A 72,089-nucleotide genomic window follows, 5' to 3' on the forward strand; every position below is an offset into this window, starting at 1 on the left:
CTCTATAATACTTTTCCTCTCCCATTCTGTTTCTGTTTAGATCTCCCAAGTATGGAGAAATCTCACACTCACGTTCCAAAAGGTCCCATTGTAGACCAAGGAAACCCTCTGATGTGTGTGCCTTCATATTTCCTCATTCAGCCTTTAGCAGCAGCCTGAAGTTGGTGTTATTTCCTTTATGATGTAATTTTCAGAATTTATTGCAGTTTAATGACTAGTGCCTAAATACTTAATTTTGAGACATTTCTAAATTCATATACTATTTCTGTTTTGCACAATATGCTGCTGAAACCTCATTTGTATTACTATTTCCATAGCACACTTTTTTCTCACAAATATATTTTTGCAATGGTAAAAATGGGTTTATTGCACAAACTTCATTTGCAATGAATCTTTATTGAATATCGTAATCATTTTATCATGTGAAATCAGCCTTTTCCATGAGATACATTTTTGCAGAGTAATGAATATACCCCTATGTGGCAGAACGCATGGACAATTTATATCACAGGCAGATCCATTCTTACATTTTAGTATAGCATTATTTCATACTAGTACCTCTCTCCATCATACACTTTTCTATATTGAGATCTGAGTATGATTTATTGTAAGGTATCAGCAATTTCTCATTCATTTTTTTTTTTTACCCCTGAAGCACCAATTAGTGCTCCTACCAACTGGAAAGAAAAGAAAGATGAGAAATAAGTAACATGATGGTAGGCAGACAAGAATATTCAAGAAGGTAGAAAAGATTATTAACTGCCTTTTCTCTACAAGACCCATTCTTAGAAATAGTTTACATGCCTCAAGGCTCTTGGATCAAGGTAGTTGATTTGTGTTCTTCTGCCTGTCCATTGATTCTTCCGGTACTCCATTTACTATTATTTTCAAGAGTAATATATGATTTAAAATGTGTAAATAGAATTGTAGCTTGTGAAAAATAAATGCAAGATAGATCATCTTCAGAAAGAGCTTCCAGGGTCTACTGGAAAATTATAGACCTGTCAGATTGATATTACTTGAGGGAGAAACCTTAAAAGATTTTTTTAAGAACTGAGTGGGAAGGATGTTTCAGCAAACAGTTTGATCAAAGAGCTTCAACAGGAAAATTGATGTTACATTGAAAATATAATAAAAGTTTAACAAAATAACCCTTGTACATAAATTTCTTAAACTGAAGACAGGTTATGAATGGCAATAGAAAGATATTATTTCCTTTATATGTATTTGCTTTATGTAACCATTACATAGCTCATTTATTTCAGATGATCAATTTAATTACTTGAACAATAGTATATGCAACAATGAACATAAAATTTCAGAGAAACAGAAAGGAAAACCAAGTACAAGCCCTTATTCTAAATGTCTGTACCATTGTGATAGTATTTCATTAGAATTACCATAATAAGATGTGCAGGCCAGAATTACAGTACTGAAAGAATATCCCATTATTTGAAAATGAGTATCTTTTATTTAAAACTATTGTTAAAATTTATTGCTGATGGTTGAATACACAATTACCATGGTCTTGCCAGTAAAGGTTTTATCATTATCAGACTCCATGAATTAGTTACTCTGGCTCGGAGTTTGGTAGCGAAGGATGATTGCTGCTTATGATAATGAAATCAGCTTCCTTGGAATAACCTACATAATTTGCAACAGAGCGGAAATCATTCTCATTTTGAGACTACAATAAAACAAGAATAAGAGACTCTGTTAACAATAGTCAAGATTCTTATATCAAACACCAAATTTAAAAAAAAATAGAAACAGAGAATATGAGGCCCATCTAATCTGACCCATGTCATTTACTTGTACTTTTCTGTAAGCCTCACTTGTTCTTTGGCTTTACCTTCGTTTTTCTGCAACTAAAAGGTTCCTTTATGCTTATCCCAGGCTTTCTTGAATTCTGTTACTGATTTTGTATCTATCACCTCCATGCTGTTCCATGCATACATCATCCTTTAGGAAAAGAAATATTCTGCTATCCCTCAGATTACCCTCTCTGAGTCCCATATCAAGACTTCTAGAACTCACTTTCCACTAAAGTCCTGCATGGAGGGACTACTGTTGAAACTCAAACTACAATGAGCATAGGGAGGTTGGATTTTTTTGGACAATAGCCTCATACATTTTTGCAACTGTGAGGGGGTTATTATAAATAATAATTATTACAAGTAATAAGGCATGGAAGAGGGCCTGGGTGTTGGTCTCGTAACTATCAAAGCTGAAGATGAAAAGTTCTGAAATGACTTACCAGTAGAGGTGATGAAGGCCTGTACTTTTAACAGATCTTGGGCATGTTTGGGACAAATATAGAAAGCAGAAGTGAGTAAAGAATTGAGAGATCACATAAAAGACAAGCTGAGCAGAGGGGAGAGTTGGTGTTGGGCTGAATATGGAAATATATATGCTCAATTCATCTCCCCCAAAGTGGAAGAATCTCAGCTGTCATCATATGTTATTATTATATATTTTATTCTGCTATTTTCACAACTAGCATTGTCCTGAGGACAGCATGAGAGTACAGGCATCACGTGGTTCAAAGTCACTGAGAATCCAGAAGCTTCTGAAGATGGCCCCTTGCCTTCTGTAGGGTGTCCCCTGTGAAAGAGGGTTACATGTGGATCCAATTTTTGTCTGTTATTAATGTAGTTGTCCTTGCTAAGGTAGAGTCAGTAGTCTCAAAAGACTCTCCAGTATGAATGATGTCAGAATAGAATATGTGTATTTAAAGAGATTTGACACTCCCCAGTGGGAGGCATCTTAGGTTTAATAAAACTTCTGTGCCTATGTGAGTGCTGATTCAGTCCTAAGGGGTCTATACAAAGTTTGAAGGTACCACCTCTTCACAGTGAGTGTGTGATCTTTTTCTTTACAGGGAAAAGACCAAGGAGGCCCTCTCTCAACAGAGGGGTAGCATAATAAGAGTCCTGTCCTGAGAAGGTACTTGGGCCCAAGGTCAGTGGGCCCAAGTCTCCAGGAGTGGGAAGAAGTCTTAGGTTCCTAGAAAGTAGTCTTAAGAAAGAGAAGTGTAAGTCCCTACTCCTCATGTGCTAAAGATAAAGACAATACAAGGAGAGATTTGGAGAAACAGATTGGATTGTTTTAGGTAGGGGGTCAGAGAGAAAAGTGCCCACCTGAGGCAGATCCTGAAGAATTGCTGACTGGCTGACAAAAGGAATCAGCCAAAAACTAATTTGATTTGAGATTTTGAAGATAAATAATGAGAGAGAAAGAAGAAAAAGTGCAGGCAGAACAGCTACCAGGGGAGATCCCAGAGAGGATGGTTCCTGCTCCAAAAGCTTACCTCCCATAGTGCAGCATTTTGCTACCGTAAGCAATTGAGTTGTTTTTTATGCTCTTGCACTTATTTTTCTGAGCTATTTGGTGCATTATTTGGAGGATATTGGTTTTCCTGCCATCAGTGACCAGCAAAGACTTATTTTAAACCATAACTTTTGTGTGTGGTGTTTTGCTGACTTTGGCTGGACTGGTGTGCAGAAGAGACACAGAGAACATAGAAAACCCTAAAGGCTATGAATAATTGACTACCTGCTATGAAGGAAATCTTGGGAGGCAATGGGTACTGCTCTGGCCAATGACCTTCTGAGTGAGCCCTTGTATGTTGTGTTTGGAGATCTGTGGGCTATTCCTGTGGACTGCCACTTTCACCTCTACCCCAGTCTGGGCAAATGCACCACATCCTGGTGCAGTGAGGGCCTCCTGATGCACCAAGCTGCCACACTCATAGTAGCATGCTTCCAGGACTTGTAGCCAAGATACCACCGTTGGTTCCCAATGTGGCGTGCCCTTTGTCTAAATTTAAAGGGTCTGGACAGGAAAAGCCCTGATGTCCCTCCTAATGAGGTCACAAGTTGGGCCTATAAAAGGCTACTTGAGCTACTTTTCCTTGCTTCGGAAATAGGTCCACTCCTTTCTAAGTAGAGTGAGTTGCCTCAGCGTTTGTTCCTGTTTTCCAGTAGCTGTAAACTCTGACTTCCTATGTTCATTCCAATGTTCCTGCATTCCTGAGTACCTGGTCCTTGTCTTCATTGTGTCCTGTGGTCTGCTTTCAGTTCTTCGTCAGGTTCTTGTCTTAGTCAGTCTTTAGTTCCTTGGTGTCTTCTGTTTCTCCTGCCCGTCTGTGTTACTCCTTGCCTCCCTGCCTGCCTTCCCATTCTGTCTGTCCTCGGATGGATCTCTGGTTTTGGACCCCTGCTTGCTTGGCACGACTATGCCTGAACTCTTCCTGCTACTGACCATGTCTTGACCTATGACAATGCCTATACTCTGCCTACCACCAACTACTGCCTGTTTAATGATTACATCTGAACCCAGCCTGCCCCAGACCCTGGCTTGTGACCCGACCGTCTCCACAGACTTTCATCTCATTATCAGAGGCCCATGCCTAAGTCCTGCCGGTCCTGGTACCCAAGGGCTCAACCTAAGGGTAATGAGGGCTGGTATAGGTGAAGCTCCAGTTTGTCCTCTGCCATAGTCAGCTCCACCAGGTGATGGTGGGAACCTGCAGGGCTCTCCTAGCAAGTTGCACCAATTCCACCTAGGTTGAAGAGTCCACACCGCAGCACTGTACCCAGGTCCAGATCAGGACAGAGGCTAAATATACACATTTTTAAGTAAGCAATCCCCTGAAGCAGGCATTTACCACAAAAATATGGCCAAGTTGGGTTGATTATTTTCTAAATTGAGTTTTAAAATTAATTTTCAAGTACTTTTCATTTTAGTTTTTCATTGTTTATTAATAAATTATATTTAATTACATTTTAATTTGACAGGTATGCTTTGATTTCTTTTTTTTTACTTTTTCTAACATTCTCTTCTCTTTTATAGTTGGGTAGATATCACATCATTTATGGAAGAGAGGAGTGTAAATGAATAAAGCTATGGCTGGAAAGAGTTATCCTAGGATATTAAGAGATCTCAGACAGGCTCTGACAGATCCACTGAATAATCTGTTCAATAGATCTTTGGAGATGGATACCTAGATCCAGATGTAAGATTTTAGCACCCATGGGCAGGACTAGGGAGTAGAAAATGTGAGGCAGAATTCCAAGACCGCATCAATTTGAAGCTGGCTCAAGGATCTAAAGTTAGTGGCAGCAAGCTCCACTTGGTACAGGTATTTCATGCCTTGAAAATTTGGTGCCCTAGGCAATTGCCTTTATTGCCTGTTCCTAAAACTGGGCCTTGATGAGAGAAGTTCTGCAAGACTGGGTGAGGGCAGATGTCCCTCCTTATAAAAGTGGTAACATTGAGGAAGCTGGACATTATAGGCTACCTAAGTTTATTTTTGTAATAGGTTAATTAATGGAGACTCTATTAAAGGAAAGGAGAATGAAGTATCATGAATCCACTGGGTTGCAAGTTCCAAAGTAGCATTGTCCTTCCAGAGTATTAGATTGGTGACTAAAGAATTAAGTCAAGGGTGTGCACTGCATGTGATACACTTGGATTTCTGCAAGGCTTTCTATAATATCCTTCATAGAAAGGTCATAAATAAACTGAACAGCCTGGGATTGGGCTCTAAAGTAGTTTACTGGAATAGTGTTGCAGGAGTGGACCTTGGACTGAGGTAGAGTTGGTGTAACCCACATGGAGGAGCCCTGTAGGTCCCCACAGTTGACAGGTGAATCTGACTGGAGCAGAGGTCCAACAGGAACTTTACCAATCCCAGCCCTCATTCCCCTTAGGTTGAGCCCTCGAATGCCAAGGCTGGCTGGACTTAGGTGTGGGCCTCTGAGGAGATGAAGATCTATTTCATAGGGTGTTACAGCCAGCATGGAGAGAAACGGAGTCAGTACAAGCAGTGGTCAGGGCAAGCGGCAGGCAGGAGAGACTGGTGTAGGCTGTGGTCGGAGGCAGGCGGAATTTGTTCAGGGTCATGATTTGGGCAAAGGTCTGGGCAGGCAGAGTTCAGGCAAATCAGTGAGCAGGCAGTGGTCAAAGGCAGGCAGAGGACAAGCAGCATCAAGGTACAATCTGAAGTCAAAGCCAGGAGTCCAATCCAAAATCAAGGACAGGAATCAAATCCAAAGGGGCGAGGAGAGGAGGAACAACTGAAGACAGAAGAGAGGAGGCAGACCACAAAGATGAGAACTCAGGAGAAGATCAGACTTGTGAGGGAACTAGGAACAGAACACAGGAACTCAACAGTATACAGGGGGGGGAGATGAGATACTGATGATATATACGAATCAGGAGACAGACCTTGCGGTGATCATATCTGATGATCTTAAGGTAGTGAATCAGTGTGATAAGGCAATGGCCAGAGCCAGAGGAAACTAAAGTGCAAAGGGAGAGACTTAACTACTAGAAAAATATTATGATAATACTTTTGTGCAGATTATTGGTGAGACCTCACCTAGAACATGGTGTTCAGCTTTGGAGGCCATATCTCCAGCAGACTTGAGACCATATCTCAGCAAACTGAAGGCAGTCCAGAGAAGGGAAACTGAATGTACAGGGTCTACACCAAAAGCCATCTGATATGAGACTTGAGGTTGTAATTATGTGTACTCTAGAGGAGAAGAGAAACAAGGGGATATGATAGAAACATTCAGATACATTAAGGCATAAATAATGCACAAGAAGCAAATCTTTTCAGAGGAAAAAATGCTCCAAGAACATAAGAAGCGTTATGCTGAGTCAGACCAATGATTCATCTAGCTCAGCATCCTGCCTCCAACAGGTGCCAACATGGATCTTTAGAAAGTACCCATAAGATCTCAAACAGTAAATCTATTTCTTGTTGACCATTCCCAGAAGTAAGTAGTTACTAGGGAGGAGCATTTGTTTGAAAAGAATGGGTAAATTGTTTCATTTGTGGACCCCGAAACAAATGGAGGGTGCCCATGAATTTAAATGAAAATTGTAATTCCATTCATTTATGTTTCCCATTTAAGTCTATGCTACAATCAAAAAAGCTGCAGAGAATAACTAGTAACTATAGCAACCAACCCTTACCTGTGACATGGAAGCCAGGCCAATGCTGAGGTGAGAGACCTAGGGAAATGGAATGAGGCCCAATTAATGTGAAGCCTTTTTTTAACTAGCCTATAGCTGCCATCTGGATCAACTGTCCTCCCACTGAAAAGTCTGAGCATGTGCAAAAAAAGTTTGTTCACTCTGTTGTATTTTCAGAGACATGCATTCAGAAGCTCTCTTATAGTAGAAGAAAAGCTAAGCTTTTAAAAAGAAGGCATTAGCATTAGTAAAGGGATTTTTTAGATCTTCACTGCTACAGTTAGTTATCTTATTGACTGTGATAGAGAGACAGAGACACAGTTTTCTTTATGCTCAATGGAGAAGGGTAGGACTGGAGATTAAAGTAGTTCCAACTAGTAAAGACTGATTTTTTTTTGTCTGTCTGATACAGCATACGTGAGTAGAGTGTAATGTACTGCAAAGAGATTGAAGTGAAGAGAAGAACAGCATTAAAGGCCTTCTTGGATTACGTTTGTGCACTTCCAAGCTGTTAACTCTGACTTAGAGTCACTAGCTGTAAAGTTTTATCATGGGAGTGGTCTCAACATCATGGGGGAGCCCCTCCCCTGAAAAAACATTGTGTTTTATGGTGTGTTCTTTTATCTCACAACCAAACACTGTGGGGCAAAAGAATGCACCTAGTGGCCCTTTAATGCGATGGCGATCCCAACCTCAAGGGACTGCCATCACCTTAAAAGGCCACTGGCACCACCAAAAAAGTCACAGCCTTACGGGGAGGTTGAGCAGGGGGTTATCTACTCAAGGCAGCTCTGATTCCCCCAAAGTTAAAAAATGAGCCCCCAAGGTGATGGCTCTCATCCCTTCACGCCCCAAGTGCCACAAAAAGCATTAGGGTCCTGGTCCCCCATCCCCATGTACCACAATAAGTATTAGGATCCCTGCTCCTGCCTCCCCCACTGCCTAAATGCCACAATAAGCATCATGGTCCTGACCCTGACACCCCCACCCCCCAAATATCACAAGAAAAATGTGGATCCCAGCCCCACCCCCTTTCCAAACTTTTAAAATGTATAGAGAGTACCGTGTAGGGGCCAGAGCATATCCTCGAACCCAGCCAGGTTGCCACCATTTTCCAAAACGGAGCCGACCTGACCTTGCCCCAACACTATTTTGGAAAATGGCACTTACTGGGCTGTGTTTAAGGGTGCGTGCTGGCCTCAGATGTAGGATCTTCTACATATTTTAAAGGTTCAGGGGTATGGGAGGGGTTCAGAGAGTGGGGGTGGAGGGTAGAAGTCAGGACCCTACCTAAATTTTCTTGTGGCACTTGGGAGGCTGGGGCTATTGCTGCGTGTGCTCCTTTTGATATTTTTTAACTTTGGGAGAATCAGAATTGCCTCAAGTGGTGGCCCTGGGTTGAACCAGGAATTAGCTCAACCTTCCTGTTTGTCTGCAACTTCTGTTTTGTTGCTGTTTTTATAAATGTGAGACATGAGCCTCAAGACTTACTTTACTTACTTTTCAAAAAGGTGTTATTTTATCATGGCTGATCACCTTCTCGGTTGGCTGAGAAAAATATTTGCATGGAATTGTCTATGCATGCCATTGGGCATCCAAATGGCAGATGAAATTTAATGTGGATAAGTGCAAGGTGATGCATATAGGGAAAAATAACCCATGCTATAATTACACGATGTTGGGTTCCATGTTAGGTGCTACAACCCAAGAAAGAGATCTAGGTGTCATAGTGGATAACACATTGAAATCGTCGGTTCAGTGTGCTGCGGCAGTCAAAAAAGCAAACAGAATGTTGGGAACTATTAGAAAAGGAATGATGAATAAAACGGAAAATGTCATAATGCCTCTGTATCGCTCCATGGTGAGACCGCACCTTGAATACTGTGTACAATTCTGGTCGCCACATCTCAAAAAAGATATAATTGCGATGGAGAAGGTACAGAGAAGGGCTACCAAAATGATAAGGGGAATGGAACAACTCCCCTATGAGGAAAGACTAAAGAGGTTAGGACTTTTCAGCTTGGAGAAGATACGACTGAGGGGGGATATGATAGAGGTGTTTAAAATCATGAGAGGTCTAGAACGGGTAGATGTGAATCGGTTATTTACTCTTTCGGATAGTAGAAAGACTAGGGGACACTCCATGAAGTTAGCATGGGGCACATTTAAAACTAATCGGAGAAAGTTCTTTTTTACTCAACGCACAATTAAACTCTGGAATTTGTTGCCAGAGAATGTGGTTCGTGCAGTAAGTATAGCTGTGTTTAAAAAAGGATTGGATAAGTTCTTGGAGGAGAAGTCCATTACCTGCTATTAAGTTCACTTAGAGAATAGCCACTGCCATTAGCAATGGTTACATGGAATAGACTTAGTTTTTGGGTACTTGCCAGGTTCTTATGGCCTGGATTGGCCACTGTTGGAAACAGGATGCTGGGCTTGATGGACCCTTGGTCTGACCCAGTATGGCATTTTCTTATGTTCTTATGTTCTTATGTTCTTTGTATGCATTTCCTCTGTGGATCAGCAAGCTATAGATGGTATAAATAAATAAATAGAATCCAAAGAAGTTAATTGTAGTAGGGGAGGGTGGAAGGGGGGGGGGGAGATGAAAATATTACGTATATCACAATATATCGCCTTGATAGTGCAATATTGTGTGATATACTCTGTTTAACATGCATTAGAGTTCTAACGCGGCTTGGTGAATCTCCCAGTCTGTTTGGCAAGTTGGCAGTGCTTGCAAAGCACTGAAGTGAATTCAGTCTGTGAACTTGATTGAGTGTTTCTGAGAGATATGGTCATTCAGATGTACTAGAGTAAAACTGGTGAGTGGTTCTATAGTATCAATAAAATCTATTATATCAAAACCCCAAGTAGACACTGCAAATTCCAATATTCATTCATACCACTATGAGGAAAGGAGTAAGGAAGAAATGGCAAGGGTAGAGGACTGGGGGCTATTGCAGAATCAGCCCTGCATGTAAGAAGTACATGCATGATTAATATAAGCAAGAAAAAAGGCAGTCCACCCCTAAACTTAAAAAACATTTTTAGCCACAGAAAGCCAACTCATAAGAAAGTGAAATTGGTAGAGCATGTTCCATCATTGCCTATTGCTCTCTCTCTCTCTCTTGTTTGGATGCAGGGACAAAAGGCAAAAGGGTAATTCTAGGCTGTCATTAGCAGGGCAGGGGCATGAAAAGGGACAGCTGAAGTGCAACACCCAAAATCAGAAGCATGCTCCTCTACAATTCTCACTTCTAAGATAATGGAGGCAGTATTTTCAAGAACTTATTCTGAGGAAGAATTGTGTTTGGCATTCCCTAATTCAGAAATTTTGGAGCTCTAGTCAGTAGCATCTTAGCCTCCAGTGAGGAGGCTAAGATTCTACTGACATCAGGGGAAGGCAGAAGTACTAGCCTGGAGAAGTCCTCTGCCACTTAAAGCCAAAGCTGAAGCTGTTGCTTTTGAACATGAAACCCCCCTGCAAGGAAGAGGGGGGAGAAAAAGCAAGCTACCAGTTAAGTGAACTATAGCAGAAACAAATTGAGCAATGCAACTATGTAACATTATCCACCAGCTTGGGAAAGCCAGAGCAAGATTGAAAAGTTTGCCAGACCTCTTACTGTGAAGGTGCTTAAATGACCATTCAATAGAAGAGTCAGAGATTCAGGTATTTATTTAAAATCAATTATATCCCACACCCTCTATATTTTGGGGTGGGTTATATAAAAACATTCTTAATGTAAAGTAACAATAGACAATAAAACACACAAAAAAAAAGAATTTCTTCACAAATACAGGGCACTCTTGCCAGAAAGAAAATTACTGAAATACCTAAACACTGTTATCTATCAAATCCTGATAGGTGATGTTGAAAAAATGCTTTTTGAGCACTTTTGAAATGCCTTCGGGTCTGTGATGCTATCTACATCTATCAGAAGTGAATTCCAAAGGGTCAAACCTGCTATAGAGAAAGCTGTTTCTCTGGTGTATTCAAGGCGGGCCACAAATTTCAGGGAGTTGTTAGAGGATCATAGTGAACTGGAGGGCGTGTATGTTTTAAGAATATCATTTGTCTATGGTGAAGAAACATTATATATTATATAGTGGATAATGGATGGCAGTTTGTACTGAACATGTCGATATAGTGAAAAGAGAACAGGAGTGATATGATCACGGATGTTAGTTCTAGTAAATAATCTTGCAGCAGAATTTTATGTTATTTGAAGGGCATGGATTGTGTTAAGAGGTAAGCCAGTTAAGAATGAATTGCAATAATCTGGAGAAGAAAACATGAGAGATTGAAGGACTGATCTAAAATCAAATGGGTTGAGGAATGGTTTGAGGTGGGGTAGGCATTTTAGTTTGGTGAAAGAGCTTTGTATGGTATGGGAGATGTGTGGTTTGGTTTCATAGATAATAATGGGTCCATGAAAACACCTAGGTTCCATACTTTTTTTAATATTGTAATTGTCTGGTTGACATAGGTGAAGGAATCTGGGATGTCAAATTTACGCATCAACCTTCTATGATGACTTAAGTTTTCTTTAGATTCAGAGCAAGACGGTTATGGGATAGCAAACTTTTTATACTTGAAAGGCAGATGGATGCATATTTAATAGTGGAAAGCCATGAAGATTGTAATAGAAAGAAAAACTTGATATTGACAGCATAGATCTTCTATGTGAGTCTGAGAGTTGAAAATAAATGACAGACAGAACAGATCAAGATAGATATTAAAGAGAATGGAAGATAGAACAGATCCCTGGGGCATTCAATTGTTAAAGAGTGCCATAAAGAGCTGGATAAGACAACTCTAATCTGTTGAGACCTATTGGAATGATAGGAGGAAAACCAAGAAAAGACAAAGCCACTGATACCAATATGAAAGTCAAGATGCTGTAGTTTATTGTATTGAATGTAGAACTTATGTCAAGAAGAATTATCATATAACAGGTGCCTGTATCAAGTCCCTTTAGAAAAGTCTCAAAGTTAGAGAGAAGAAACATTTCTGTATTATGATACTGTTGAAATTCAAACTGATATTGGTCAATTATAGGGTGGGAAGAAGAAAAAATGTTGTTTCGTTCTTGGGTATTTGATTTCCCACAAATTTCATTTTGTCTAATGTTTATTTTGTTTCTTTAGTTAAAAAAAAACATTAAACAACCCCCCAATAAAAGAAACGGGGACTCCTGGGGCCTCTCATGCCCTCACCAATCCATCCCACCTGGAAAAATGCCTGGGCAAGGACCTCCCTTGCCCCCACTTGCCTGATCCAGGGGGGATCTAATGCCAAGACCTAAGCCCAGGCCAAGGCCTGTACATTGTGTGAAGCCTAGGATGAGCTTGCAGTGACCTACAGCAGCCTAGACTTACACATGGCTCAGGCTTAAGCCTGGGCCTAGGCGACAGGACCAAGCTTCGAGACCTGGTCCTCATGCCTAGACTGATAATGTTACAATACTAGACCTTGTCCTTGCGTAAGCCTAAGTCAAAGTAGATTGCTGGGACTTTGGCCTAGGCCCTAGGTAAGGTCCAAGCTTTGAGGCCTGGATCCGACATATGGGCCTCGGCCAAGGCCAAGCCAGATACCAGAGCTCGGTCTGGAAACCGAGCCCTGACACCAGCGCTTCAGCCCGGACCCAGGTCTGAGACAGGGACCTGACCTGGAAACAATATCCCAATGCCTGGGCCTCAGCCTATGCTGGGATCCGGGCCCAAGCCCAATACCACAGCTAAGTCCGGAGACCAGGTCCCGATTCCGCAGCCTGGTCCGAAGACCAGGTCACAACACCGTGACCCGGTCTGGGTCCCAATACCTGGGCCGTAGCCTAGGCTATGAACCTGACCCAGTCCTGATGCCATGGTCTTGGCCAGTGCTGATAGCAATTCCCCGCCACCTACACACACTCTGCATCTTGAGGGTTTTGATGCCTCAGTGCTGTTTATGATATCCCACCCGCATTCTGTATTTTGGGTGCTTTGATGCCTCTTTGTTCTTTGTGATACTCTGCCTAAATTCTATGCCTTGGGGGTTTTGATCCTTTTTACTGTTTGCAATTCCCTACACTTGGAGTCAGGGTGGGTGATGATACCACTCTCTCTTTCTGTCTCACTCTGCATACTGATATTTTGTCTTCTAATCTGCATCTAGTATTAACTTCAGAGACAGATTATGAACACCACAATAAGCCTTGTCCGTATTTTCTCTGTTTGCACACACTATGAGAGTTTCTCAGTATAGCACTGAACTGTACAACTATTCTATACTATATAGGCTAGCCAGCTAGAAGAAAATGTGTGCCATTGCCAAGCATTCTAACTCTTTTTGCTAAATAATGTCACTCTTCTTGCTGCGTTGTTGTGCACCTATTGTTTGTGATTTTAGCCTACAGTACCACTGCTGTTGCAGATGCTACAAACCACTCTTGTTACCTTTGGGTAGTTCTGCCTCTGTTCTGGCTATCTTCAAAGTCCTTTTCAAATTACCTTCCCTTTCAGTATTTGCTGACTCTTGGTTTTGCCCTGGCAAACAGATGCTTTACATATAAGGGATGTATATTCGTTTTAACCAAATTTTCAAAATACAATGATTAAGGGTCAATTTCTTTCAATTGGAGGGCTCCAAAATTAATTGGTAGCCCCCCAAATTAAATGAATCTTATTCATTTAATTCAGCTAAAACTTCCAGTTGGGCTACATCTAGGCCCAAAACTGGGGCCTCACCTAGGGCATAGGCTGAGGCCAAAAGTAGGGACCATGGCATAAGCCTGAGCACGATGCCAAGATCTCAGCCTAGGCCTATGCCATGGACTCTTGGGCCCTTTGTGCCATTTCTGATATTGCTTTGCTACTCTTTGTACTTTAGGTTTTTTATGCCATTCTTGTTTCTGCCTCAGCCCTTGCTGAACATCTTGGGCCTTGATACCACTCTTCATGCTGCATTGCTCTGCACCTATCATTTGTGATTTTTATTTCCAGTACCACTACTGCTACTTCTGCTGCTCCTCCAAGCCATTCTTGGTACCTTTGGGTGGTTCCACTTCTGCTCCATCTGTCTTCTGGTATTTAGCCTTCAATGGATTATACCACAAAAAAAAGGCAGAGGCTGCAGAAATGCAGTACCCAGAACTAGAATAATGCTCCTCCATTATTACTGTTTCTCAGGTAATGGAAGCAGTATTTGCAAAAACTGATCAGAAGAAGAACCGTGTCCTGGATTCCATGAATCACAGGATATTGAACAGCTAGGGGCTGAAGAGAATGTGGTGCCTCTAGCCAATAGCATCTTAGCCTCCAATGAGGAGATGTGGGAGGCAGATGACACTGCCAAAAGAAAGACACAGCAAAAAGAAAGACCAACTCTAAACATGAACATTCAACCCCCTTCTCCTAATGCCATATGGAAACATCTGGCCTCTTCCATGGGATTTCTCTGACATCTTCTTGCCTAGGGCTTTGTACCAATTTTGTTGGTGCCCTTTGCCCTTCATGTGGAGCCTTGGGGTGTTCTTGCCATTGTGGATGGCTTCTTTGTGCTTCTCATGATGCTTTAAGGTCTTCATGCCACTATTTCAGCTGCTTTGACCTTCAATTGTTGCTTTCTTCCTCCTTCTTGGTTTCTTGTGCTGTTCATGCCACACTTGATGTTCTTTGGGGTGAAGTGGGGGGGGGGGGTAGATCATGCAACTGTTGTTGGTGCCCTTTGCCCTATTTTTGGAGCCTTGGGGTATTCTGGCCACTCATGTGGCTGTTTTGCTCCTCTGGCGATGCCTTGGAGAACTCCAACTATAGCTGATAGCATTTTGCCCCATAGGACTATTTGTGCTACTTTTGTTGCCACATTGACACAATCTTAATGTGTTGGAGTGCCTTCACCCTTCTAATGATGTCTACCCACAAGTTTAATTAGAAATGATTAGAAAATCCCAATTTAGGAATCCAAAAGAGGCTGTATTGTTTTCCCCACAGACTTTAAAGGGAAACAACTGAACAAATAAAATTAATAAACAGAATATATATTTTTTTTAGTTTGAAATTAACCACATGAATTATTGTGACCTACAAAATGAATAAATGAACCAAAACACAATTTTTCTCTCCCTAGTGGTTGCTTTCCCCAAGTCCTTCAGGTATACCTAGTTAGTAATTGTTTATAGAGTTTTCTTTCAGGAACTTATTCAAGCTTCTTTTAAACTCAGCTATGCAAAATTCCCTGATCACATCCTCTGACAACAAATTCCACAGCTTGTTTGTATGTTGAGTGAAAAAATACTTTCTCCAATGTTTTGAAAAGATCACTGTATGAGGAGGAAGAATCAGGATCAATATCAGAAAATATTTTTCTAAGGTGCTATTTGTGTATTTCCCTTATGATTTTCCCTGCTTTGTCTTGATTTCATGGGTTATTTATTTTATTTAATTATTTAATAAAGGGATCCAGACTAATAAGGAAAGGGTGGTGAATGCATTGAATGGTCTCCTATTGGAGTTGGTAGAGACAAAAACACTAATAGAATTCAAGTTTCAATGCCTGTTTTCTGTTACGCACCCCGCCCGCGGCCGCCCACGCACAGGCCTGCTTACCTTCATGATTCTACAGCGGGCTCCAGGATGACCTCCCTCACGGTAGTTGCCAGTCCTGCCAGGCCCCGGCGTCGGCAGTCGCCGGGCCTTCTACTGTGCGCCAGGCCTCACGCCGAGGTTCGGCATCCTCTGCCATGTTAGCTACACCCCTATGCGCACGTGAGGGGACCTCCCAGATTCATATAGGGCCAGGGGCGGGTCTTAGCTCTGCGGCGCGCCCTGACTGATCCCTCGATTATAAGGAAGTTCCTGGCTATGTTTCCTTGCCTTGGCAATCGGGTCGGGTTGCTCTAAGATTGCCTCTGCGTTTGTTCCTGTTCATTCCTAGTCTCGTTCCAGAATCCTTCTGTTCCAGCTCTGTTCCTGCATCCTAGTTCCTGTGTCCTGCTCTGCTTCTTCCTGTGTTTGTCTGTCTGTCTACCCAGGTAGTACTCTCGAACTATCTTACTGGTACTGACCTCAGCTTGCTCCTGACCTGCCTGCCTGGCGCCTGCCTCAATGACCTCAGCTTGTTCCTGACCTGCCTGCCTGTCTGTCGCCTGCCTCAATGACCTCAGCTTGCTCCTGACCCATCTGCCTGCCTGCTGCCTGCCTCTAGACCTCAGCCTGCCTTTGACCTCATCTGACCTCTGGTACCTGACCCCTGCTTTGCTGATCATTCCTCAGACTGACCTCTGGACCTTGACCTTTGCCTGCCCGACCACGCCTCCAGATTCTGGCTCTGTTCCTTGCCTTGTCATTACCAACTCTATTCTGGTTCTTCGTGTTCCAACCAGACTCCAACTTTGAACCCGATCGCGCTCCCCCTGTGTCCATGGGCACGCCGGACTTTCATTCTCTCAGGAGACCCTGCGAGGTCCACCTAAGTCCAAGCGGCCCGTGTCCCTATGGGCTCCTCCTCGGGGGGACCTCGGGCTTCCAGTGATGAAGCTCTTCACAGCCTCTGTCTCCTCCAGTGCTCCGCCCCCTGGGGGCAGTTACCTCCGGTTCCCTTTCAGGAGGCTTCCTTCCACTGTCCCAGGACAAGGGTCCACCCCCGAGCACAACATTTTCCTCCCTCTGTTGATTTTAACTCTAGGTTTGTTTGTTTTTTTTTCATGTTATTCAATATATGGAATATTGAGCAGAATTATATAAAAGTGATCCACATCTGTCTGTCTACCTGGGGCAAAATAACTTTCCAAAAAAGAGTCAGAGGGTCATCAAATTTTGACTTGCAGGAAGAAAGTGGAAATATTGTAGACAAGTTTGAAAACTAAAAACATCAGATCAGTATTTCTGGAGAACAAACCCTCCCAAAAAACCTTATTACTCTGCTAGAGGAAGCAAATAGAGGCTGTGGAATGTTGGCACCCATTCCAAAATCCCTATCCCACCCTCCAGCAGCTAAGCCAAGAGCTAGACAAGGAGACAGAGTTAGACAGAGAAATAAAAGTAAAAAAAATGAAGCAACTGACTAAAGATGATACATCCCATTCACAAAAAATACACACACACACATACCTTATCAGCAACCCTCTCAAAATATCCCTACATACATACCATATACATGTCCCCCACTTGCATATATGATCTACTCTCAATATACTCTAGCACACATACTTCCCCGCACACACAGCCTTCATAGACCCCACATACACACATATCTTCCACTCTTACCATACCTCTATATAAAACATATATCCCTACACACACACACACACCACCCCAAGACACCTTCACACACAGACTCTACCACACACTCACCCATCTCACAAACACACACTCCCATATAAATCATACACCTACACACACACATACCCATCCTATACACTCTATGCCCCTCCCATATCCTTATCACCCCACACACAGACATATACCCCACACACACACACCCACATGCCCCTCCCACCCCCTCAGACCTCACAAGCATACTATCATTCCACACAAGCTCATCCCACATCTATAAACACACTGACAATACCTCCCCATGTACACACTCACAGCCTCATCCCTACAACAAATGCATCTCTAACATATTCACACACCCATCACTAAATATATACAGAATCCCCACACATATACATACACCCAAATCCCACATGCACATTGCACACACACTACTGTACATGTTCCAAACACAGCCCCCTCTACTCACCCCTTTACAAACACACACACACACAAACACTGACATACCTTCAGCCTTCCCACACATAAACACACAACATATCCACACACCCCATAGAGAAACACTGCACCCCTTTGCACACACATGCATACATGTACCCCCATATCCTTCCTACAAACCTCATAAACAATTCCCAATACACATCCATCCCACACCATCATTCCTACACATAACCCCACACCCCATACATAGGCGCACAGACACACACACATAAACACACATATATCTGAAATCTATCACTATTCACGTCTGAATGTATATGTATGAATGTATATGTATGTCTGTATACGTATTCCACTCTTCCGTGTTTGCTTTCTAAATGTTGAGTTTATGCCTGAATGTTTTGTGGTAACTGAGCAAATTGAGATAATGCTTCAGTTTTACTTAGAGTCAAGCTGCTGGATGGTGGAAGCCTTTGAACTGGAGGACGTTCTGCAGCCTCTAACTGCCTTCCCTAAGCACTACCATCCTACCCAAGGCCACATATAGATATCCATGCATACACAGACAAAGATGCTTGCCAATCTGCTCTCCCTGCTCCGCCTTACCACATGGTTGCTTCAAGCAGAGCATGTTACAGCAAGTGGAAAAGCTAGGCTAAACCAAACTGTGCGCTCAATATGTAATGTAAGAACTCCATCACCCCTTTCCATGTTTATGTGTTGGAAAGGATTCCCAAAGTCATGTTTCTGCATGCATTCCCCATTCCATTATTTTGTCCGAAATATGCTTTATTTCCTATATGTACCTAATAAAATGTGCTCAAAATTTAAAAAATTAAGTCTTTTCCCTTGAGATCAATCTTTAGCTCTATTTACAATTTAGCTGTATTGGAGTGGCCCCAACACAGCGCACTAACAATGATCAACATAACAGCTATTAAGTTTACTTAGATCCATAGTGGCAGAAGTGTGTTGAGTGAGAGAAGCTTTCAAAATGCATAAAGTTTATAGCCCAGTCATGTCATTCAGCAGACATGCAGCTGAAACCCATTTCAATCCAGTTTTATATTAATTCTGGGATAAACAGTGGTAATCCCCCCATGAACACTGCATTCCTCACAATCATGGCTTCTTGATGTTCCCTTGATCCAGGCAGCACATCTCACTGAGACCCACAAAGGGGCATTCAGTGTCGCAGGGCCTATTTTTGGATTCTCTCTCTGAGCGGATGGGCAGAACAACTAGTACTCAGGGATTCGGGAAGAACCTAAAAAACATTCTGGTTTACAAAGGCATTCCCCTGTAGTGCTAAAGTGTAACTCGGTAAGTTTTGGTTCCTGCCACTACATATTTGTCTTGTCAGCTTTTTCTAGGTTATTGCATTAAGCTGGCCCGTGGCAACAGGAGCAGTCCATGTCTGCGTAATCATGTTTCATATGTAATTTTTTATGGAGATTATTATTGTACCCTGCCTTGAACCTTTTGCAATGAGTGCAGGTAATAAATACTTTAAATAAATAAATACCCTAACCTCTGCCTTAATTGTCAGAAAATAAAGGAAGCATCAGCGCTTTGAAAAGCGATTCTGGATCCTTTAGCATAAATATTTGTGACGACCCAGCCTCCTCCTCCCCCAGTATTTAAACAAGAAGCCACACATGTGCATATATAGGGCACATGTTAATAGACAGGGGGAGGGTTATTATCAATATCAAAGCTATTTCCATAGGTAAAAGTGTGTTTTGTTTTGTTTTTATTGCTTGCCCCATGTGCAGGTAAAAAGGCACACATAAGGCCTCTGTGCTCATATTATGCCACTTAAAGAGGTGTTCTTGTGGGCAGAGTTAGGGTGGGATTTGTAATTTACTTGCACACTTTTGCATTTTCACAATTATGAGCATATTTTCCCATAGAAAATATCTGTATTCAACATCGGAGGTGTAATTGTGTGCAGATAAGTTTGATAGGATCATTTTCAAGGGGAAAATGCATGCTTACTTTCTCTTTGAAAACGGTCCAAGGTTTGCAGGTAAAAAGTAGCCGTGGACTTTACTCCAATGTGGACAGTTGCAAAAGTACCCCAAAAAAAGGATTGAATTAGCAAAAGTAGTACCACTCGCCAACGCTTCAGCCCTGGCTTCTGTCCATTCACACCTCTCTTTTATAATTCAATCAGATTAAAACAAAAAAAATTCATCTAGCGTGAGAGGACACCTCCCATTTACTCCCCTCATGCTTACATCAGGCAGAGCTGGGCACTGTGTCTAAAAACTCAATATAAAGCAGGGAACGTGCTGAAAACCCGTGGAAAGGGAGGCGGGGGGTAGTGGTACCTGGTAATATATATCTAGGGCCTGCTAACTGACATTATGGCAGAATATTTTTTTTTTAATTCCAAAGTGTCTTTTCAATCACGTCTTTTCATTTTTATGCCATGCCATTGAAGCTCCCACTTCATCGAGGTCAATGCCGCTGATCAAGTTCTCCAGAGCGACCTATGAGATACAGTGGAGTGCAACCACTCTATAGCACTGCTGAGGGATACGATCACTGAAGGAGAATTATCTCAAACTGTAGAGTGCAATTATTCCATGCTTTAAACTGACTGGCAGTAAGCATTCATAATAAACCAAACTCTTGTCCTACGGGCAGACTAAATGAAATTTTAATGCACATTAAACATTTAACAGCAAACACAATTTTTGAATTCTTGTACATTTTGCTGTTTCTGTGTTTTGTTCAACTTAAATTTATGAAAAAAGATTTTGTACAAGACAAGCATGAAATTAAAAAATGTAAAATGAGCTTTAGCTTAGAGTTTATCATTTTAAATGGCACTGTAGGTCCCTGATTATCCCACAATGGAGAGTTAATTGAAGTTGTATATAATGTCATAATAGATTATATTATAGATATGACAACATTGTTAGTTACAACTGGGAGTAAATTAAAGGAACACTGTTGAGGAATAAAACTAAACAAGAGTATGCTTTCTGTCACATCAAAATGTGTTGCAGGCATATTTTATCATGCTATAATATAATTTTAAGAAATCTAAATTATCCAGGTTTTCTCATTGTTTTAATTCTTAAAAGCATTAAAATTATTTAAATATAAGAGGATATTAAACTATAACATTATATACTAACAGAGCATGATACTTCCAGATTCAGGAGGCATACATGTGGGTGACAATCTCAAAATATTTATCAGTTGGAATTATTCTACTCCTGCCTAAATATTCTGTTCCTTCCATAGATACGCCATATATCCCCACTCTTGAAATCTGAGAGTTATTCTGCCAATTGCCCAGGTGCCATTTGTATGGGGGTCAGCTGCCACTCAAGTAAATACATTTATTTCTACTTTAGGCAAGAGTACATCCTCTCAGCTGCTAACATTCACTCATGTCCATTGAAGACAGTGAAAGTTGCTCTCATGGCTCCCATGTATTTTTCTACGTGATCCTGTTCACATTCCTACTGTATTACTTCACCCCTATATTACTCTCGACCCTTTCCTTTTCCTTCTGTTCACTCCTTTGTCCATTGCCCTCAAAGATGTGCCTCCTTCCTATGTCTCCATTTTTCCTGCCACTCCTCCTCCCCTCCTCCTCCCTTCCTTTTTTCTCTTTCTCTATATTATCCCATCAGCTTCGCCTTCCTCTTTCTTCACACGCAATGCCAAACACACATCTTATTTCACTTATAGCCCCTAGTTTTCTTGAGCTCCCCTTCATCCCAAGATTTGAACTATTTGAACTCCTTATATGTCTCTTAATCATTTCCTCCATTCTCTCCAGATATTCATAGCATTCCTCCATTCTCTCCAGATAATCCATAGCATTGTCTACCCTTCCCCTTCATTCTTCCCAAGATTTATTTCTCACTGCTTCTCCCTATTGCTGCTTAGTTTCCCTTTTTATTTTATTTATTTATTTACGATGTTTATTATCTGCACACATCACAGAAAATGTTCATTGTAGAGGACAGAAAATGTGAAATATGCACAAGTCAAATAAATCAATACTACATCAAAGACAATGAACATAAGCTGCAGGCTGCATACATGGTTTGAACAATCAGTGGACTTCATTAGTGGACATTGCATTTTTATTCCTATACGGTTCCATTAACAGCATAATTAAATAAATACATGGGTTTTCAAAGCCTTTTATTGTTAGAAAGGTTTTACACAAGGCATAGATCGAAGCTGATCTGGTAGAGAATACAAAAAAATTGATCCCACCACTCTCATGAGTGAAGCCTAATCATGCTAAGTGAGGTGAGTCCACCTCAAGCAACCTTTTACTTGCTGATCTGAGTGACTGTGTTGGTTTATATACACGTAGAGCTGAGTTAAGCCAAGTGGTGGAGTCTCCATATATAAGCTTGGGTATCAATATTGTCATTTTATAATAGGCTTTCCTCTTTATTGGGAGCCAATTTAGAGATGCCAATACCTGTGTAATATATTCACGCAAATGTGTTGCAGTAAGTTTTCTGGTAGCAGCATTTTGCACAAGCTATAAAGCTCTGGTAGTATTAGCTGGAAACTCATTGAATAGGAATTACATACATCCTCTACCCCACTACCCTATGGCTAACCGTTCCCCTCACACTCTCCTCCTCAGTGACCTAGCCTCTAATTCTCATCTGTTCATCTCACCTTCACTCATTGGCATCTACACACACACACACACAAACACACACACCACAACAGCAGCATCCCATGTATCCAAACGTTACCTGGAAGAGAAAAGAGAAGATGGAATGGGGGGGGGGGGGGCGGCATTATAGTTTCACAGAGTGTCAAAACTGTTTTGTAAACCCCCTCTGCAACTTATGAGATCAATAGGCAAAAAGACAGTTGACAAAGACATTATTTCCTGGAAGCTCTTTTCATTCATTTTGTAGAAGGCACACTATATAATATCTGTGCATATAACTAGGGGATGGAATTGACAAATAGCTTCATTGAGGGAATATGAGGTTAATGTGTAAAAGATTTAATGAGTGCACTAACTTCAATCAGCAAGATGAGAGGTGACCCCCCCCCCCCCCTTTTAATCTTAAAAGCTGTCAGTCTTTACAATAAGATAAATATTCCTTCATGGGAATGTTATGTCGAAATGTTTTATCTTCTGTGTCACGTAATAGATCAGGTATTTCATTTCTTCATAAACCTAGGCAGTTTAACCTATTCCTGTGGAAAAAGAAATTACTCGAGCTATTCCTTGTCAGTTTCTTTTGACTTTTTCCAGAGATTGCTGAAATCTTCCTGTTTGCTCCCTGGTTCTTTGTTTGCCAGACCTTGCTATGATAATAACATGGCACTAGTTGAAAAATGTAATGCTGTTGCGATTCCTGCGAGCAGAGGTCTTACCCTTCTGCGCTGCCTTCTCCTACGCGGCTGAGGCCGCCGACTTCCCCAACATGAAGCCGCCCTTTGAGGCCATGCCCGCGCGGCCGTGTGCCACTGACATCTGCTTTGCGGCCCTGCTCGTGCCGCCCACATTCCTCCCAAGCGGCCAGGAGGCCGCCGCTGCCACCGAGCTATCGCAGCCCGGACCACCGTCCTCAGGGCCTTCACTTGGGCATGGAGCCGCAAGTCAGCTGTATCTTCAGCAGCATGGAGCCGCCACTGCTGGGGCCTGTCATACGGCCTGGGGCCGCCCCTGAATGACCCTTCGCAGCTAGACACCGCCGATAGTCTCTTCCTGCTTCAGCCTGCCTCTAGGCGCATGGCCGCACCTCTCTTCAAGATTTAAAGGGCCCGCGGCCAGATATGCCCCGGACCCCATCTGATGACATCTTCCTGGGCGCCGTCCTGCTAGCCCTATAAAAGGGCTTCTCCAGCACTCCTGCCTTGCCATACATCAGAGTTCTTCATTCCTGGATGTTCCTGTCTTCCAGCGCTCCTTCAGGTCATCGTTCCTTGTTCTTCGTTGGAGCTCCATCTCCAGTCTTGATTCCTGAGATTTCGGGGCTTCCTGATGTTCCATGTCTTCATGTTCCAAGGTTCCTAGTCCAGGCTTCCTGATGTTCCACTTCCTGATGTTCCATTTCCTGATGTTCCGAGTTTTCGTTCCTCCTTCGCTTGTTCTGAGCCCTTTTGACCCTCCAGCTCCTTCGGTTCTCCAGATGACACCTTTTTGGGGTAAATCCGTCTTGTCGGTTCCTGTTCTTGTCATTGGAGTTTCGTCTCAGCTGGATTCTCTTCCTGCAATTGTTCTGCTCTCCGCGTGGTCTGTGACCAGACTCTCCAGGTTGTGTAGGGTGTGCAGTGGGACAGGGTGGTTCGTTACCAGCCATTTGGGTCTGCCTGTGTCGGTGGACTGTGTAGGGCGCACTGAGAGACAGTGCTAATGTCTGAACCTTCCAAGCTCCTCGTCTCATCCAGAGTCTTCCAAGCTCCTCATCCCGTCCAGAGTCTTCCAAGCTCCTCGTCTCATCTACAGTCTTTTATGTCACAAGGACTTCGTCTGCCCTCGTCTTTAGTCTGGCCTGCTGCTTCTTGCTGATAACTAGCGGCAGGTCCGAAAGGGCTGGGAACGGTCAGAGAACTATTCAGTAGAGATGTGAATCATGTGATCGATCGTCTTAACGATCGATTTCGGCTGGGAGGGGGAGGGAATTGGATTGTCGCCTTTGGGTTTTTTAAATATCGTGAAAATCATGTAAATCGAAAACCGGCACACTAAAACATCCCTAAAACCCACCCCGACCCTTTAAAATAAATCCCCCACCCTCCCGAACCCCTCCCAATGCCTTAAATTACCTGGGGTCCAGTGGGGGGGAGGGCGGGAAAACCGGCACACTAAAACAACCCTAAAACACACCCCAACCCTTTAAAATAAATCCCCCACCCTCCCGAACCCCCCCAAAATGCCTTAAATTACCTGGGGTCCAGAGGAAGGGTCCCGATGTGATCTTTACTCTCGGACCTCCGGTGCTTGTAGAAATGGCGCCGGCGCTACCTTTGGATTTTCCGTACAGAAAAACGATTTGCGGCAGGAGATCGCTCCCGGACCCCCGCTGGACCCCTAGGGACTTTTGGCCAGCTTGGGGGGGCCTCCTGACCCCCACAAGACTTGCCAAAAGTCCAGCGGGGGTCCGGAACGACCTCCTGCAGTCAAATCGTGTTGTCTACGGCCGGCGCCATTTTGCGCAAAATGGCGGCGCAAAAGGCGGCGCAAAAGGTATTATTAATCGTATAACCCTCTGTTGGTAGATGGGTTCTAAATCCTACCTGGGTTACTGGGGTCTTTAGTAGTCTCAGTCACACAGATGTGCAGTGGAGGTGAAATGTCCAGGATTGAATGGACTCTTCTGGACTGGCAATGCTTCACAGTTCTACAAAAACACAGAGGGGTCACCATGTGGGTAACCACTAATACTTTCTCTTTTTGGTAAAATGACTTCTAACCATTAAGTTCAGCATGGACCTTTAATAGTGGTTCCGCAAGCTCTGTATATTTATTGAAGTGAAGATAATGCCAGCGTCCAATTCACAGTGAATGACTATTACATCTCTTATTTGAGGTAATAACAGCATGACATATATATACTTCTTAAAGCATTTATTCTGGTAGGCATTAGCACAACTTCCTCTCAAACCTCCAGAGAATTGATTAGAGTAGAACAACAGTGGGGCTGAAATCATTGTCTCCATTAGCTGATGTAATGACAAGCTCCTGAACTCTACCCATTTCAAACACAGCATAATTTTAACCCACAATTCTCTCAGTAATCAACCAAAATTGTTCCCACACGTAGGAAAGACATCTCCTTGCTTGTGTGACATTGTATTCCTAGGGGCTAGCTCGAAATCCCAGTCTAAGAACAAGGCGGAATGCTGAATTTCTCCATGGAATCTGAGAGCTTACCCAGTAATGTGTTCATTCTTCGGCGTCCTTCCACAGACTCACAGGAAAGCAAAACTGGGGGACCTCCAGAGGCTTACAGAAAATACACTTGGGGGTCTCAAAAGCTGTTGGGCAATTGCTCAAAGCATTCCTGTTATCAGGAAAGACCAAAAATATATGGGAGCACCTGGTCATACTGTCTCATCAGGCTGCATGTTTAATTAAGAGTGGAAACTGGCAGGCAATTTACCGTAAGTAGTCTCCAAAAAAAAAAGAAAGAAAAACTCTTTTGAGAAGTATGGGATCCCTTTCTAGAATACAGCATTCCAACCATGATATGGAAATGTTGATGAATCATGACATGGTATCACAGGGTCAGCATGTTCACATTCTAATTATGAATGTTTATATGTTCTGTGCAGAAATTACACTAATATCCATATCCAGAAAGGAATACACCGAATTGTATCAAATCATTTTATGTGACTTCATTATGCCAACTGATACTTTGCTACCGTTAAAAAGAAATTATTTTCCATTTTGTAACTACCTGAAATAAGTACACAAGTCTGAAACAAGTAGGAATCATGAACAATTCAAACTTGGCAGATCTCTGGATCTGGTCCTTTAAGGTATTCTGGGGTTTTCTTGTGGACTGGATACATCTTCACATATCCTCCCCCTCAGCTCAAACTTCTTAGGCTGAGTGTTTGCCTTGCTAAGGGTATACTAAGAAGACCCCTGTTTTTCTCTTCATTCCCTACCCTATGTTATGGCTGAGTAACCCATTTAAAGCTTTCCCTCCCCAAGACATTTCAGAAACTGCTCCAGGGTTCACGGGGTGCCCGCTGTTCTAGTCTGGCTTGATTGCCCATAAGTTGAGCCCACAGGGTTTTAAACTGGGGACAATCGCACCCTAAAACTACTGGATATGGGAGTTTGAAAAGTATTCCTACTTTCATAACAGCTTTTCCTGCTGGCATTGTCAGGAAGATCTGAATGGTGGCATACTGCTATCTGTCATCATGTACACAGATAAGTGTCACCTTCCTCTTCTCATTGATATCCTCTCTATTGATAAGGTCCTTATGAACAAGAGTCTTACTATATCATGAATCTACCAGGGCTTGGGTGGGAACTTCATCCAGTGCCACCTGGATCACAAATTCTTTAAGTTCCCAATGTGGGATATCCACAAAGTTCAAATTTAGAAGTTTTGTGAGAATGTGCACCCATTTACAATCCCACTTTTCATTATGGGGGCTCCCTCCACAACATTCTACTTCTTGCACTGCTCCTTTGTCTTGTACTCCCACTCTATGTTTTTCAAGCCATAGCCACTCTTTGTCCATATAGCCCTTTGTCTTACAGTAGAAGCATGCCGATGGGGCTAGTTACCATTTAACTTTACCTGTCCCTCCCAAGGGCTCTTTATTATATTCTTTTCCATATGGGCAGCATTCTTCCTCATGTCCATTTTCTGCACAAAGTGCACAGAAGGAGAAAGTATCTGTAGTCTTACTTTATTTATTTTTATTTATTTGCAGTTTTTATATACCGACATTTGTTTAGTAACCTTACATCGGTTCACAATTAACAGAAACATTGCAGCTGTGCCAAATAGAACGAACATGTGCAACAGTGCTTTACAATAAACAATAAACATTTACAATAAACTTTACAATAAACTTGTTAACGAACATATGCAATAGTGCTTTACAATAAACTTGTTAACTGGGGGGGAGGGGAGAGAATAGTGGAACAATGAAAGGGAAAAATAATATAGAGGTACAAAGCAAATTGTTATCTCACTGAATTTATAAGTCTATAAATAAATAGAATGAATTTTTAAAAACACAATTGGAAAAGAGAAAAGCTGGGTATGAGAGAAAGAAATGGGATAGAAGTCTTAAATACAATTGATATATATATGGGTTGTACAGGTCATTCTAAGGCTCCCTTTTTCTTTCAACTTAAGGATCAACCTTGCTTTGGAGGTTTTCCTTTGTCCATTTGGACTTTAGTCTCTACTGTCTTCTGTGTCACCACATTGATGTCCATTGCTTCACTTCTATCATATCATATCGACAACCTGTAGCCATGTGACTTCTCCTTCCACAGTTGACATAAGCAGAAGATGGTGTGGCCTGTGTGCTGGGCACAGATCCCGAACTGTCCACTTAAGAGGGCATTTGTTGGCGTCTTCCGCTCTAATTACTATTCCATGGAGCCAGTGTGGACTGCCTTTCTATCCTCCATTCTACATCAGACATTAAATGGACCTGAACTTATAATGTTTTTTCCAAAGAGAGCCTGAGGTGCCAACAGACCCAATGCCACATGGGCTGATTGAGCCCATCTAGGAATTGCTGCAGAAGCTCCTGGTTGACTACCTTGAATGGTAATACAACACAAGAGAACTATAGTTCCCTAATTCCTAATACTCTTTATGTATATATAGGGAACATCACAATGATTATTTGTTAAAGTATACACTTTCGCATTCCACATGAGACGTACGGAAAGAACAGTGGTCTCTAGTGAAGATTTGCTGGCCGTCGGAGTGAGGAAACTCACTCCAAGAAGAGATTTGGGCTACGTTCTCTCCACCTAGCTTGTTGTTGCCCAGGTAGAGTGTCCATCAAGCTAGGTGGAGAGAACGTTGCCCAAATCTCCTCTTGGAGTGAGTTTCCTCACTCCGACGGCCAGCAAATCTTCACTAGAGACCACTGTTCTTTTCGTACGTCTCATGTGGAATGCGAAAGTGGCCCCCAACCCCCGACGCTCATACCTAATCCCCACCTCGAGTTACTAGGTGGCCCTCCCATAGGGATACAAATACTTGTCTAGGGCATAGGCACTATAGGAAGTCTCTCTCTCTCTCTCTCTCTCTCTCTCTCTCTCTCTCTCTCTCTCTCTCTCTCTCTCTCTCTCTCTCTCTCTCTCTCTCTCTCTCTCTCTCTCTCTCTCTCTCTCTCTCTCTCTCTCTCTCTCTCTCTCTCTCTCTCACCAGGCTGTGTGGACCACAATAACCCTTTACTGGCCCATAGATTTGCATTCACATTAACAGCTGTTAGTGTGAATTTATTGCACGCAGTAAACTGCTTGGAAAATGAGGCCCTAAGTCTACAATAACTCTTTCTAGATGTTCAAATGAATTATTCTCAAATCCTCTCAATGGTGTGTCCTGCACAAAAATACAAGTGGGACACACCATTGAGAGGATTCGAGAATAATTCATTGAAACATCCAGGCCATAAGAACCTGGCAAAACTAAGTCTATTTCATGTTACCATTGCTAATGGCAGTGGCTATTCTCTAAGTGAACTTAATAGCAGGTAATGGACTTCTCCTCCAAGAACTTATCCAATCCTTTTTTAAACACAGCTATACCAACTGAACTAACCACATCCTCTGGCAACAAATTTCAGAGTTTAATTGAACTGAGTAAAAAAGAACTTTCTCCGATTAGTTTTAAATGTGCCCCATGCTAACTTCATGGAGTGCCCCCTAGTCTTTCTACTATCCGAAAGAGTAAATAACAGACTCACATCTACCAGTTCTAGACCTCTCATGATTTTAAACATCTCTATCATATCCCCCCTCAGTTGTCTCTTCTCCCTTTATCCACATGTTTATTAACCCCTTCAAAAAAATGAAGCAGATTTGTTAGGCAAGACTTCCCTTGCGTAAATCCATGTTGACTGTGTTCCATTAAACCATGTCTTTCTATATGCTCTACGATTTTGATCTTTAGAATAGTTTCCACTATTTTTCCTGGCACTGAAGTCAGGCTCACTGTCTATAATTACCTGGATCACCCCTGGAGCCCTTTTTAAATATTGGGGTTACATTGTCACCCTCCAGTCTTCAGATACAATGGATGATTTTAATGATAGGTTACAAATTTTAATTAATAGATCAGAAATGTCATTTTTTATTTCCTTCAGTACCATAGGATGCATATCATCCGGTCCAGGTGATTTGCTACTCTTTAGTTTGTCAATCTGGCCTACTACATCTTCCAGGTTCACAGTGATTTGGTTCAGTTCGTCTGACTCATCACCCGTGAAAACCATCTCTGAAACTGGTATCTCTCCAACATCCTCATTAGTAAACAAGGAAGCAAAGAATTCATTTATCTTTCTGCAATGGCCTTATCTTCCCTAAGAGCCCCTTTTATCCCCTCGGTCATCTAACAGTCCAACTGATTCCCACACAAGTTTCTTGCTTCGGATATATTTTTTAAAGTTTTTATTATGAGTTTTTGCCTCAATGGCCAACTTCATTTCAAATTCTCTCTTCGCCTGTCTTATCAATGTTTTACACTTACCTTGACAATGCTTATGTTTTATCCTATTTTCTTCAGATGGATCCTTCTTCCAGTTTTTGAAGGATTGTTTTTGGCTAAAATAGCCTCTTTCACCTCACCTTTTAACCATGGAGGGAACAAAGACCAGGAGAGGACCTTTTCCTTAATATTTATTGGAGGAAAATGTCCTAGTTCCCTTTTCTAAAGTGAGTAACTATGGAAGGCACATAGCAGTTGCATCTGATGTTGCTATGGTGAGAAGTTTTATCTTTTTCCTTAAAAGTCAGGATTGTGTTCAATAGAAAGCCCTGTCTTAATAGGAAAAAGCAGCTGCATTTAAAGTGATGAACTATTGTTGGAACTGTGTTAAGCAGATGGATTTAAGGCTGATAAACTATGGAAGGAGCCATGTTAAGCAGATGAATATAAACCTCATGAACTGCTGCTAGACAGTGATAGAGCTGTTTACTGGAAATGCAGTGGGACCTGTATCACAAGATATATTTTGACAAGGAGTTTAGTGAATTAAAGTCAATGTGTTTCATTTTATGGAAAGTTGCTTTTTATATGGCTGGAATCCAGTCTTAGGTTTGTGAATTTGAGGAATCCAGAGGCTGATAGAGAATGAGTTGTGACACATGATAAAAGAAAGATGAGAAATCATCTGAGAGATGGCAGGAAGACATTTAAAGATCCAAGATTGAATTATTTCAAAGAGACTGCTACTTTTTATATCTCCTACGATCTAAGCACTAGAATACACACTATCAATGATGGTAGCACGTTATTGTATCCAGTTTCTTGTCAAATAGCTCAGAAGTTATGGTATGGATCGTGGAGGCTGCACATTAACTCCATATTACTTTAATCAATAACATCTGTTTTCAGACCATATAGCACATGCAGTTCTGTGGTGCATTGTAAAACATATGCAAAGGGAAAAATGTTATGTAGCCAATGGTTATAAGCCATACTGCTTTTAAGTCAGAGGGCACAAATATATTATGTGAAAAATATTGCCAAAAGCCCCCTGCAGACATGATGGTTTGGCAATAAAACAGTATATTAGTTTCTAAATGATATTGAAGGTTAGATACCACTGTGCTCCAATGTTTGGTTACATATACTGTATGTACAGTGAGATTTACAGGCATGATTTATTATTCATTAGTTTTCCATCCCTAACCAAGTGGTAAATTGTAATTACATCACATTTTCCAGTAGAAGAATATGATTTATGACAGGGGAATGTGATTCAGAAATTAAAAAATAACAGTTTACATTTATTTTATCCCTTTCATATAAGCAGGAAGTGTCAAAATAATTTAGGAAGCAATGAAATAATTATATATCTGTATTGTTAAAGCTAAAAGCAAATGGGATGGTCTTTGATCTGTGCAATCAGAGAGAGATTTTTGCTCCATTAACAGTCCAGAGAATAAGATAATTCAAATCAAACCTTCTAAATTAACCTGTCATAAAAGGAAAGGAATTCTTATCCTGTCATCCATTATTTCCTGTCATTCATTAAAATGCTTCTGGGTCACTTCACCCATTTCACTGCCGGGAGCTGCCTGGAGGTAAATAGCTATTCATACCAGCTGGAGAAATAAAATGTTTGCAATTCACTCCTGGGGGGAGAACTCATTTGGGTGCTTGAATTAAGGTAGATTGCATTTCAATGGGCAATGTCATACCTTCCCCACTCTGAGCCATGGACTACATTAACTGCTTCATTTCCTCATGCAGAAGCCTCATTATCCTTTTTATCATAAGCAAATGTGAGGGACCTTTGGTTTCCCCTTACTAAAGGAGTGTACCAACTGACTGGGGAGGTTCTGTGCATAGATAATTGAGAGAGGTTTGGGTTTGCTCCCCAATGTGGGAACAGGAGTAAGGAAGAGTTCCCATTTTGGAGACAACCTTCTGATGACTTGACTTTTCAATCCAAAGTATTGGTTTGGACTTTTTTTAAGACAGTTTTTGAGAATTCCCTGTGAGAGCCAATCCCCCCAATTGCAGTGGATTGGGGTGTCCCTGTTTTTCTTAGGCTGGATATGGGGTAAGAAAGATCTGCAATGTGCTATATCTCCTTCAGAGTATAGGCCTGATACATACAAAAAATATCTTTTCATTAACTGTCTTTTGAACTATCTCCTCTGTTTGGAGGTACAGAGGTTTTAGTCCACTCTTCCTGTTCCTTACTTGATTTTTCTCCTTTTTGATTTAACTAATATTTTTGTCCTCTTGGAGCTGATAACCCATGGTACCTGGGAGTCAGTTTTCCAAACCTTCGGAAGAGGGAAGTCTTTCATCCGAAAAGATACTGAGGAGTTACAAATTCCATCTAAAGCAAGGGATCCCAGTAAAGCGCACTATCAGGAGAAACAAAGAAGATAACAACATAAAGGTAGCAAGAATTTTGTTGCTATTTAGGGAAGTCTTATTTGAGGGGTGAGAAGTGCTCACCAGGCATTGCCTAAGGAGTTCAGAGTCAAGAAAGGGAGTGAAGTATCCTTTTGGTGCTGTCTGAGGAGTTAAAGGATGTTTAAAGAATTTCTTGGAAGATATTAAATCTGGGACTAAGTTCTGGTTAACATAGAAATGACAGCAGAAGAAGACCAAACGGCCCATCCAGTCTGCCCAGCAAGTTTTGCACTTTTTTTTTTCTCATACTTATCTGTTACTCTTGGCTCTTAGTAACCTTTTGGTTCTATTTCCCTTCCACCCCCACCATTAATGTAGAGAGCAGTGTTGTAACTGCATCTAAGTGAAATATCTAGCTTAGGGCCTCATTTTCCAATATCGCATTGGTATTGCATGCGATACCAAAAAGGGGTGTACCTTATGCTAATAAGCATGTGTATTGCAAATTGTGATATCAGTTATGCAAAAGGCTGTTATTGCAAGTTGCACTATTAGCCCAATTTGGGCTACATTGCCAGTATATATCAAAGTTCACAATGTTGAGAGAGAGAGAGAGAGAGGGAAAGAGAGAGAACCTTGCTATTGTGCCTCCTCCCTAGACAAGTATTTGTATCCCCATGGGAGGCCCACCTAGTAACTTGAGGTGAGGGTTAAGTATTAGTGTAGGGGGTTAGGGGCCACTTTGACATTCAACATAAGATGTGCGAACAGAACAGTGGTCTCTTGTGAAGATTTGCTGGCCTTCGGAGTGAGGAAACTCACTCCAAGATGAGATTTGGGCAATGTTCCACCTAGCTTGATGGACTCTCTACCTGGGCAACAACAAGCTAAGTGGAGAGAACATTGCCCAAATCTCATCTTGGAGTGAGTTTTCTCACTCCGAAGGCCAGCAAATCTTCACAAGAGACCACTGTTCTGTTCGTACATCTCACGTTGAATGTCAAAGTGGCCAATAACCCCCTACACTAATACTTAACCCTCACCTCGAGTTACTAGGTGGGCCTCCCATAGGGATACAAATACCTGTCTAGGGAGGAGGCACTATAGCAAGGTTCTCTCTCTCTCTCTCTCTCTCTCTCTCTCTCTCTCTCTCTCTCTCTCTCTCTCTCTCTCTCTCTCTCTCTCTCTCTCTCTCTCTCTCACAACATTGTGAGCCACAATAAACCTTTACCAGCCTCTAGTGCACAATGTAACACAAATGAAAGAGGTGTAGTTATTGGCCACATTAGGAGCTGCAGCACACGATAAATCCTCCCTACTTTACATTTGCTCCGCCCCCTGAATACAAAAATCACGTTAATGGCTGTTAGCATGATTTGCGGAATTATCACCCACGGTAACTCTTTGGAAAATGAGGCCCTTAATTAGTTAGGGGTAGTAACCGCTGCAATAAGCAAGCTACACCCATGCTTATTTGTTTACCCAGACTATGTAATTCAGTCCTTGTTGGTTGTTGTCTTTATATAGATCCAATTTTCTTCATTCCCCCTGCCATTGAAGCAGAGAGTTAAATATTGGGACTTCTAACCACTTTCAGTGGGAAGATTTAAGAATTAAATAGGAGGTAAATGAGGATTGAACTAACTTCAATCTACATAATGGGCCAGATTTTCAAAGGGTTATGTGCGTAACTGGCCTTGCGCATGCCGGGCCTATTTTAAAAAGGGTGGTCGGGGGGGTGGGGCAGGGCCAGGCTCCCAGCACAGCGGCCATATTTGCCGCTGTGATGGGGATCGTGCGCTGGCAGTCGGCCGGCGCAAAAGGTAAAACAAATTTTTTGAGGGGGGGTTAGAGTAGAGCTGGGGGGAAAGGGTAGGGGAAGGGGTGAGAAGGTCAGGTTAGGGGAGAGGTAAGGGGGAAGGCAGCATGGCTCGGTGCGTGCAATGTGCACAATTGTGCACCCCCTTGCACACACTGACCCCTGATTTTATAACTTGCGAGTGCCTGCGAGTGCAAGTTATAAAATCAGGAGTACATGTGTGCACGCCAGGTAGCGCACGCACATGTACTCCACGCGCGCATGTTATAAAATCTACCCCAATGTGAGGAAACTGAATAAGTGGGAGAAGGAGTGCTTCCAAAGTCATTAAAATACTTTAATAGAAGACATGAAGTCACAAATGTATTCTATTTATCTGCTGTCTTATTATTTATTGCTGCTAATCAATCAAATAAGGGAAATGTAAATATTTTTCAATCATCTGATCAAACTATCAGTAAAGAAGTTGGAAACCATCATTCTTCTTCAGTGTATTTATTGGATGCAAAGACAGTGTAAATTGGCAGTGCTGTAAACCAAAGAATGGAGACAGGGATTGATTGCAAAGAAACAGGGTATAAGAGCTATTGTTCATCCCCACAGATGGGATGAACAATAGGTGTTTTAAGCAAAAATCGTCCATCTCTATTCTTTCTATGTATGCCTGCATGCCTAGGGGTTATACAAAGTTACTGATCTGACGCCATCAACATCTGAAATTGGCTGGGAAAAGCGCATAGAACTTAAAATGATGGTTCCTTGTATAGATGAAAACTCCAGCTTTCATTCTTGTTAAGAAAAACTGCTCTCTGCAGGGCTAGCATAAAACAATTCAACCCTGAAAAGAGGACTGATCCTTTCACTGACATGTGATAGTTGAAGGACCAATCAGCAGATAGTATACTTGGATTTTCAGAAGGCGTTTGACAAAGTTCCTCATGAGAGGCTTCTAGGAAAAGTAAAAAGTCATGGGATAGGTGGCGATGTCCTTTCGTGGATTGCAAACTGGCTAAAAGACAGGAAACAGAGAGTAGGATTAAATGGGCAATTTTCTCAGTGGAAGGGAGTGGACAGTGGAGTGCCTCAGGGATCTGTATTGGGACCCTTACTGTTCAATATATTTATAAATGATCTGGAAAGAAATATGACGAGTGAGATAATTAAATTTGCAGATGACACAAAATTGTTCAGAGTAGTTAAATCACAAGCAGATTGTGATAAATTGCAGGAAGACCTTGTGAGACTGGAAAATTGGGCATCCAAATGGCAGATGAAATTTAATGTGGATAAGTGCAAGGTGATGCATATAGGGAAAAATAACCCATGCTATAATTACACGATGTTGGGTTCCATGTTAGGTGCTACAACCCAAGAAAGAGATCTAGGTGTCATAGTGGATAACACATTGAAATCGTCGGTTCAGTGTGCTGCGGCAGTCAAAAAAGCAAACAGAATGTTGGGAATTATTAGAAAAGGAATGATGAATAAAACGGAAAATGTCATAATGCCTCTGTATCGCTCCATGGTGAGACCGCACCTTGAATACTGTGTACAATTCTGGTCGCCGCATCTCAAAAAAGATATAATTGCGATGGAGAAGGTACAGAGAAGGGCTACCAAAATGATAAGGGGAATGGAACAACTCCCCTATGAGGAAAGACTAAAGAGGTTAGGACTTTTCAGCTTGGAGAAGAGACGACTGAGGGGGGATATGATAGAGGTGTTTAAAATCATGAGAGGTCTAGAACGGGTAGATGTGAATCGGTTATTTACTCTTTCAGATAGTAGAAAGACTAGGGGACACTCCATGAAGTTAGCATGGGGCACATTTAAAACTAATCGGAGAAAGTTCTTTTTTACTCAACGCACAATTAAACTCTGGAATTTGTTGCCAGAGAATGTGGTTCGTGCAGTTAGTATAGCTGTGTTTAAAAAAGGATTGGATAAGTTCTTGGAGGATAAGTCCATTACCTGCTATTAAGTTCACTTAGAGAATAGCCACTGCCATTAGCAATGGTTACATGGAATAGACTTAGTTTTTGGGTACTTGCCAGGTTCTTATGGCCTGGATTGGCCACTGTTGGAAACAGGATGCTGGGCTTGATGGACCCTTGGTCTGACCCAGTATGGCATTTTCTTATGTTCTTATGTTCTTATGTTCTTAATATTAAGTTATTCATTCCTTCATTGTCTGCTGATTGGTCCCTCCATTGTCACATGTCAATGAAAGGACCAATTCCCTTTCAGAAGCCTGTCCATACAGAATTCTGAAAGGGGATTGGTCCTTTCATTGACACATGTCAGTGAAAGGACCAATCAGATGTTAGTGAGGGAACAACCCTGCCGGAGGAGGTTAAGATCTTCTCTGGTAAAGGTTCCAGCGTGGGGAAAGGGGATATAGGGGATAAGGAATTGCTGGCCCAATGTAAATTTCTACTGGCAGCTGGAGGGTCTGGGAAGAGGACCAACCCTAGACCTGCCAGCAGACTTTGTATTAAAAGGTGAGCTAGACCTGCAAGACAGGGAGGGGCTGGTTTGATCCCAGACTGGACTGGACCCAGACCTAGACCCACGCTTGAGAGAGTGGTGGTTTTGCATTCTGGGGAAGGAGGGAGGACTTACTGGGCTAACCGCAGGAAGTTTAACACTTGCCTCTGAGCAGATGCTAAATTTACTGTGGTAGTAGGAGATGTGCTAGGCAGCCTCCCAACTAGTGCACCTCCTTGCACTGCAAGGAGATAGCTAATTAAGCTATTACTGTTGCATTTGGTGGTCCATGGGCTGCTCCCATGAACTGCCATCCCCGCTGGCTCCTGACGCAGCCCGACACCACCGGCTTTCCACAAGGTGAGATGCTGCCGTACAACATAGCGAGGTGCCACCGGCTCACCATGCAGCAGGATGCTACTGGCCTCATCCTGCCACACTCCTCCTCAGGTGAGTGCAATCCTGACATCACTATATTTAAAGGGCCCATGGTGGAGAAAAGCCCAGCAGCCTCCTGACGCTCCCTCAATGCTTCAGCAACAGATCCAGCTACTGCATAGTAGTGCACGCTGCATTCCAGTCTTCATTCTAACCTGTCTCCAGTCTTTGTTCCAGGCTGTCTCTAGTCTTCAATGCAGCCTGTCTCCAGGCTTCATTCCAGCCTGTCTCCAGGCTTCATTCCAGTCTGTGCCATTTTGTTGCCTGCTTGTTCCAAGCCTTGCCTGCCTGCCCTAGTGTTCCCATCCCTCTCCCTCTTTTTCAGACAGATACCTGGTTTGACTCCTGCCTGGTCTTTGGATATACCTGATCGCTGCCTGATTTTGAACTCTGCCTGGAATCCAGATACGCCTGACTGCTGCCTGCCTCTGACCCTTGCCCGGACCTTGATAAGTCTATTCACCACCTGCCTATGAACTTTGTTTGGCTTCAGACCACATCTCCAGTCATCAGCAGAGACCCTTGCTTAAGTCCTGCCAGCCCGGCACTCAAAGGCTCAACCCAAGAGGAATGTGGGCCAGTATAGGTGAAACTTCTGTTCAGTCTCTGCTTTGACTGGGTCTGCCTGCTCATAGCGAGAACCTGTAGGGCTCCTCACTGCAGGTAGAATCAATCTCGCCTAAGTCCAAGGTCCACAGACACAACAATTACCCTGCAATTTACATTCACCTGGACTAAACTTTCCATGTTTTTTTTTTTATTGTGGATTTTTTTTTTTTTACCCTAAAGCCCATATTACACACCTGGGCATGGTTAGTGCCGAAAAATCTGTGGTAGCTTAATGTGGCTTATTACATCGGCTCCATTGAGAGGAAAATGCTGATAGTTAATGTAATAAAGTTTGACCTTGTACTTTGTTTAAGGGCCATTGTTTTTTAAAGACTTGTTTCCTGCATACATAGTGGGAAGAATAACTTCCCTTTTCCCCCCCAAGATGACAGTTTAGCCAGGAGTGTTTGCCCGTGTCTTTTTGTTTACAGACTTGTTTGCTATATGCATGGTGGAGTGGAAAAAAACCCTCAAGCTGACAATTTAGCTGCAACCAAGAGTACATACATACCTGAATTTGGCTTATTTTCTTGTTTGGATAAGTGAAATAGAGAAGGAACTAATCCACCACACTACCCATAATAATTTTCCTGGAATGTCATGAGTAGAGGTACCAGTTTATAGCTAGGAAGCTACAAAGTGTTGATCATAAGATACAAAGACAACCCATCATTCACACTGCACAAACTTGTGGACTAAATGTGACCTAACATCTCTCCACTTATGCTTAGTTCCCCTACCTCCCATGCTATTAACAGTAATCTGGATGTAAAGACTATGAGGTCTCCACCAGGTGGCCCTTGTTCCCTGCTCTATTTACAGCATGCCATTTGGGGGGAGGGGGAAGATCATGTGACTAGGAGGCAGTGTAGTTTTGGTTTTGAGGGAGAAAGGCATGTTTCAGTGAGGCCTCCATAATTAGGCCCTCAGTCTAGCAAAGGAAAGGAGAGACACTGCCCTATCAGTTCTTGGTGACAGACTGGAGGGACGAAGGGATTAGGAAGAACATTTCCATTTTTTATTATCTGAGGTTTAGAAATGATGAGGTTTTGATCTGCACCTTCTGGGAGGTTGTAACCCCCTCTCCAGAGGTACAGGGAAGAATCTATTTACCTTTTCGTTCCTACAAAAGTTGGTTGCAGAGACCTGTGAGTTACATCAAGTATTTTTGCCATACTGAATTTTCTTCTTTTGGGAAGGAAGCACTTTGTCTGCCCTCTTCCTTGCCCACATCTGGACTGTAATATCTGTTCCAGATCAGGAGGGTTACAAGCTATTCTTTGGAAGAAGAGATTGGAGAAGGAGATCATTTATTAACCAAACCACCAAGGACTGCTTTCTCATAACTGCATGTCTTAAAAAGAATAAAACCACTCTTCCACTTGCATGACTACAGAACTATCCTCCAAGCAATAATCTTCTCTAAGCTAGATTATTGCAACTCTATTCTATTAGGTCTCCCCCCATCTTACACTAAACCTCTTCAGATGGTTCAAAATACAGCGGCGAGAATATTGACAAACACAAGAAGAAGAGACCACATATCTCCAATTCTCAAAGACCTACATTGGCTGCCAATTCACTATAGAATCATATATAAGTCCATCACCTTGATCTACAAAAATATCCATCAACACTCTCCGCTTAACCTACAAATCCCCTTCAGAAAACATACCTCCTCCAGACCCATCAGAGAATCCTATAGAGAATCTCTTCAGGTGCCACCCTCCAAACCTTTTCAGCATATAACCTTCAGAGATAGGGCCTTCTCCACTGCAGGACCTCCTCTATGGAACTCCATTCCACCGGATCTGCGACAGGAACCCTGCCTTCCAACATTCAGGAAAAGACTCAAAACGTGGTTATTTAAGAAAGCCTTCCCAGACCCCAATTGAACCTTTAATTCACCACTAACTGACTCTCCGATCTTACCTTAACATGATAAACATCATCATTGAGATATTTAATTACTTAGTAAATGCTTTAAATTTGTTAACTTGTTCTTTTGGTTAACTTCCAATCGACTTTTCACCGCTCCCAGTTGTGTATTTCCCTGTTTTACTGTAACTGCAATGTTTTATTGTAACCCGAAAGGTTTTCTGTTATGCACCTGTTATTGTTGTTATTGTTTATTCTTCATACACCCCTTTGTTAATTGTAAACCGGCATGATGTGAAACCTTTTTGCGAATGCCGGTATAGAAAAACACTAAATAAATAAATAAATAAATAAATAAATAAATAATCTGGAGACCCCTAATTGGAGTTTCCATGCTGGGACATGGGACATAGGCAGGTGAAGATCAGGAGTGCCCGTCTGGAAATCAGGTACTGTTGGAAAAAAGGCATCTGCCTTGGTTAGGATACCACAGCCTCTTGGAACAGACATTCATTCCACATCATGGATAGATTATAAGTTCAGAGTTTCAGTAAAAAGGGATACTTCACAGGGGGATACATCATTTAAACTTGTACTACATCAAAGACAAGGAATCTGGATGTATTTGGAAATTTTATTTATTCACTTTATTGATTTTCCTACATCAATATCAGTAAATATTATTTTGAACACTCTTCCATTAAGTCCTGCCTGTTTTGTCTATGAACCTGTCCCAAAGAGCAAGAGTAATACTCACACGCACACAAGGTTCCATTGGCTGGGCTACAAAGGTTATCCTTCACCCCCACAAAACGAATCCCCCCCCCCCCCCCCAGGAGAAAGAAGAGTTGGTGGAAAAGCTAGCCCATGGAAAGAAATTCTTTTATGGCTTTTAGGAATCAGCACTGTTCCCCAAAAAAGGGTTACATAGATTTTATGTATGGCACCCCTACGGGTTGGCCACTAGATGTCACTAGTTCCCTGTAGAGAACTCTAATATCATGAGTGTTCCATCTCTCTCAGCCCCTCCCAAACTGGAGGACTGTGGTTGGATAACTCACCCTATTTAGCCCAGCCAGTTTAGAACTCAGTGTGATCAGTTTTAGAGATACTCTGAACAATGAGGATGTTTTGGTTTTACTCTCTGGTGAGAACCAGCACCCTAACTATACACTTCCAGTTTGAAGTGATATCTCATAGATTTTTAGGCCAGATTCCCTTTTGGAACAAAAGAGCTCTCACCCGGAAGACTGAAGACCTCTGGGCCTACTCTATACCCTAGGTGAAACAAGCACCAATAACAGATCCTGCTGAGAGACAGAGATAGCTGAAGATGTATCCAGCTTTACCTTTAGAAGTATTTTTTGGACATTGGCTGTGGGGAGGTTTTTTCTGATTCAGCCTTCCCCACAGGGATGCAGTGCTGAGGTAGCCTGATCCCTTTCTGACTTTTCCCCCAAGAGAAATCCATAACCACTGAACTAAGGAGAATATGCAAGATCAGGAAACCCCAATCAGATCGTCACCTATGGGACCAAGACAGACTAGGTATCCAGGAGGGGTCCCCTTCAATGGTATTCCTGATTAGCTTCTGGGTGAGCTATGTGCAATTAAACAATTAAAACCACTATGGGAGCTCTGAAATGAAAGACACCTCCTACAGAGAAATATACATGTACCAGATGTAACTTCAACATTTTGGACAAATGGACTTTTATTTAATCAATGCCAAATGAGTTAACTTTACTTAACACCCAGAGCCCAGACCTGACTGATTTATTCTAGCATCTCACTCCTTGGGATACAGCTACATTCTAAACACATTGAAAGCAAGACACCTTGGTCCGGGCCATAAACGAGAGCTTACCCCCCAAAAAAAGAATCTATCACTGGGACAGAGAGTCAAGTATGGGAGTTAATTGCTAGTCAGAGTAGCCCCAAAAAGAAAAAATGTGTTTGTGTACCTTTGGACTTAAAACTCCCCAGTAAGGGTTACATATGAGACATGCTGTTTCCCACTATTCACATTAGTTCTAGAGTACATCCTGAAGGCCAATAGGCCACAAATCTGATTTAGGCCAAGAACCATTTTCACTGAAGAAATCTAAGGGCTTGATTTACTAAGGTTTTTCTCCAATTCTGTATGGGAAAAATGTTTAGTAAAGGCGGCCCTAAGACAGAAAGAACAGAGCAAGGCCTTTGAATTTTCCACTACGTCTTAAGATTGGAAAATGCAGACATTTCAGAAAAACAAGATTATAAATTTTATTTGACCAGGCCCAAAAACTGCTTACTCTGGCCTTGCCTGAAAGAAATAATTCAATCCTGATTAGATGTTGCTTATCTTTAAGCAATCCTAAGAAAATACAGTCATATATTCCAAGATGAACTCTTAATTTCTTAAAAAAGAAGAGAGAATTTCCACTGAAAAGTTGAATTTGGACCTCATCAATATGCTTATTCTCTTGCCGGTTCACCTGCTATAAAGTTAGGGAAACCCAGAAACAACACAGCAGGACCATTGCCATCATCAGAACCCGCCATCATCAGGAAGCTGCCATCATCCTGGGGTAGAGCCTGCCAACATACATGCCCTTGGGACTAATATTACCATCACTGGTATCTAAGCAAAAACTGCCTGTTTTCTTGTTTGTGTATGAAGACAGATGCTGACCAGTAATTCCTACATTGACTCATCAAGCTGAAACTTCTTACACAAAGAAACTGCTACATTTCTGTCTGCTATCCTGTGTCAAGCCTGCATCTCTGCCTTATCTTTGGAGATAAGCCTACAGCTGCTGACACTGAAATTCCTGTGTTCCTGTCCAGCATAGAGGCTCATTGCTCCGAGAGAGAATGAAAGATTGCACCCTGATTCAATCACTGACTATTAGTATGATAAGAAAACAGACTCTAACTCCTGTGAATATTGGAAAATGGATCCTAAGTAATCTGGGGTAATTTAGCTAGTAAAATGTGTGAATTAAAAATCTGTGCATGTTACAATTCATTGATTTGTTCTCATAATTTAGAAACTGTAACTATGTAAAAATGCATCTAACTGTTTTGCATCACTAAAGCAATTGCTATATACAGGTATCTTGTAATATCTAATCAATTATGTTTCAATGATAAAAATTCTTGTGTGGCAACAGTTCCATAATTGGAGTCCCTAGCCTCCTGATCTTATATTGTGCTGGGACTCTATATTGGTAAAGAGTTTAAAACTGAACTATGAAAATTATATCTCAAACCTGCCAAAGAGACTTTAATACTTCTCAATCTTTGTTCCCTGCTGTGAGAAGAGAGTTGCCTAAGGAACTATTTATGTTATATACAGCTTAAAGTTTATATCTCTGTACAAACCAGCAGCTATATGGTTAACCAGACAACTTACAAAGTGAGGAGACAACAGGATATTTGGGAGTGTATGGAAACTGATCAGCAATCAGGAAGGAATAGAAAGAGCTGTTGTATCTATCAGGAATGAAACAAAAGGAACAAAATAGTGTATTATGTCTCTGACTGCCCGGATTTTTCTGAGTAATGGTCAGAGCTGTGAAGCACAAGAGGAGAAGCACAGTCCTTGTAAAAATTGGCTGTTACCAGGGCAGGGAAGTGCAAGAAATCCCATGTAAGCTGGGGTTGCAGATTGTTGGTTTCACAGACTATAAACAGACCTTGGACTCTGGAGCTAGTGGAGATATTTAGAGGGATTTTTATCTCTGAGAACAATTCAGATCCTGTTACTGCTACAGACTGGTAACAGCACATATAAAAGTATGGGGTTTGGGGGGTGAGGGGTGGGGAGTGACTGGCGTATTAGTGTATTACATTGCTGGGTACCCAGTGGTTTAAGATTTATATGGTTTGTAGGGTTATGCATTCATTTATAATAAATGAGCACCCTGAAATGAATAGGACCCCTTTGTTTTTTGGGGGGTTGCCAAAACAAATGGAGGGGGTCCCAGGAATCAAAGAAATCCTATTCATCCCATTTGTTTCATCCCCTTTTCATTTCTATGAGCCATTGAAGTCTATGGGCCACAGAAACCACTGGGAGAATAGACATAAGTCAGTTATGATTTGCTTCATGTCTTAAGTCTGACTTACAGCAATAAATTATAATTATAAGCATACTTATGTGAAAGTATATTTTTTCAATGTTTATATATCTATGCAAATAAAAACCACTTATCTGAAGGTGAAAATGAAGGGGAACTATAAATTATGAATATGAAGATCCCACGATGAACATGTACTGAAAGAGGCAGCAAACTGTGGATGTAAAGAGTGACAATGCTCTTGGTATGAAAAAAGAGTTGCTGACCACAAGGCAATAGTGATTCAATATGCTCTCATTCTTGTATTAGCAACTGTGGGCTGATCGTGCCACCATTTTTAAATAAATAGTGACAGGAAGCTTAGTTGTTAATCAAGAGAATGATTCCAATGTTTGTGTAAAGCAAATAATATAGTAAGAACAATGAAGGAAAAACCTGTCTACAAGGTGTACAAATAATATGGTTCCATGCTGTATAAATAAAAGATCTAAAATTGTTCCCTTGTGTTGAGCAATGTATCAGTTTCATCTCTTCATTGTGATAGCAAGACCTGCTCCAAAATAGTCGATCTAAGTTGTGCAAACATTTGGCCATACAAAGAAAGATGCAGAATACATAACTTTTTCCTCAAAGGCGTCCATGTTTAAGTTTGCAATATCCGGTGCCACCGGTGAGCCCAGGGCTACTCCATGAATTTGATGGTAGAAATGCACTTGAAAAATAAAAAGTTTGATCTTTCTTTAATCATGTGATCTTGTGGAACAGATATATCCATGACATCTTTTTTATCTGGACAAATTTGGAACCTCAACTTTTGGATTCATAAATGGCTGAATTTGCAAGACATCAACCTCAAATTCACACTTAATCATCCATTTAAAATATCTTTTTTGGACATCAATATATATAAAAATGCACTTCCCTGACAGCAACATTATATTGTAAACCAATAGAGTGCAATCATTTTTTATTATTTTCAAAGTTTTCATCCTCACTCTTTTAAAAGTGGGCTGCCTATAAGCTAGTTTTTGAGGCTCAAACATATTTGTTCAGATTGTCAGATTTTTAAACACCAATTATATGATTTTACCAACAGATTTTTGAGGAGAGGATATCTCAAATCAGTCATCAAGTGGCCTTAATAAAGAGCTGGATTTGCTGGCCATAAGCAATTACTGCAGTATAAATCTAAAATTCCATCAGACAAATTGACCTGCGTGTTAACATTTTCCAATAAAACACACAGAATTGTATAATCTATTAAGCAACATTGGCATATATTACAAATACATCCAGTATTTCAATCACCTCTGAGGTTATCTTATCAGAAAGGAACCAATATCATAGAAAATGTAGTTTGGGCAAGTGCCCCAATTGTCGCCATAAAGGCAGTCACCCCATGCTGGAAATCATGCTTATGGGCTTTGTGATTTGTGCCCCCCAGGTTATAACTGAGACATATTAGATTCTTTCCACCACAGAAGTAAGGGGAAGGCTGAGGGATCATACTGATTGTACCTCAAAATCAGTCATCCATGTAATACAATGCCCCTGTTCCTTAATTTACATAGGACATACAAGTCATCCCATATGGACGAGATTAATTAACCATTGTAGCTGTTTCAACTCTCAAAAGCTACAGATACCCATAGTACAACATAGTTTTTTGAATGGTCATAAGTTTGCACAACTTAAATAGACAATTTTGGAAAAGGTCTTGCCATCACCACATGAAAGTAATATTGATACATTGGTCAACACAAGGGAACAATTTTGTATTTTATATTTAAACAGTATGGTACCATTTGATTGGAACGCAAAGACAGAATGGTACACCTTGTAGACATGTTTTTACTTTACTGTTCTTAAAATAATATTTACTTTTCACAAACATGGGAATCATCCCCTTGACAGATAGCTAATCTTCCCACCACTATTTAAAAATAGTGGAATGATCAAAGCTTGTCTAGTGGTCAGCAACTCTAGAGCTCCGTAGTATTCAGTCGCCAGCCACCACTATCCGTGCCCTCGCCTACGGCCCAGTGAACGGCACAGACGATTCGCTGTCTCTGGAATCAGGTCAAGGACAGACTGGGTCAGACAGCCGAGAAAGCCAAACACTTTGCTGATGCCCACTGTCGCACGGCACCTCTGTTCCAACCAGGCCAGAAAGTTTGACTCAATACAAAAATACATCAAGTTATGTCTGCCTTCTCAACAATTGGCTCCCAGGTTCATTGGGCCCTATCTAAAAATCCAAAGAATAGGAGCAGTTACTTATCAGCTACGGCTGCCTACCTCCATGGGAATCCACAAGTTTAGTTTAGTTTAATTTATTGTTATTTATATACCGTTACATCAGACGTGCCTTCACAACGATTTACATAAATCAAACATAAAAGAAATACAATACATTATAAAATAGTAACGGCTAACTCTGTTAAAAAGTATGAAATAAGTTAGCTGTTAAGAACAGTAAAAGCAAACTAAAACCAAATAAATCTAAAAGTAATTCAAAACTATCAAAACCACTAACAACAGACAAACAGTAAAAATGGAACACTCTTATCAATTCATAATGCTTAATTGACTGGGGTTAGCGTCTCGCTACTGGATACATTACTTGGTGTTCGAAACTGACATTTCATATTCAGTAAATGCGCATTTAAATAACCAAGACTTCAGTTTTGAATTGTTTTTTGTCTGTACATAATCTCAGAGACGTTGGTAAGGAGTTCCATAGCTTTGATCCTGCAACAGATAACACACGATCCCTCACCTGGGTAAGCCTTGCCGATTTAATGTTAGGTATTGATAGAAGACCCTTATTAGCCGATCTCAGTTCTCTTTGAGGCATGTGAAGACGCAGAGATGTATTTAACCATTCGGTTCGCTCCCCATGTACAACATTTTGAATTAGGCAAGCCACTTTATATTGTACACGGTATTGAATTGGAAGCCCAAGTAGCTTAATCAGAATGGGAGTAATATGGTCACATTTCTGTTTACCGGTCAGAACATGAGCCGCCGCATTCTGCAAAACCTGTAATTGTCTAACGCTTGACACGGGCAAACCAAGCAACAAAGAGTTACAATAATCAAGATTTGCAAAAAAACATTCCATGTTTCCCTATTGAAACCTCTGGTCTTGAACTGGCCTTCTCACAGGCCCCCCACTCCTTCACAGCTCACCGCTGAACCAGAGGATATCCTCCAAGTTAAGGAGGTTTTGGACGTCCGGAGAAAGAGAGGCCATTGGGAATACCTCCTGTCGTGGGAGGGCTTTGGACCGGAAGAGAACTCCTGGGAGCCCTCCCACCACATATACGACAAGAACCTCCTCGAGGAGTTCCACAGGACCCAACCTGACAAGCCAAGGCTGGTAAGGGGGAGGCCAAGAAGGGGGGGTAGTTTTGCGCTTCCCAGCCGCATCCTGCTCACCTCTCCCGTCCATCTACTAGCTCCGGGCTCACCTCCTCTGCTGCCGCAGTGAGTTTGCGGCAGTGAGTCCCTGGCTCCCCTGCTCACATCTCCGATGTCAGCCTCACAGCGGAGCTCCCATAGGGACTCCTTGTCTTCCTGCTCCTCGGCCCCGCCCCTAGGCACACGCATGACTACATCGCCCTATTTAAAGGGCCAAGCACTGGAAACCCAAACCCGGTGCTCTCTGATGACCTCACACTGTCCCGCTATATAAGGCAAGACCTGTTCCTCTGAACGGTGTCTTGGCAATTGGGTCATACACTCCGGTGTGTCTAGTTTGCCTTCCAGCATCTCCTGTTCCAGTGTCTCCTGATCCAGTGTCTCCTGTTCCAGTGTCTCCTTTTCCTTCATCTCTTCATCCCTGGTAGTACCCTTCGGACTGATCTCACAGTACTGACCATTGCTTGTTCCTGACTATTGACTGCTGCCTGGAACCGACCTCTGCCTGAACACTGACTTCTCCTGATCACTGCCAGGAACGTGACCTCTGCCTGACCTGACTACATCCGGATTGACTACAGGTACTGACCCCTGCTTCGGCTGACCATTCTAAACTATTACTTTGGCCTTGATCCTCGCTATCCATTCAGACTCTCTCTTCTGGCCTCCTGTGACCTCTGGACATTCTGGTTTGGACATCGACTGCACACCCTTGTATGAGGTGGGCACTCCTCTGCACTTACTCTCTAGGAGATCCTGCGAGGCCCACCTCAGACCAGATGGCCCGGGTAACTAAGGACTCAACCTGAGGGAACCCCGGGTTGCTATTGGTGAAGCTCCAGCTAGCCTCTGTCTCCTACTTTGCTCCGCCTTCTGCTGGCAGGTGCTCTCCGGGTCCGACCGGAGGGCCATGCTAATCCTGCATTAGGCCAAGGGTCCAACTCCAGTGCAACAAAAATGCTTACAAGTCCTCCAAAATACAGTAACAAAAATCACTTACAGCTTGAAAAACTCACACCATATCATTCCCATACTTCAATCTCTTCATTGGCTTCTGATATCATGTTGAATGAAATTTAAAGTACTTTGATTTTCCGCTCTCCAAATACTATGGAGAAGGGAGAGACGAGATGAGTATTGTGGGACAACATGGCCCAGGGCAAGAGGTCAGCCCAGTTGTCCTGTTGATCATTCATGTAGGATCTCAGGAAGGTCTTTAATGAGTGGTTGTCCTCTCGGCTTGGCCGTTCGCTTGAGGGTGATGGGCCGACGCTTGAGGCCATTCGCTTGAGGGTGATAGGCCGGCGCTTGAGGGTGATAGAGACTTTCAATACTTGGCTGCGAATTGTGGTCCACGATCAGAAATGATCTCCTTGGGTAGTCCGTGTAGTCAGAATCCATGATGTAGAAAGAGTTTTGCGAAATCAGGAGCCGAACAAAGGCTCTGCAGTGGAACGAAGTGGCCCACTTTTGAAAAGCGGTCGATAATAACCCAGATGACCATGTTGCCCTTCGATGGGGGCAGATAAATGATGAAGTCAGTAGAGATGCTTGACCAGGGTTCAGTGGGAGCTGGAAGAGACTGAAGGAGTCCCCAAGGATGGCCGGTTGGAGGCTTCTTCTGTACACAGATAGGACAGGAATCAACATAACTGCGGGAGTCCTTAACTATGCTGGGCCACCAGTAATGTCTTCTTAACATTTCAAGGGTCCAAGCTCGGCCGGGATGGCCAGCCAACTTTGAGTCATGGGCCCAATGGATGACGCGCTCTCGGAGATGGTGTGGAACCACCATCTTCCCAACTGGCACCGTGTGAGTAACCGTGAGCGTTATACAGGTTGAATCAATGATGTGCTTGGGAGTTTCAGGTGTATCTTCTGGTTCAAGAGAGCGAGAGAGAGCATCCGCTCAGGTGTTCTTTGCTGCAGGGCAGTAGCGGAGTTCAAAGTTAAAACGTTCGAAGAACAGCACCCAGCGGGCCTGTCTGGGGTTCAATAGTTGAGCTTCCTTTAAGTATTCGGGGCCGGTCACTCACCCTAGCACCAGGGCTGACCGCCGACGCTGAGGCCGGCGTCGGTGGTTCCTTCAGTAGCAGCGGCTGCTGCCTCAACATGGCAGCGGCATCTTCCCCGCGCAGCTAAGCTCCGCCCCCTGAAGTTCCCTAGGGCCGCGCGGGCGGCTATAATCTTGATTTAAAGGAACACCTACAGGAAGTAGGTTGGTTCCTTCCTGCTAGCCCCAATCTTCAGGGAACTATTTAAGGCAAGGTCTGAGCCCTCAGACCTTGCCTTGGCTTCTTGGCTCCTGTGTTTGTTCCTGATCGTGGTTCCTGCTTGTTTCCTCCGTGCTTGATCTCTGAACTGGCTGCTGTACTTTCTGGCTCTCGACCCTAGGACTGGCTGCGATACTTTCTGGCTCTCGACCCCTGGACTGGCTGCGGTACTTTCTGGCTCTCGACCCCTGGACTGGCTGCGGTACTTTCTGGCTCCTGACTCCTGGATTGGCTGCTGAGCGCTTTCTGAGCCTGGCTCTTCGACCTGCTGAAGGCGTCAGCGTCTGCTCTCTCGACCTGCTGGAGGTGCCAGTTATCTGGAAAACATGACCTGCAGGAGGCGCCTGCATCCAGATCTTCTTCAACCCTACAAGCAACTCTTAGGACTGGCCTCGCCTTCCGACGGTGGGCCTTACGGACATCGCCGGACCAAGGGTCAACTCCTCTAGTCACAAAAGTTAACGCATGCGATAGCACCATATCGTATGGTGCGATGCAAATATGGAAAATAGGAGGAGTTATGGGCAGGGAGAGGGTTGGGTTTGCCTGGCTGCGAAGAACTATCTCACAGACTTAACGCCGATTTTATCAACACCTTTTTGAATTGCGTTAGGCTGTGCGATAGCTGCCGTGACCGGGCGGTAATGTTTTATCACCTTGCGCGATGTCTCCCGCAAGGCCTATTTAGATGAATTGAAGCTCCCAGGTAGCCTTTGCAACAGGTCTTCTTGGTCTCCTGTTCCAGGTTTCCTCGCACTCGTTGTTTCTCCGTGAGCCTTGCTGCGTGTTCCTGTTTCTCCAAGTTCCTGGTTCCTGTTCCGTGTTTGTCTCATCTGTGTGCTAATTGACTTCCTGGTTCTGACCATCGCTTTGCCTGACCTTGCCTGCCTTTTCTGTGCCTTGATCATTGCTCTGTCTGACCTTGCCTGCCTTCTCCGTGCCTTGACCATTGCTACATCTGACCACACCTGCCTTCTCCGTGCCTTGTTCATTGCTCCATCTGACCATGCCTGCCTTCTCCGTGCCTTGACCATTGCTATGACTGACCATGCCTTTGTTCTACGTGCTTTGATCATTGCTACATCTGACCATGCCTGCCTTCTCTGTGCCTTGACCATTGCTATGTCTGACCATGTCAGCCTTCTCTGTGCCTTGACCATTGCTACATCTCACTACGTCTGCCTTCTCCATAACTTGACCATTGATACGAACGACTTTGCCTCAGACTTCCTTGAGTCCAGAATTCCACATTGCTTGCTACACCTTGCAAGTGCTGCCAGCTTCCATTCAAGCTTGACAGTGATGCCTCTGTCCCTATCCTCTGGACATGGACTATTAAGGCTTCAGCCACCCTTTGCTCAGACACCTTCAGTTCCTTCTTTTTCCTTGGTGCTTGAATTCCTGTTCCATAACCCATCCAGGATAGGACCACGCTGGCTACTGTCTCTGGGTTGAACCTGTACTTAACCTTGAGGCCCACCTAAGTCCTGCCGGCCCCGGCACTCAAAGGCTCAACCCGAGGGGAACGTGGGCTGGTATAGGTGAAGCTCCAGTGGTCTCCAGCTTCAGCCCACTCCGCCTGCTGACAATGTGGACCCGTAGGCCCTCACCTATGGGTTGCATCAACCCCACCTCAGCCCAAGGATCCTATGCAACATATATACTAGAGATGTGAATCGGAACTGGAATCTGATCGTTTCCGGTCCCGATCCAAATCTTAAAATTTTTATTGCCCAGCCCGATTTGAGTTCTGATTATCGGCTGCGCCCGATCCGATAATCAAAACACCCTCCCAAACCCCCAAAAAAGTTTTTAAAATTACCTGGTGGTCCAGCGGGAGCGCAGGGAGCGATCTCCCGCTCTCAGGCCATCGGCTGTGTTAATAAAAATGGCGCCGATGATCCTTTGCCCTTACCATGTAACAGGGCAAAGGTAGCACCGGCGCCATTTTGAATATTGGCAATACGGCCCGAGTGCAGGAGATCACTCCCGGACCCCTGCTGGACCCCCAGGGACTTTTGGCCAGCTTGGGGGGGCCTCCTGACCCCCACAAGACTTGCCAAAAGTCCAGCGGGGGTCCGGGAGCGACCTTCTGCACTCGGGCCGTATTGCCAGCATTCAAAATGGCGCCGGTGCTACCTTTGCCCTCACTATGTCATAGGGGCCGACGGTCGGCTGACGTTCGGCCCCTGGACCACCAGGTAATTTAAAACATTTGGGGGGGTTCAGGAGGGTGGGGGATTTGTTTTAAAGGGTCGGGGTGGGTTTTAGGGTTGTTTTGGTGTGCCGGTTTTCCCGCCCTCCCCCGATTTACGATTTTTCATGATAAATCGGGGGAATTTCTATTGTATCGCGACTCTAATGATTTTTGACGATTTAAAAAATATCTGACGATTTTTTTTAAATCGTCAAAAAACGATTCATATCCCTAATATATACCACCCTCTTGTGCCCCTCCCCCCAAATCACTTGCAAACTGTAAAAAGGTACAATAGTCAGATGACCCTCCAAGGTCCGATTTAAACATGCAGTTCAGTTCAGCTCAGCCTATCTTATTAGACGTTGAAAGTGCAGGTGATGGGCAGGAGGAGTGGGGAGTAGGGGAGAGACACACACAGAAATATGCTTGATTATCTAATAAGCCTTGATTCCTTATGGAACCAAGGTTAAAAAGAAAGCTGCCTGCAGCCCTGTAGAACGTTATTAAATCTTCTAAATTTTGCATTGAAGGCCCTGGATGTGGTTAATTTTACACCTGATTTGATGGCTGTGTAGTATATTAAACCTAAACAACTCCTTCAGAAATCTAATTTTGGGCAGTCAATTCTACTATAGAATCCTATCTCATGCTGGAATGTGATTCAAATCATATCAACTTACTTAACACCTTCAAGTAAATTCAAGACCTGTAACTGTGCTGATTGAATTTCAGTGTTTGAGTCTTATCACTGTGCTTTGAATATTTTTTATTGATATTGATTAGCCACATTAACTTAATATATCTATCTATCTATATTGCTGCTGTTTTTCACATTGCTGTTTGATGCTCTGGCAAATTAGATGTTTAATTTCCCTCGATAGTCTAGTCTTCTAAAATTGAATTATCAATTCCAAATTAAAACAGGCAGTATTGCAGTATATAAGAGAATGGGCTTGGTTGAAAGAATCTATTTTTTTCTCACCAGTGCAGACAGCAACTGCTGCTGTACAATATGTTTCGGCATGAAATTCCTGCTAATTAAAATGCATTTTAACTGGATTAAATATGACATACTGAAGGATGAACAGTAGATTTAGTAGAACCACATTAAATGCTGATCCAATTTCCAACATGCTAAAATAGCTCCAGTATGACACAACCTCCAATTCTATTATTGGATTAGCTATGCCATATAGCTTTGAATCAGTAATACATTTCAGAGTTTCTATATTATTTTCAATGCTAGTTATTGCCTTCACTAACATTATTCAGTGTTCAGAGAAAGAAAATTTGTGAAGGCTGCAGAGATGCGTTTATTTAAAGTGTGCTTAAAAATATTCAGGTTCAATGAAAATTATGTATGATTTTATAAAGGTATTTTATCTTTTAAAGAATTATTTGATTCCCTCAAGTTAATAGCAGAAAGAATAGTTCTAATGATTTACTTAAATCTCAAATAGCTTGTTTCAAATTCAAATTGAATTTTGGTGGTTGCTTTTAGGGGAATGATGCAATCTGAGAAGCAGGAGGTGGCAGCGGTTTGTTAAAGAAACTGAACTTGCTTTAGGCCTGGATTTATCAAAATGTGGTAAGTAATCACATGTGATAACAAAAGGGGTGTGGTTTATGCAAATATTCATTTTATTGCAATTTGTGCTAATTACCTATGTAAAGAGCTAAGTTAGTGTAAATTGTGATAACATTATCAGACTTTGTGATAGGAGCCAGACCTGTTGTATTTCCCACATATAACCACTGGGAGGGCCATGTTGAGTAGTTTTAAGTTCCTGGAGAGCATCCAACCACAAGAGAGAGAGAGAGAGAAAGAGGGAGAGGGAGAGGGAGACTGGCCATAATGTCATCTCCCTAGATAGGTATTTGTATCCCTATGGTAGGCCCACCTAGTAACTCGAGGTGAGGGTTAGGTATCAGTGTAGGGGGTTAGGGGCCCCTTTGACATTCAATGTTAGATGTACGAACAGAATAGTGGTCTCTTGTGAAGATTTGATGACCTTCAGAGTGAGGAAACTCACTCCAAGATGAGATTTGGGCAATGTTCTCTCAACCTAGCTTGATGGACTCTCTACCTGGGCTCAACCTAAGGGGAATGTGGGCTGGTATTGGCAAAGCTCACAGTTGGGCCTCTGCTTCCGCCAGCTCCACCCTCTGATGGTGGGAACCTGCGGGGCTACTCCCCACAGGTAGTGCCAACTCCCCCTCAGTCCAAGGGTCCACATTCACAACAATTAGTATGAAAATGTCTGGGCACCCAAATAATAACTGAACCTATGACAAGTGATTGAAGGGTAACTATCAAGAATCAGAGGATTCCTTGTTAATTTATGAACTAGAGTACCATTTTTCAATTTGCTGGTTCATTTTTGAGAAAACAATGGTGCAAAATGGTTAACTGTAAACTTAAATATAAATAACAACAAACAAATGAAAGAAAAGAAAAAGCAGATTGTTACAGTGCAACCATGATGGGGAGGACAGTGGTCAGAGTATAAGCCTGTAAGCCAAGAAATACCACTTCAGTTCTTCTCCTTTCTCATATCCTCATTCACAAATTTTTATGGTCCCTGGTATGATTATCAGAATTTAAACTGCTAAAACTTTAAAAGGAAAAAAGGTTTTTGGTTTGTACTTTGACATGGACGTGAGTGGCTGTGTATTGGTCTTTTAAGAAAACACTGAAAGTTGCACTATTCCCCTGGCTATGACTCAATAGCTATATTTTATTTTCATGAAGGTATCAGTGATGATAGCAGCAGCCAGCTAACTTTACAGTAAAATGGTCCCTTAGCAGAAACTGAAATTAAGTTTAATTTGCAGCAGTCACAGGGTTCTGACGAAACACAGCAGCATTAAGTTTCCTCTGGTTGCTTACACGAGGCATAGTGGTAGCCCATGCCTGAGAGAGTGAGGTTATTCACTGAGGAAAAATAATGGGGTGTTGGTGTGTGCATTGGAGAGACTGAGTTCCGAAGAGAGACAGTGAAAGTGGGTTGAGAGAAACGTTACTGATACCCACTAGGAAAAGGGAGTCTTGAGTATCTGGAGGAAAACAGACATAGGATTGCTGAGGATGTCTGTGAGCAGGAGCTAAAGAATCATATAACGAGTGCATGAAAAGATATTTTCTGGGAATATATGCCCTGAATCACATCTGTGAACGATAAAGAGGTCTGTTAGGAGAAAGAAGGATAATCAGGCTGTGAAAAGACAGAAGTCTTGCTTTATGAAATATCCCAAGTATCTTGCTCTGTATGTTTGTCTTATTAGATTGTAAGCTCTGTTGAACAGGGACTCTCTTTTTTGTGTGTTGTTTATACAGCACTGCATATAGTCATGTAGCACTATCAAAATGTTAAGTATAATGGTAGCAGTAGAATAAAGGTAAGGCTGCCAAGCCTGGAAGGTGGGTGAAACCTGTTCTTGAAGAGATAGAATACAGGGCGAAGCGGTTTTAAAAACTCTACCAGGGAGATCCTGAAAGGAGAAAATATTTCAGAGAACTAAATTCCTGAGATAGAGGATCATAAAATCATAAACTGAAAAGTGTGAAGTAAGTGCTGTGGGAAGTGTTGCTCCTATAAAAGCAGGAAAACTGTGCAGTGTGTAAGAAAATAAATCCTTTGAGTGAGACTCTGAGCTATTGTAACGTGGCTGTCTATGTACTTGAGATAAAAGGTTTTCTACTGTGTGAAAAACCCAGATATCTCTCAAAGACTGGAAGCTATATTTTGTATGGGATAAATTCCTAAGTTACAGAGAAAATGTGTGTACCAGTGAGTGAAAGAAAGAGTGCTTATTAACACTGAGACCTGCAGCAGTGAGAAATCAGCACTCGGCACACATGATTTTATTTCATTTTCTAATGGAATGATTCTCAGTCATTGTCAGGTATCATAACCAGTGAGAAATACACACCAGATTGTGGAAGATTAAACAGTACAAAAGAGATCATTTCCATGTTTTAGTTTTATAATAATAGGGTACAAAGATGTGACTGGGAAAAGACTGAGCAATGTGGTCTAGCGGGGCAGAGAAGGTCTGCACCATAGAACCAATTCACGTCATCGGGATCAGCATGCGAAGACCACCTGCTAAAGGGCACTAATGGACTGCAATTACAAGCTCATGTATTGCATGTATATATATATATATATATATATATATATAATGCACAGGAGGAAGTGGTATTTCTCTGCAACAGAGGACTAGAAAACTCATCCTCATACTTGCCTTAGCAGCCGCAGCAGAGAACTCGAGAAGACACTGTGAGTTGTTTAGGCTTCAATTTCCGCAGCCTCTACACTGTTACTAGCTGCAGAAAATGGGAACGCTTATAAGCATACTCTTCACCAAAGGATACTATGAGCCATCTAGCTTCCAGCTTTCACAAACCCTGCACTCTTTCTAGCACCAGAGGATGTGAAGGTTCATTTGCATACTTTTCCCAGGCACCCCTTGTAGATAGATGACTCTAAAGGTCACAGTGAGTTGTCTAGGCTTCAACTTCCATAGCCCCCCACACTGTTTTCAGCTGAAGAGAGCTAGAAGTTTTATTTGTATATTTCTTCCTTCAGCTGACGCTGGAACACACTATGAGCCATCTAGGCTTCAGCTTTCATAGCTTGCCTTACTCTTTCTAGCATCAGAGAATCTGAAGACTCATTTCTATACTTTTTCCCCAGCAGCCCCAGAAAAGGACTCTAGAGGATGCTGCAAGCTGTCTTGGCTTCAGTTTCCACAGCCCCCACCCTGTTTCCAACTGCAGAGAAGTAGAAAGCTTAGTTGCATACTTCTCCCAGCAGAGGACATCGTGAGCAATCTAAGTTTCAGCCTTCATAGCCCCATACTCTTTCTAGCACCAGGGCACCTGAAGGCTCATTTGCATACTTCTCCTAACAGAGGACTCCAGAGGACATTATGAGCTCTCTAGGCTTCAGTTTCCACAGCCTGCATGCTCTTGCCAGCTGCAGAGAACTAGAAGGTTCATTTTTATACTTCTCCCAGCAGCCCCTGCAAAGGATACTGGGAACCATCAAGGTTTGAGATTTCACAGCCCCATACTTTTTCTAACACTAGAGGACCAAAAGGCTCGTCTGCATATGTCTCCTAACCCAGCAGAGGAAGCTAAAGAACACCATGAGGATCTAGGGCTCAGCTTCCACATCTCCCCTTCTTTCCAGCAGCAGAGGATCAGAAGGCATTAACCAAAACACCACTTCCTGTACATTTTTAACAACAGATATATTTATTTGATATAATAACAGGACATTAGTTCAAAACAAGAATCAATAAGGTATATACATGGGTAGTTATAAGCAGATTAATTTTAGTCTCTAGAGGATCACTGACAAAACTAAATAAACCAAGAAATTAAAAGTACTTTGGATTAGTGTGAACATTCCTACTCCCTTCAAACTTTTAAAACACTAACACATGAATAAAATTCAGATACAGACAGTAATCCAGCAGTGAGAGGGGGGCTATTCAGTCTTTTGCACTGAGTGTATGATTATCTACTAGTTGATATGAGGTTGAATGTGTGCAATCAGTGCAAAGAGCTCCTAGGAAGTTAGAGTGGCTGGGGCTCGGACTGGTAGGGCTCGGAAGGTTGTGCTTTTGCTGGGGGAGGGGCTTGGCCTAGGGGGGGGGGGCTCTGCTGGAGCTGCTGGGGGTGAGGGCAGACTATGCTGGGGCTGGGACTGCAGGGGTGGAGGCAGGCTATAGCTGGGGCTGGCAGGGGATGGGCAGGCAGCTGAGGCTGGGGAGGGAGGGCAATAAATAGGAGCCTCTGAGGAATTTCAATGAGTAGCTATGCTGCAGCTGGAGCTGAGGGGGGGAAGACAGGCTGTGCTGCTTCTGTGGCTGTGGTGTGGAGAGCAGCCTGTGATGAGGCTGAGAAGGCTGTACTGGGCTAAGAACAGTAGGGTTTGGCTGTGCTGGGGCTGTAAGGGAGGGCAATTCACAGGAGCCTGTAGGGAATTTCCACAGCGGTCAGCTAGTATTTGCATAATATATGAAGTAACATAATTCTTCTACAATATTTGTAAAGAAACAGATCTCTGTTGGGAACTCAATTATAAGACTCCAGATAAATCTGGGAAACACATTGAACCACACTTGCCTTCTCTGGCATGAAGGAATCAGAGGACCTCATCTCTTCTTTCTCCCAGGTGGTGATTCTTTCTGTGGGGGTGAAGATAACCTTCGTGGCCCAGGCCTTGGGTAAAGCCATGCTGACTTTGTTCCATTAAACCATGTCTTTCTATATGTTCTGTAATTTTGATATTTAGAACACTTTGCACTATTTGTCCTGGCACTGAAGTTAGGCTGACTGGTCTATAGTTACCCAGATCGCCCCTAGAGCCTTTTTTAAATATTGGGGTTACATTAGCTATCCTCCAGTCTTCAGGTACAATGGATGATTTTAATGATAGGTTACATATTTTTACTAATAGGTCTGAAATTTCATTTTTCAGTTCCTTCAGAACTCTGGGGTGTTTACCATCTGGTCCAGGTGATTTACTACTCTTCAGTTTGTCAATCAGGCCTACCACATCTTCTAGATTCACCGTGATTTGGTTCAGTCCATCTGAATCATTACCCATGAAAACCTTCTCCAGTATGGGTACCTCCCCAACAACCTCTTCAGTAAACACAGAAGCAAATAAATCATTTAATCTTTCTGCGATGGCCTTATCTTCTCTAAATGCCCCTTTAACCCTTTAACCCCTAGATCATCTAACGGTCCAACTGACTCCCTCCAGGCTTTCAGCTTCGGATATATTTAAAAACGTTTTTACTGATCAAAGTTTCAATAAAGGTTTGTTGTTTTGTTTTTTTTTAAAGTGGCACCTGCCTATAAATTAAAGATGAGTTAGGGGTGGGTGGGCGAGGGGTGAGAGGGTTGGGAAATACAGTCTAATAGTTAGTCAGCCAGAGTGACAATACAGTGCATGTAATGCCACACAATTTAAAAATACTGGCATTACATGCATAAATGCTGCACCATGGATAGGTTTGAAAGTTAGGCTCTACATATTTGGAGGGGGACAATAAAAGACAATTGCATTTCTTTTGCATCTTATATTACTATAGTTGGTGGTTAAGAGGTAAAACACATTTCATAAAATGAGCATTTTAATAGAGCACTGCCTTCCAAACAAAACCCTACTGAGCTTGATTTAAACTTGCTCCACTGCCCCAACACATTTTATAAATCACTATTGTCCCTGAAATGGGCTTTCTTTCTAGCGCTGGTAGGATTTTTTATTTTTTTTTGCAAGGAAGACCTTGAAATCTTTTGAATGACAGGATTGATTATATTTTATTTTCCAAAGGGCTACTACCAGCTGAACCTCCTCGGTGACTTTCGGCCCGTTTGAATGATTGGAATCCGGCATTTCACTTAGGCAAGCTTTGGGATCAAAATTTCTCAGCTATAGCTGGCCGAATTTATGTTCAGCCTGCAATCCCTCAGGACAAAGGGAATGAGGGTTATCGTCTAAACCTACATTTGGCAAACTAAAATTTCACAATAAATAAGAAACAAAGCATCCCTTTAATTTTAGTGCACATAGGAAGTGTCCTTCAATTGAAACATCTATATTAGTTTTTTTTTTCAGCAGTAAATATCTAATATAACCCATGTTATCATAATACAGAATAAAAAGTTAAACTACACCACAGAGAAATGACTGTGCCATAATCATTAGAAGGGAAAGAATGTTTATTTAATGAAAAATTGCATATCAGAAGAAATATAAGCTCTTCCACTTGATTAAAACCAAGTGACTTGCTCTAACACATCCACAGAAAAGTTGTATTCATCCACTTGCTTTGGAATTCTATTTTTAAATCTGATATAGTTTACTGACAGTCTACACAGATGTCTGGAATGAAAAATTATTTCACACCCTAGGAAGATATTCAGAGTTCCAAAGTACATATTTCTCATGAAGACTGAATCTGAACTGTGCATTTTTCTAAGTTTGTCCCCTGAGCTGGAGACAATTGTTTGATGAAGATAATAGTGTGTTGCTGAATTACAATAAGCCACAAAGTGCTAGCATGTACCTCTTTACTACAAAGGCCACTGTATACATAGTTAGAGCCCTGGAGGGGCTGGGAGTGCACCGGGGGGGGGGGGGGGGGCTCACATCATAATTTGTGTCTCGGGAGAAAATACTTGATATTTTTAACATCTGCATCATTAAAAGTTTCATTCTGGCAAACTTAGGGGTAGATTTTTAAAGAAGTGCGCACGGGGAACATTTATGCGTGCTACCAGCGCACACTAATGTACACCCGATTTTATAACATGCACCTTTTACAAGCCTCATTCCCTACATTTTTCAATCCTACATTTCTCCCTACCCTTCTCTCCCCCTGCAATATTAATACAATCTCCATTTTTTCTATCATCACCTCCTCACTCGACTCCCTAGATAACTAAGCCTATGGCATCAAATCTTTTATTTTATAAAAATCTTTAATGCTAGCATTCTGACTAGTTATTGTTTATTTTATGTATATTTGAAACCTCGTTTTTATTTTGATTATTTTTATGTTTATTTTAGTCGTGTAAACCATTTTGACAAAAATGTATTTTTAAAAAAGGGTATATAAATACTTTTAAATAAATAAATAAATAAATAAATAAATAAATAAATGCGCGCATGTTATAAAATCCAAGGTTGGCGTGCGCAAGGGGGTGCACGCCGAGCCCTAGGGGAGTCCCGATGGCATTCCCCGTTCCCTCCAAGACCGCTCCGAAATCAGAGCGGCCTCGGAGAGAACTTTTCTTCTGCTCCCCCCACTTTCCTCTGCCTTCCCCTATCTAACCCACCCCCCAACCTTACCTAAATCCCCCCTACCTTATTTCAAGTATTTATGTCTGCCTCTGGCAGGTGTATCTTGCGCATGCCAGCTGGCTGCCGGCACGCCATCCCCTGGCACAGCCGCAGTGCCAGAGGCACTCAGCTTTAGTATGAAACTGGGGCTTGCTTGACTCGCGTGTCTTGCCTCTGCTCTTTAGTGAAGAATACAGTTTATTAAATGGCTCATTTCTTTCTCTTTTCCCTTCATTATTTCCTTTCTGGATATATGTTTCATTTCCTTTCCTTCCCTTTATAAAATCATGGATATATGGAAAAGAGGTAAAGAGAGACCACTAAGCATCTAAGTGAAGAGTTTGTATATGATGATGCAGTAATGTAGTTTCTAACAGAAACAAGGGGGTGTAACCTATCATTAAAATCATCCATTGTACATGAAGACTGGAGGATTGCTAATGTAACCCCAATATTTAAAAAGGCCTGCAGGGGTGATCCGGGAAACTACAGACCGGTTAGCCTGACTTCAGTGCCAGGAAAAATAGTGGAAAGTGTTCTAAATATCAAAATCACAGAACATACAGAAAGACATGGTTTAATGGAACAAAGTCAGCATGGCTTTACCCAAGGCAAATCTTGCCTCACAAATCTGCTTCACTTTTTTGAAGGAGTTAATAAACACGTAGATAAAGGTGAACCAGTAGATGTAGTGTACTTTGATTTTCAAAAGGTGTTTGACAAAGTTCCTCATGAGAGGCTTCTAGGAAAAGTAAAAAGTCAGGGGTTAGATGGTGATGTCCTTTCGTGGATTGCAAACTGGCTAAAAGACAGGAAACAGAGAGTAGGATTAAATGGACAATTTTCTCAGTGGAAGGGAGTGGGCAGTGGAGTGCCTCAGGGAACTGTATTGGGACCCTTTCTTTTCAATATATTTATAAATTATCTGCAAAGAAATACAATGAGTGAGGTAATCAAATTTGCAGATGATACAAAATTGTTTAGAGTAGTTAAATCACAAGCAGATTGTGATACATTGCAGGAAGACCTTGTGAGACTGGAAAATTGGGCATCAAAATTGCAGATGAAATTTAATGTGGATAAGTGCAAGGTGATGCATATAGGGAAAAATAACCCATGCTATAGTTACACAATATTAGGTTTCATATTAGGTGCTACCACCCAAGAAAGAGATCTAGGTGTCATAGTGGATAACACATTGAAATTGTTGGTTCAGTGTGCTGCGGCAGTCAAAAAAGCAAACCGAATGTTGGCAATTATATGATGAATAAAACAGAAAATGTCGTAATGCCTCTGTATCCCTTCATGGTGAGACCGCACCATGAATACAGTGTACAATTCTGGTCGCCTCATCTCAAAAAAGATGTAGTTGCGATGGAGAAGGTACAGAGAAGGGCAACCAAAATGGTAAGGGGAATGGAACAGCTCCCCTATGAGGAAAGACTAAAGAGGTTAGGACTTTTCAGCTTGGAGAACAGACAGCTGAGGGGGGATATGATAGATGTGTTTAAAATCATGAGAGGTCTAGAACGGGTGGATGTGAATCGGTTATTTACTCTTTCGGATAATAGAAAGACTCCATGAAGTTAGCATGTAGCACATTTAAAACTAATCGGAGAAAGTTCTTTTTAACTCAATGCACAATTAAACTCTGAAATTTGTTGCCAGAGGATGTGGTTAGTGCAGTTAGTGTAGCTGTGTTTAAAAAAGGATTGGATAAGTTCTTGGAGGAGAAGTCCATTACCTGTTATTAATTAAGTTGACTTAGAAAATAGCCACTGCTATTACTAGCAACAGTAACATGGAATAGACTTGGTTTTTGGGAACTTGCCAGATTCTTATGGCCTGGATTGGCCACTGTTGGAGACAGGATGCTGGGCTTGATGGACCCTTGGTCTGACCCAGTATGGCATGTTCTTAATAAACTGAAACATTCATCTGAGTCTTCAGACTTGATTTTGCGTATTTAAGTATTGGTACTTTAACTATTGGATTACGGCAATGCCCTTTATATGGGATTTATCTGACAAAGTTGTCAAAAGATTGCAACTTGTGCAAAATGTTGCAGCCATCTCCTCACCATTAGTAACATGAGAGATCATATTATCCCTTGGTTAGAATCTCTGCATTGGCTTCCAGTGAGCTGGCAGGCAATATTCAAACTGCCTTGCTTTATCTCTAGATGTGTGAATGGTTTTGGTCCCAGCTATTTTCATGATTAACTCTCCCCTTACGTCCCAAGTTCAGTGCTTTAGTCTCAGGATGAAGACTTGTTAGCGGATCTTCCTCTTAAGGATGTTCAATTGGCTGTAACAAGGAACCATATACTTTCCAGTATTGGCCCATGACTCAAGAACCAGTTCCCTAATGAACTATGATTTTTGAAAATATCTTCTGACATTTAGAAAACTATTAAAATCCTGCTTGTTTGCACAAACCTACTCTACTAGGAGACCTTAGGGCTTTTAGTTTTTTTCTTCCCTAGGTTCATGTTTTGATGGTTTACTTTAATTTGTTCAGTTTTATCCTGTGGTTTTGAGTTTGCTTTGGTTGAGGTCAATGAGGTTGATTTTAAAAGTGCAGTTTGCGCAAAAATGCCCACATACGCACGTATGTGGGCCATGCTTGAGTAACGTAGATTTTAAAAGGCACAATTTCGGCCAGATTTTAAAAGGGTTACGTGCATAAGTTATGCGCGTAACCCTTTTAAAAAAACCCTGCGCGCGCCGAGCCTATTTTGCATAGGCTCGGTGGCGCGCACAAGCCCCGGGACTCGCGTAAGTCCCGGGGCTTCGCTAGGGGGGCATGTCGGGGAGGCGTGTCGGGGCTGACGCATCATTCGGGGTGTTCCGGGGGGCATGTCAGGGGCGTGGTGCTGGCCCGGGGGCATTTCAGGAGCGTGGCCGAGGCCTCCGAAACGGGTCCCGGGCTGGGGAATTGCGCGCCAGCAGCCTGCTGGAGCACGCAAGTTACGCCTGCTTCTGGCAGGCATAACTTTTAAAGCACAGGTGGGGGGGTTTAGATAGGGCCGAGGGGGGGGTTATGTAGGGGAAGGGAGGGCAAGGTGCAGGGGGGGTGGAAGGAAAGTTTGCTCCGAGGCCGTTCCGATTTTGGAGCGGCCTCGGAGGGAATGGGCAGCGCGCGCAGGGCTCGGCGCGCACAAGATGCACAAATGTGCACCCCCTTGCACGCGCCGACCCCGGATTTTATAAGATACGCGTACTTTTGTTCGCGCTTGGTCCGTGAACAAAAGTACGTGCGGGCGTAGATTTATAAAATCTACCCCTTTATGTGCAGATAAACCCGTGTTTTAAAATCCACTTACATAAGCACATAAAAGCCAGCAAAGTTCTATGGAAGATAAGCGAAGTAGTTATGCTTGAGCAACCTCTTTAAATTAGGAGCATACTTACATGCAGTAGGCTATTTTAAATGATACATGAGCAATTGCACAAATGATTTATAATTTCGGCATATTACTGTTCGCACGACAATACATGCGTGTATGGGCACACACGTGCTCGTTTTAAAATTAGCCTGAATGTGTATAGTTGGAGATTGTATAAGTGTGGTATGCTGCTATTCATATATGTCTGTTTTTTAGGATTTGTTCATTGCTTGGAGATTTTTTAGATAATTTTCAATGAATTAATGTGCGTAAAACTGGGTTTTATGGGCCGGATTTTATAAATTAGCGCGAGCGCGTACTTTTGTTCGCGCACCAGGCACAAACAAGAGTATGCGGGATTGTAATAGATACGCGCGTAGCTGCGCATATCCATTAAAATCCGGGGTCGGCGTGCAAGGCTGCCCAAAATCGACAGCCTGCGCATGCCGAGCCGCGCAGCCTGCCTCCGTTCCTTCCGAGGCCGCTCCGAAATCACCCCTTATCTCCATTTCTTTTTAACTTAGCTTTGGAACCACTTCTTATAGTGATTAGACTGAACCCTGACATAACCCAGATTATGTCTACCAATGTGGAATGTAAATTTTCTGATTACACTGATGACTTTCTGCTGAATCTTTCTGATCCAGTTTCCTCTTTACCTGTTCTTTTATTTATTTATTTATTTATTTAAATTTTAATATACCGGCATTCATGTTGCAAACACATCATCCCAGTTTACATATAACAGGGGTGTACAATGAACAATTGAATAACCTATTAGTGTAGAAGGAAGCAGTTACAAATAACAAGGTAATAGAACTGGGAGAAGAGAAGAAAAGGGAGAGAATTAGGTATAGGTATTTACATTAGTAATTTTAAATTTATTTATCTTTATCTTTATTTATTTATCTTTATTTATATTTTAAATTTAATATCTTCATTTTCTGTTTTTTCAGGATTATAAAGTAAGCTAGCAGAAATCAGAGGTGTTACCTTTGAATGAGAGTGGCCAAAATGTTGATCTTCGTCGTTATTATATAAGCGTATCCTCTAGTGGGTTTAGAGTATCTCGGCATTAAATTTAAATTGAAACTGGATTTAACCTTCTTTAACCATGAGGAAAGCTTTTGGATATTATCCAAGTAGCAAGGGAGCAGTGGTGCCCAATACATTTATTTGGTAGGGCAGATTAAACAATTAAAAGGGGGCTCACCCTCATATTAATTATATACTTAATATGCTCCCTGTCGTGTTTCTCCTTTAATTTTATAAACAAATTGATAAACCATTAATCATTCCTGTGGAATAAGAAAATCCCTAGAATAGCTCTCCAAATGCTTAAATCCCCTATAGAGCTGGGAGGAGTTAATTTCCCAGATTTCTACAGTTATCATGAATTATTCGTCCTGCAACAGGAGCAGTAATGATTATCAGATCACCTAAACATTTAAGATGCTCCTAGATGGATAGATTTGGAGAATGCTTTGCTTTACCCCTTACATTCTAGCTCCTTACTGGGGATACCTTTACCTTTACCCACTCACTTTAGAAATATGCCAATCATTGTGTCCTCTGCTAAGGTGCTTAATATGCTAGAAGCATTAATTTCAAGGGACCATACCAAATGGTGTGATACTGGTTTCTCCCCCCTAAGGTTTTGATCAATAAGCAAATTTTAGATTGGAAGCCATGACAGTGCTGTGGTATCTGGCATACAGTATAAATCATGTAGTAAAGGATAACAGTCTAATCCCATTTGAAGATCTTGTTAACCATTACGGTCTACCACTATCTCAGCATTATTGCTGGTTACAATTAAACCACTCTTCTAAAATTACTACCCTGAAAATGCCTGGGTTATCAGATTTCCTAAACTACCAAATCACTATAGGGCAAATCTTTAAACTTATGCGAGGGCGCAGATTTGTTTGCGCAACCCGGACGCTCCCTCCAAGGCCGCTCCGAAATCGGAGCGGCCTTGGAGGGAACTTTTTTTTGTCCCCGTCCCCGTCCCCCCCACACCTTTCCCTCCCTTCCCCTATCTAACCCACCCCCCAGCCCTAACTAAATCCCCCCCTCACCTTATTTCGTGGACTTACACCTGCCAGGCGTAACTTGCGCACGCCGCTGGCTCCCTGCCCCAGCACAGGCCATTGTGCCGGAGCACTCGGCCCCACCCCCGGACTGCCATCACGCCTCTGGCCCTGCCCACAGACTGCCCATGGACCGACATCACGGCCCCGGACACGCCCCGGCCTGCCCCTTATTTGAAGCCCCGGGACTTTCACCCGTCCCGGGGCTTGCGCTCGGCACGCGCAGGGGGAAGCAGGGGTAGTTTTCGGGGGTTGCACGCATATCTTGTGCACAAAACCCTTTGAAAATCTACCCCTATGTGTGCTGTGTATCCCATGGACACTTGGTTTCAGCTTTTTACAAATTTCTCAAACTTTCAAAAGTCACAGATGCTCAGGACTGAAAAAAGAGTTGGGAATCTGATCTCTTAGGTCCCCTTTCTGACAAAGCATGGGAATCCTTTTGTCTTTCTTCTGTGAAAATAAATCTCTCTTCTTCCATAACACAATCCATGTTTTTTGGAATTCATAGAGTATTTTGGACTCCTTGGAAATTATTTCATTGCTGATCATGCTGTCATCCAAAGGCAGCACTTTTCCATATGTTTTATGAATGTCCTTATGTTAAGCATTTTTGGATTGCTATTTATTTGTGATAAAATTTCATACATTTTTCAATTTTGTATTCCAATTACATATCGCATAGTCATTCTCAAGTCTTTCAGTCACGACTTCAATCTAATTGTACCACATAAAAGGCCACTGGAGTTCCTTCTCACTATAGCCTTGAAATTAATTTTTTCTAACTGGAAAAATAGTACTCTTTTAAATGTACATTTTTGGTGGCACACTGTTTGTCAATATTACCAGTATGAGAAAACTGCTGCAATAAAATATTATCATATAGCACTTTGGATCTCTTTGTGGAAACTATTAGATTGCACCTTGAACAGTCATAATATTTTTCTATATACTGTATTTGTGAGTGTCTTTTCCTTTCTCATCTACTATTGGTATTAATGTGACTTGCTATGATTATTCTATTCTTTGGTATTTAGCATTGTAATAACAATACTTGTTTTGTTCTTTGTATATTTTTTTTCTCAATAAAAAGTCTGAACTTTAAAAAAAAAAAAAGGAGTGCTTTAACAAGTATAACTGTTGCAGTCCCGGGCCGTGCCCCGGTCCCTCCACCTACCTTCGGGACGGCCAGGGCCATTTCAGGGCCTCCTCAGGCCTGCACAGCTTCCAGCGCATCTCTCCCTCCTCGGGAGAGACGCCAACGATCCACCGCTGCTGGCCCCGTCCCCTAGGCGCGTGCGCATGGGCTCCCGATTTAAAGGGGCCAGCGTGGGAAAATGAAGCTCAACCCTCTGGATGACGTCAGACGCTGCAGGGTTATTTAAACCCTGCAGCTGGCCTAGAACCTTGCCTTGCAACGAGGTTCGCTCAGTTCCTCTGAGTCTCTAGTTGCTGCATTGAACTCCGGTTTGTCTGCGCTGACTCCTGGCTTCTGACCTGGCTCCGTCCCACAACTCTGTCTTCACCTTTCGCCCCTGGCTTTGGTTTGGATCTCCGATTCCTGGCTTCTGACCCGGCTTTGCTCTTGGACTCCGACTTCGGCTTCTTCCACCACCTCAGGTATCCGGTACCCGTTGGCCCAGAGGATTCTCCTAAGTCCCAGCGGCTCGGGCTCTCACGGGCTCCTCCCAGGGGAGCCGCGGGCTTCCGAGGGTGAAGACTCTTCCTACCTCCTGGGCCCAACCATCCTCTTTCTCCACTTCTCCGGACGCTGACTGGATCCTTGGTCGCATAGGGTCCCGCCTAAGTCCAAGGAGCCCGGGTTCCTAGGGGCTCCTCCTGGGGGGATCTCGGGCTTCCAGTGGTGAAGTCTTCTCCAGAGTATCTTCAGTGCCGCCTCCCGGCTGTGACACTTCCTGTGGGTTCCCACAGGTTACCATCTACAATCTCAGCCGGCCCAAGGGTCCACGACCATAACAACAGCATTCCTAGCAAAGCTCAAAGGCACCGATGATCCTAAAAAGGCTCTTATTATTTGATTGGGTGACCAGAGAATTGGACTCAGGGGAGATTTCTAGGTATAGTGTACTTGGATTTCAGCAAGGACTTTGACACAGTTCCACATAGATGATTTATAATTCACTAAGCACCCTTGGTATGGACCATAAAGTGACTGGGTTAGAAACTGGTTGAGTAAGAGGCGACAAAGTGTAGTGGTAAATGGAGTTCACTCTGAAAGTGTGGGGATGTTACTAGCGGTGTGCATCAGGGTTTGGTCCTTGAACCGTTTCTTTTCCACATTTCTGTGAGTGACATTGCAGAAGGAAAAGTTTGTCTTTTTGTAGATGATACCAAAATCTGCAACAAGGTAGACAGCAGCAGGGGCAGATTGTAGGAAAAGAGCAGCCCGGGGGATTTTCTCAAAACCAGCCCACAGGGTACTTGTCTGGATTCCTCATATACTTTCTGTGCAGCACGTGCTTCAAAAGCTCCCCAAAGCTCGTGAAGCTGAACCTTGAGAGGTGTAATATGTGACCTGGAACTTAGCAGAACTGAGCCAAAATATCTCCAACATGAATTTTAAATGTTTCCTAAATATTTAAGTAGAGCACTCTAGACCATGGGTGAGCAAACTGAGCTGCAGTCCTCTTTCCATCATTCATTTGGTTGATTACCCCCCACCCCATCCCACAAGTTTAGTTAATTCTCTCAAATATATAGATAGATAGGTCATGGATTCCTGGCCTGGGGTTAAAGTCTCTTGCCAACTAAACATACATTCTGCTGTAGTTAATGTGCTCGCTGGAGTGCCCCCTGTTCTACCACTGCCACATCATTATGTAAAGACCTTGCTTGCCAGCCCTCTCCCATTCACATTCTCCGGAAGACTCACCAATTTTACAGCCAGCTGCCTCTCTCAGAGCTCAGGCCAACCGCCTCAGACAGAAGCCTCACTGACACTGCACACCTGGCTCACCTCTTTCCTTTCTGTGACTGTAGCTTGTTGCCGCCACTTCTCCTGCCTCAGCTCACGCCCCACTCCCTACTCCAGTGCATTCCCATTGATTGTGTCCTACACAGTCTGCTGCTTTTATCACCAACACTGGGCTGTTTTAAAATGGCCCTCCCTAGGTTCTGCAATTTTTGAAATATCAGAAATTGTACAAGAAAAAAACTGGGCAAGCTTTAAACCCCTTACATCCTTAACAAAATTAGCCCTTCTCAAGCAAAGAAAGACGTGCCTGTGAAATTTACAGTGAGCGGCAAGAACATGCAGGAAAGGCAGGTTAAATGACCCCAGTGGCCTGGAGGCTTTCATGGTTCCCCCAGGCTCTACAGTGCCTACAGGGGGTCCAGAAGTGATCAATGGTATCTATTTCCTTTGGGGCAAAACAAAAATAAGAATATTACTCCCTGGCCAAGGCTTGGGAGAGCCTCTGACCCAAAGCAGCACAGCTCCAGATAGAATCCTGTTTTCCCACATGGACCAGTATAGCCTGATGAAGATTTTAAGGGTATTAGGCGCCCTATAGCCTTTTACCCCCCACTGAAATCCTGCCCTCCTACAATTAAAATGTATTCATTTATAACAACAGATTTTACATGTAAAAAGGACAGAGCACAAGTTTCTGAGGTAAAAAAACATCATTTACAACAATATGAATATGTACATGTGCTGATATGGTGCCAGTCAGAAAACCCTGCAAGAAAGATACTTGGACGCCACGAAGGGGTGGCTAACGCTGGTCCTCAACAGGATTGTGACAGATCCCTACAAAAGGACACTATATGCTAGCAAAATACTTCACCTCAGTCACATAGAGACCCTCACCAAATACAGAATAAAGAGACCATAAAGAATAAATAGAAATGTGCAAACAAATACTGAACTGGAAATTGCAACAAGCATACTTGGGAACTTTTGATTTCCAGTCACCCTGAGATTTTCATTGATTAGCAGGGAAGAAGGAAAACAAAGGGAGAGGTTGGGCAGTGTACACTCAAACTTTCACCTCTTTCATACACCCAAATAGCACACTTGCATAATCACTCTCACACACACACATACATGCCCATCACACACCTACACCCATGCACAATCTCCCACGCATACACTCTCTTCTCAAACACACACCCTCATACATATTCTTCCCCCGCCCACACACACACCCTCTAACATTTTCTCCCCTCACACACGTGCCCCATGCCCACTCACACACTCTCTCCTCCCTCCCCCTCACACTCATTCACTATCTCTTTCCACCCCAAATCCACCAGCAACTTCATTCTTAGGGCTCCCATGGCCAATTGGACTCCCCCTTCTTCATACTGGTGTGGGCAAATTGGAAGGCAGGAAGAAAGGGAGATGGTTCAATTGGCCCAGGTTGACAGGAAGAAGAGAAGACGCCCCCGACTGGAATGCAGAGGCAGGAAAAAGGAAGGAGGCTTTCCATTGGCTCATGTAGTCCAATCCGCTCCCTTTTTCCTATCCATGTGGGCTAATTGGCCTTCCAGTCTGCAGGGCCCAAGTGTTTTCTTGTTCCGTAGCAGCACAGACTGCTTCACCAGCAGCAGGGCACCCAGAGTTTTCTGGTATTGGCCTGGAGACCCAGGAATTCCTTCAGAATTCCAGATCCTCCAGATCAAATCCAGAGAGTTCTCAGGTTTGGCAACAAACCAAACTCTTTATGCAGTGCAACAATGGGGAAAAAGAATCACCACCAGTCCTCATAAAAACATTAAACAATAAAATCAAGAAATATAAAACATCAATTATAACAGTAAAACCATACTAATAAAAAGAATATTTTAAAACAGCTGAAAATAGAATATTCAATAATTAAAAATGAATATAAAATTATATTACTTTCCAAATACTAATAAAATATTTCAAAACAGAAGACATATCAAATAATAGTTAAAAATAGTAAGGATAAAAATATCCCTCATTCTCCATCCCTGGGAATTTTAGATACGAATCATCCTGAGATTGTGTGAATTAGATGGGGGTGGAGGATGCACACAGAATGTCTCTTCTCTCTTTCTCTGACACTATACACACACACACACACACACACACACAAACACACACAAACACACAATCATTGACTCATATTCTAGAGTGCACTTTTATGCACATGTGCTCTCCAAATGTAAAATCTTTTACTTACATTGGTGGTTAGGGGGATCCAGACAAGGCCCCAAGAGAACAGGGACAGGGTGTGCTACCATTTAATGCTCCAGGATGAAGTGATCTTTAGCTTGGAAAGGGGGCAGGTGTAAGGCCCTATAAGGTTTTCTTTCTTTTTTTTTGCAGCCTAAAGATGATGGGCCGGTAGCAGAGGAGAGCAATAAGGAGCCTCTTCCCTAGCTTTCTCCCCCTCACCCAGCTCAGCATCTCCCTGCATTCTCTCGCCATCACTCATCCCAGCATTTCCCTGCAAGCTCTCCCATCCCATTTCATCATCTTCCTACAGTCTCTCGCTCTCATCCCATCCCAGCATCTCCCTGCAATCTCTCTCCCATTCCATCATCTGCCTACAGTCTCTCTCTCATCCCAACCCATCATCTCCCTGCAATCTCTCTCCCATCCCAGCAACTTCCTACAGTCTCTCTCTCACATCCCATCCCAGCATCTCCCTTCCCTGCAAACTCTCTCCCAGCATCTTTTTCTTTTTTCTGTATTTCGAGGACAGCAATAGGTGGCCTCTCCCCTTCGCCCAGTCTAGCACCTCCCTGCATTCTCATTCTCATCTTGGGTCCTCCCCACTCGCCTGATTTGATTTATTTGATCCAGTATTGTGGAGGTGCAGAGGTTTGTAAAACTACGGCTTGTGCAAAGGCCGTGGTGCAGACAAGGAAGGGCAAAATATTTAAAAGTAACTGCAGGGCATATTTGTGGTCAAGCAGTGCTAAGGCTTTAAAGCAACCCCTTCCCCTCCTATCGCAGGGGTTTCCTGTTACCATGGAAACCCGCGAGAGGGGCGGGGTTTGCCAAAAGACCTGGGTTCAGTCCCTGCTGTTATTTTCAAATTTCTTGTGCTTCGTTGGCTGCACCACGGCCTTTGTACAAGCCATGGTTTTGACATTACGACGATTCCATCAGCCTTAGCGCATGGTGATGCCGCTGATTAGGAGAAAGGGGAAGCCATACGAGTGTTTCCTGCTATCACGGTAGGGGAGATAGACCCAAGTTGCAGTTATCCCCGCCACTGCAAAATGAGGTGGGGACAGAGAGGCCCAGGCAGTCCTAACCAGCATTGCTGCCTTGAAAAAATGAGGAGCCAGCGAGCAGAGAAGCTCCCGCTGGTAACAA

This window comes from Rhinatrema bivittatum, chromosome 5 (assembly GCF_901001135.1).
Source record: "Rhinatrema bivittatum chromosome 5, aRhiBiv1.1, whole genome shotgun sequence".
Classification (NCBI taxonomy): Eukaryota; Metazoa; Chordata; class Amphibia; order Gymnophiona; family Rhinatrematidae; genus Rhinatrema; species Rhinatrema bivittatum.